General features: G+C 35.5%; 2 protein-coding genes and 1 pseudogene across 4 annotated transcripts; 2 read left to right on the forward strand and 1 right to left on the reverse strand.

Moving 5' to 3' along the window:
• Nucleotides 1-500, forward strand: part of LOC110691901 — a 16,491-nt pseudogene extending 15,991 nt beyond the window's left edge.
• Nucleotides 501-23,785: 23,285 nt separating this feature from the next.
• Nucleotides 23,786-28,891, forward strand: LOC110689169 (GDSL esterase/lipase At1g29660-like). The gene is made up of 5 exons (XM_021865897.1): nt 23,786-24,068; nt 26,888-27,012; nt 27,651-27,890; nt 28,061-28,301; nt 28,415-28,891. Exons 1-5 carry the CDS (start codon nt 23,972-23,974, stop codon nt 28,615-28,617), a joined length of 906 nt encoding a protein of 301 aa, XP_021721589.1. The 5' UTR covers nt 23,786-23,971; the 3' UTR covers nt 28,618-28,891.
• Nucleotides 28,892-41,201: 12,310 nt separating this feature from the next.
• LOC110690864 (floral homeotic protein AGAMOUS-like) lies at nt 41,202-52,415 on the reverse strand. Of its 3 annotated transcripts, none has more exons than XM_021867754.1 (9): nt 52,166-52,415; nt 51,916-51,981; nt 51,351-51,602; nt 43,975-44,062; nt 43,736-43,797; nt 43,540-43,651; nt 43,401-43,442; nt 41,823-41,864; nt 41,202-41,731 (listed from the first exon to the last, which is right to left on the reverse strand). In XM_021867754.1, exons 3-9 carry the CDS (start codon nt 51,584-51,586, stop codon nt 41,561-41,563), a joined length of 753 nt encoding a protein of 250 aa, XP_021723446.1. In that variant the 5' UTR covers nt 51,587-51,602; nt 51,916-51,981; nt 52,166-52,415; the 3' UTR covers nt 41,202-41,560. The 3 variants fall into 3 exon arrangements, with proteins under 3 accessions (XP_021723446.1, XP_021723464.1, XP_021723454.1); XM_021867772.1 differs by having other exon boundaries at nt 41,561-41,731; nt 43,975-44,056; XM_021867762.1 differs by lacking the exon at nt 52,166-52,415 and having other exon boundaries at nt 41,561-41,731; nt 51,840-51,927.
• Between the last annotated feature and the right edge of the window lie 19,674 nt (nt 52,416-72,089).

A 72,089-nucleotide genomic window follows, 5' to 3' on the forward strand; every position in this document is an offset into this window, starting at 1 on the left:
GATCAATCTGACTGTGATACCAACCTTGATGATTATGATACAGATGGTATCAACATTGATTTCGATACAGATGATGATGTGACTGATGTAAGTAGTGATGATAACCAAAGTGAAGTACCCCTGTGGCTCGGTTTTGTGAAACAGCCAAAGAAAATATAATATCTTCTTCGTCATTCATTTCCCAACAAGGCTGGTGGAACACCGGTACATACCCATATCATGGTCACTCAGCTTTAATTCAGCATTGCTTATCTGAAGTGACATATACTTGGTTAATTTTCTGTGATGATTTGTTTTGTAACTAGGCTTGGTTGGACCCAATTCATTTGCCAACTGGAAAATCATGTCTTCGCGACTTTTGTGAAGAGCCTTTACAATTTGTGCTCCAGGTATAATTTTCTTTCAGTTTCCTGCATGCTTTGGGTTCTATTCAATTTGCACTGCTATGTGTGCAGTTTCTCAAAGCATTTTGGCTAGGTTATCAGGATCTTTGCCAATAGCCATTTAAATGGCAAGCGGTTCAGAACCGCTTGCCATAAGGGGAGAAGGCAAGCGGTTTGGCGCCAAAACTGCTTTGCCATTTGCCCTTGACATAATATTATGTCAAGTGTAATGGCAAGCGGTTTTGGTGCCAAACCACTTGACATTTGAATTTTTTTTTTCTTCCAAAATTAATAGTAATTAATAATAGGGAAAATTACCCGGAATAATCCCACCTTTGCGCCGTCCACTATAAATAATCCCACCTTTGGATTATTTTTAAATAATCCCACCTTTACCCTCAGTCCGCTCAAATTGGTCCCAAGTGACTTGCAACCGGTTGAGTAAGTTTTTTTTTTAATTAAGTTTAATTTACATGTATCACTGCGTGATTGGTCAAAACATAACTTTTAATTTTAATTTTTTTAAAGTGATTATTGGAGTAATTAACATTAATTAATTCATTTAATAAATGATTAAAAATTTTAACAACCACCACCATCCCCAGCCACCTCTACGCTGCCACCATCAGCCCAGACCAAACCCTTCGCCACTCCCAAATCCGGGCCGGTGTCCGCTCCTCTACCTACCCCCGTCCATCGTCTTTAAACTGATGGTGAAGCCGAAACAATTCCCGTAACAATGGTGATGCCGAATTTGATGCTTTGGAAAGGAAGGGGGGCCGGAATGGGACGAAGGAAGGGGAGGGGTCGAAATCAGGGTGAGGGTAAGGGTAGGAGGTCGGGAAATGCAACGGGGGAAGGGATTGTGTTGAAATCGACGGGATAGGGGATTGGGTCGAAATCGGGTTGAAGGGAAGGGGAGGGCGCCGGAAAAGGGACATGGGAAGGGGAGGATGCCGGGAAACGTGGTGAGGAAGGGGAGGAGGCCGAATCGCTAGAAATGGGATGGCGGAAGACGACTGGTTGTCGGCGCAGCGGCCTCCCAGCGGTGGCGGCAGGGGCTGCGGGCTGGGACTTGTTTTATTTTTTTATTTTTTAAATATTTTTTTTACTTTTAATTTTTTTTATTTAATTTTTTTATTTGACCTATCACAAATCGCCACGTGTCACGTAACTTGGTATAACAAGTTAAATGATCGGCTGGGACCGATTTGAGCGGATTGAGTATAAAGGTCGGATTATTTAAAAATAATCCAAAGGTGGGATTATTTTTAGCGGACGGCCCAGAGGTGGAATTATTCCGGGCAATTTTTCCTTAATAATAATAGTACTAGTTACCTGTTTTAATATACATATTAATCTGTCAATATGAAAATTATTATTATTATTATTATTATTAATAATTAATAATAATTAAAATATTACAAATTTAAGAATAATAATACAATAACAACATGAAAAGTAACATCAATAATATATTTAATTAACAATAATATGTAATTACACCAAAATGCATAATAATAACATAACACTCACAAATAATATATAGTCATACAAATAATATATACTAAATATGTACTAATTATATATAATTAATGTACATATAAAAAAAAGATAACTAAATATTGTTCATAATAACAAAAAAAACTAAAGCTCCCTAATACTGGATGCCATCAAATGTCACGAAAAAATCCCACATGTCGCGAATTTCATCAATTTCTTGCCTTGTTAACAGGCCTTCCCTTTGAATCTTGCAAACCTTTAGGAAAAAAAAAAAAAAAAACCAAACATTAAACATCATTCATATTACATAAAATTCAAACTAAATGTATGTCAAATATTTCAAAGGCAACATATATAGGTTTGTTTCTTTCACAAAATGGCCTAAATAAGGCCGACATGACTTCTACTTTGCCCAATTTCTACATTGTCTATATAATGAACAATTTCTTTCTCATGGAATGCCCATATTACCTACTCTTAGGTGTAAGGTTTGAAATCACCTCAAAAGAGGGTTTTAGTAAGTTATAGGACGGTTTTTATCCAAATTCACCCAAATAAGGCCTATATGACTTCTATTCTGCCCATTTTCTACATTTCTTATATAATGAACTATTTATTTATCATAAAATGACAATATTTCCTAGTCTTATGTGTTTAATGTTTGAAATCATATCAAAATAGCATTTTACTAAGTTTTAAGACGGCTTTTATCCAAAATCGGATATTCTACTTCTACTTTGCCCATTTTTTACATTTCTTATCTAATGAAATATTTATATATCATAACAAGTGAATATTACCTAGTCTTAGGTGTCTAATGTTTTAAATTATATCAAAAGAGCATTTTACTAATTTTTAGGACGACTTTAATCCAAAATCGGCTATTTGACTTATACTTTGCCCGTTTTCTACATATCTTATCTAATGAACTATTTCTATATCATAACATGTCATTATTACCTAGTCTTAGGTTTTTAATGTTTGAAATCATATCAAAATAGCATTTTACTAAGTTTTAGGACAACTTTTATCCAAAATCGGCTATTCCACTTCTACTTTGCCCATTTTTTACATTTTTTTCATATAAACTTTTTGTTTCTCATACCATGCCCATATTACCTAGTTTTTGCCTGTGAGTTTAAATATCACATCAAAAGAGCACCCAACTAAGCTTTAGTACGCTTTTGATCCAAAATCGGCGTAAGTGACTTATTTACCATATTCACTAACAATTACGCACCAAGTTCAAAAAATTGCATGAGGTACCACTAAAATTACTGAAATTTAATCCCCGGGCTGCTGCAGCTGTTTGGGATGATTCCATGGCTGCTGCTGCTGCTTCCTGGGCATGCCTCAGGTCTCACTTTGCCTCGGGTTTTCACTTTGCCTCGGGTTCTCGCTTTACCTCGGGTTCTCACTTTCCCAATTATGTTTTCGTTGCAACAATGGAAGCAAGTATTGATCGAACGAAACAAAAAAAAAAAAAAAAAAAAAAAAAAAAAAAAAAAAAAAACCATACCTCCCCATTGTGTTGAGCTTCCGTGCACCTATTGACTATGTCAAACATAAACCTCATCACGTATAGGGCACAATGAATGTTGTTGTCTTGTTGCGCACACTAACATGACACAAATCTAATCTAGTCATGCATAGTCATAACGGAAGGCAAGTTTATTAAACAAATCACTATATCAAGGTACTATCTTCGAATATTTTCATGTAAGACCCGCAACTGAACGACAATTTAGCTTCTTCATAACACTTCAGAAAAGTAAGTTCAAAATTAGAAACATAACCACTCAATGACTTAGGTGAGGGTATAAAACAATAGGAGGCAGTCTGTACCTAATCAGTAGGTTATTCACTAGCAGTGGTGGCCAGATACGAGCAGAGTCAAAGTAGTATATTGTGTTATTGGAAACACAAATCACCATAAGGCTCCAATGAAGACTACATATATGTATTCAGCAAATAAGAATTGATCAGTTGTTATACGTCAACATCTATACTTAACAAACAACTTAAGAATGACATATTTAAACTTACTCCTCAAAGCAGGGGGCTAATATGAACTTGTTTCCAGCACGCATTGATTCTCTAATACCCCGCTCAAGCTAATCTACCACATCACGAGGGTTATGTAAGCATTTGGTTATGGAGGTCTGCTCGGGGCATAACCACCCAACTGATGCCTCACCATCAGGTTTACTACTTAGGAGCTCCTGTAGTGACCTTCAACAAAGTAACGTGGGCAAATAATTACTATTTGCATTGTTTACGTACGAAAATATCAAAAATACAATATGATTAGAAATAGTCGCATTAATTTACCTCATGAAAGTCTTACAACCCATATGATCGCTATACAATTTCTTCCCGGCATTAATTCTAGCTTGTTCACTTTTTTCCTACACATTCAGAAATATATGTTAGCATCAGTCTTTGTAGTAAAAAAAAATTCAGTATCCTTCTCTAGTGATAAATAAAAACATACAAGTGCGGTTCTAGTGGAAGATTTTTCCACAAACTTCTCCTAGTTCTTCACCATTATTTTTGGATATAAATCCCACGGCTTCTTATCAGGTTCCTCCTCTCCTTCAGCAGCAGTCACATTATCTTTATTCTTTTCCTTCTTTTCTTATGGATCCATCTCGTTCTCAAGTAACTTTTGAAGTTTTTGAATCTCTCTTGTACAAAAGCTTCAAAGCACTTTCTCTTGGCTGGCTCATCAGGAATATGGAACACGCTCTGTAATAAGCGCAAACATCCACATTAGGCAAGGAAAAAACAAAAAAAAATAACAAAATATTAAAAAAACCCGTGAATTAAGACAGTTGTAGCACCTAGGCTACTGCTAGGCAGCTACACCAGCCCAGGCAGCAGCCTAGGCAGCTGCAGCACCCAGGTTGCTGCTAGGCAGTTGCAGCAGTCTGGGCAGCAGCACCAGCACCAGCCCAGGTAGGTAGTTGCAAGCAGCCCAGGCAGCTACACCAGCCCAGGTAGCAGCCTAGGCAGCTACACCAGCCTAGGATGCTGCCAGGCAGTTGCAGCAGGCCTTGGGTTATGCTCGTGCGTGTTATAAGCGGGTTATGCGCTATGATTCTAAGCCCGTGAGCGGGTTATGTGCTATGTTCCTAACTCATCATACTTACCATTTTATTGTCCCAAAATGTTTGAAGCAACCCGTGAGGTATATCGGCCCACTCAAGTGTGATCGATATTTTACGAGTTAGTATGCCAATTTGACTAGAAAATTTGTAGCGCCATTGGCCAGTAGGTTGACCTAACTCATCAAATTCAAGCACCATGGGAAAACCGGGTTTCTTAAAAGCTTTTGTTGCACCCCTACTCTTTCTGTTCACTGGTGCATTTACCCCTCCTCCACCACCGGTGGTTTTCACTTGACTTTGCATCTAAGTTTGACCTTATGAATCACCTACAAATTCGGAAACCACATTATCCTGAATAGGCGGGGCACTTTCAACTATATGCTCATATTCATCAATCTTATGTTGCAACTCGTCATAAGCTTGGTCTTCCGGTTGGCCCAAATCTGTCTCCTTATTAATATCATACAACTCATCATCATCCATATCGTCATCACAATGAAGTTTCTATCAGGATCCATGATATGTACACACCTACAGTAACAAGCAAAGAAAATTGTTAGTCATCAGTAATGACAATCAAATATGAGGCACCAAAAAAGCCAAACATTTACCCAACTTCTTTGTTTTCATAAAAAAAATTCATATATAATCCTCTTAATAATTCATATTTAGTGTATATTACATGCTTGTACGTTGAAAATGCAAAAAAGTAAAATACTTCCTGAAATAAACAAAGTTGTAGGAGCAAAAGATATTTAGTAAATAAAACATGCATCAATAAAAGTACCTCATTCGACTATTCCCTCATTGTGGTCATATCGAATATAAGTAGCATCATCGTCTACATCAGTTGAGACATAAAGTGTAGGAGCAGTGAAAGGGGGAGAATCATCAAATGCATGATCATATCTTCCTCGTCTTCAACCTCTCCAACCCCTAAAATTCTCCTTTTGCCTGGAAGGATGATGGACCATTTTGGATCGGATGGGTCAGTTACATAGAACACTTGCTTAGCTTGAGATGTAAGGATGAATGGTTCTAACTATCCCGCAAGTGACCAAGGTCTACAAGAGTGAAGTCGTCATTTCTGACGTTGAACCTATTATTATCGACCCATTTACACTTGAATAGACCTACCTTGAACTCACGATAATCTAGTTCCCATATTTCCTGAATTCGTCAGTAGTATGATAACAGTGCGTCAACTGGTGATGTATCCTTCGCACTTGCAAACTCTCTTGATGAAGCCACAAGAGTAACACCACTATTTTGTGTCGATGAGGATATCTGATCCCGACTCTCAGTCCATAATGTGTACCCATTTATGTCATATCCTTTAAATGAATGAACATCTTCCTTTGGACCATAAGCTAGCCACATTACTGTATCAGACACAGTCTCATCCAATTGACGCATCACACGGTCATGGAACCACTTCAAAAACATCTAATTATGCAACTGTATTAGTGCCCTTTCCCCTTTTGATGGAAATTCAACACGCAAACTATCCATGTGCTCTATTAAATATGGGTGAACGAACCTCCGCAATATGATGCAAGACAAAGAGGTGAGCTTGCAAGATTTTATCTTGAGAAGCCTAGATCCTTTTTGACCCGATTGTGCCATGACCATCAAATCTCCCATCGTGTCGGAAAGTGGGAAACCCAATAGGTTCCGCAACGGCAACAAACTCTGCCACGAAATTCCCAATCTCCTCGGACACAATTCTTTGTATCATATTGCCTTCCGCTTGGCTGGATTTTTGACTTTATCTTGTAGTGTACCCATGTGTATTTCAAAAGGGTAGCACCACCTCATAAAGACTGGACCACAACATAATCTCACGAACCAAATGCAGAATCAAATGCACCATTATGTCAATAAGTGACAGTGGGAAATACATCTCAAATTTGCACAAAGTTACAACAACATTCGCCTGGAGAGCATCAAGTGTAAAGGGATCAAGCACTTTGCTGCAAATAGCATTGAAAAACCCACATAGGTTGGTAATAAATTCTCTCACGTGCTTCGGTAAAATACCACGAATTGCAATCGTAGGAATACTTGCATCATCATCTGACAATCATGGGATTTCATACTTGTCAACTTTAATTCTCCATTTAAGGAAACAAACCTTTTCATGTTTGACGAGAACCTAGATGGAAGCTTAATGTCATACAAACAAGCACAAAACCTTCGTTTTTCTTCCTTTGATAATGTGTAGCAAGGTGGAGGTAAATACACCTTTTGGTTCTTGCCTTTTCCGTCACCTTTCTTCTTTGAGATACTCGTGGCCTTTCCCTTGCGCTTCCCCTTACGGTTTTGTCCACCATCTTCGATTCCCTTTTCCTTTACCTTTGCCTTCCCTACCTTTGTTTGAACCCACAATTCCGGACGAACACCCCACGCTTGCAAATCTAATCGCGCACTCTTTCCATCCTTCGTTTTTCCAGGAATGTTCATAATTGTCCCAATAATTGCATCACAAAAATTATTCTTTATATGCATCACATCGAGACAATGTCTAACATCATGTTCTTTCCAGTACTAAATCTTCCAAAAGATTATTCCTTTTTAAAGAGAGCATGTGGGTTAATTGGTTTCGTTGTTTTACCAAAAACACATGGTATACCCTTCACTCTAGCATAAACCTCATTTCCACTCAATGACCTAGGCGCAACCCCCTCCAGAACTTTCCCATTGAAGGCCTCTTTCTGCTTACGATATGGTGATCTCGCCTAAGAAATCTTCGGGTCCTCACGTACACATCTTTGCCATAGTGATCAACGTACACGTTCGGTGTGTCATCGATACAAATGGGACATGCTTTATGCCCTTTGTTCTTGTAACCGAATAGGTCTCCATATGCGGGAAAATCATTGATGGTCCAAATAAGGGCAACACGTAATAGAAACATTTTGTTCTTATGGGCATTGAAAACGGTAACTCCTTCGTCCCACATCTTTCTCAAATCATCAATAAGGGGCTCAAGGTAAACATCAATGTCGTTTCCGGGTTGCCTTGGCCCCATTATCAAAAGTGAAAGCATTATGTATTTCCGTTTCATGCACAACCATGGAGGCAAGTTGTAAATCACTAAAAGTACCTGCCATGTGCTATGTTTGGTACTAAGAGTGCCAAATGGATTCATACCGTCCAAGCACAACCGAAGCCTTTAACTTCTAACTTCATTACTGATGGGCGTTAGAACGGTTGCACATTCCACACTCAATCAAACACATTTATTAACAAACACCTTACCAACCAAGCATAATGATAAGTAAGAGTTCGGTCCACAAGGAACGGGATATGGTTTCTAAAGATCTTACCACTTAAGCTAATTCGAAGTATATGTTCAATTGGGGTTCGTCAAGTAGACAAACAAACTATGATTCTAAATCGATGGATTAAAGACACTAGGGATTGGGATCCACTCAACCAAGGCAATTAGGCAAACGAGGAGTAAAATAGACAAGGTATAGCAAGGACAATATGTAAAATCGACCTCATACAATTAGAAAATAACTCACTCTACTAAACTTAGATTCATCATTAGTCTAGCAATAGATGATACATAATAAAATTGCAATAAGTAATGACATACTCGATTTACATTCCCATGTCAAACTAAGCATATCATGCTATCAAGCTCCTAAGTCGAGGGTAGCTAATCCTATCATGAAGAACTAACAAGCAATCTCATATAATCAATTTAATTGAAATACAAACATCAATTCTTCTCCCATATTTGCATAATTAACCCAAAAGGTTGAGCTTCACCCAACCCCTAGCAAGAAGACTACTCACAACTCATGTTTATCAACATGCAAATTAAACAAGTATTAGGGTTCTAACTTCTTCAATAATTGGGGAAAAGTGATTAACAATTGAAATAACTATCATCCAATAACAAATTATCAAGAACTAAGAAGATTTAAATATCATGCAAGAACAATTAAAATCAGAAATTGAATGGAGGAAAGTAGAAGAAATTTACTAATTGAAGCTTGGAAATGTTTAATACAAAGTGCCAATTCTTGAGTATGAATCTTGAAACCAACTATTACAATGATTAATTTGATGAAAACTAAGCTAAATTTATTAAAAGGAATGTTTCAAACTAAGAGAGATATCTGAAAACTAGGCTACTGTTGTATATTTACAAATGAGCTAGAGGGGAAGTATTTATACTCCCCGAAAAAACATAGGGGAATTTGTCACAAGAAAACGGATTCCCAGTGAGGAGCGCCCGCTCCACAATGAGGAGCGCCCGCTCCATTCTGCTGCACGCCCGCTCCCCTGTTCCACAACATAGGCAGTTTTCAAGTTCAAAGGGAGGAGCGCCCTCTCCTGGCTAGGTGCACGCCCACTCCTAGCTGACTCTAGATTTGGGCAGAATGTTGCTGAAGTTGAGGAGCGTCCGCTCTAGGAGAGATGCACGCCCGCTCCCACTGGAGCGAGATCTACCTTCTTTGTCTTCGAGCCTTGAAAATTACTCCATGCTTTGAGTTCTTGTCAAATTGAGATATAGTACCTACAAAACATGGACAAACACAAGAAAAGAAGGGACGAGACCGAGATACAACATCTTCATTCAAAAACGGGTTAGAAAGTGGGGAAAAGATTATAAAATCGGGTTTAAATTAATACTATAAGTGGTAAAAAAAACCACTTATCAATCACCAAATTCCCTAAACTTCATATTGATGTTCTTCTGTTGTGGAGAGTCAGCTGGATGCTTCAAAAAAAATCATTTTTGTTTCTTCCCTCTACATGCCATCTCAAGTTCTAAGCATCTTTTGGTATTGAAAATAGACGCTTTAACCTTGATTGGAATAATATGAAGATACCATAACACCTTTGTAGGAGGTCCTTTCATACCAGCATTGCAGCTTGATCGCTTGTAATGCGACTTACCGCAACGTGGACACTCCTCCAACTCTTCATATTCATTTCAATATAGAACACAATCATTAGGACATGCATGTATCTTCTTATACTCCAAACCGAATGGAAACATGAGTTTCTTTGCATAATAGTAGGAAGTAGGAATTTCATTCCCATCTTGCAACATATCACATAACGTAGTCAACATAGAAGTGAAACTAGTGTTGCTCCGATTATACTTAGACTTAATGTTAAAAAGTGTAAGCACGGCTGAGAGTTTTATGTATTTTTTGGACCAGGATACAAAGGCTTTTTGGCAGCCTCTGATAATTACTCAAATACATCAGATCGGTCACCAAATTCACCTTCAACATCATGCATCATCTCATCCAAGTTATCAACACCACCATCCTCGGTCTCATCCCCATCTTCACCATCATCACTCCCATTTTCTTCTTCAACATGAATCTCGGTACTTTCAACATGCGTCTCATTGCCAACAACATTCTCTCTATACGATCCCTTTTCACCATGACAAATCCAAACATGATATTGAGGCCTAAACCCATGACATTGTACATGAGCCATGATGGTATCAACACTATCGACCCTTGTGACATTATTATAATTGACACAAGGACAATAAAGGTAATTGACACCCGTTCTGAGCTGATACTGTGAAGCACTCTTGCAAAACTCTTGAACCCCATTAAAAAATTTCAATGTATCAGGTCTACCATACATCCAACCGCGATCCATTGACGTTTTAAATTGCTTTTAAACATACCAACACATTTCAAACAATGTATAAATGTAACATATATTATGTCAATCAAAGTACATAGCATATATATCATCCATATCGCGTAAAAATGAATGCTCCCAAAAGGTCCTTATCACTCCAACCTAACCCATCCTTGAACTTCTAATCTCACTGGTGAATGTATGTCAACTTTTTAATTTTAAGGAAAATCCGGCAACATTTCCCCCAGTTCTCCAAGTACACAATGTAGGTAATAACTTACATACATATGCACCCAGAGAACATGGTGAGAAAATGATAACCCGAGATATTCCTTGAAATCGGAAAAGAGACATACACTCAGTACCTAAGTGAGATTAAATGTCCAATAACAGTCCCAACCGGGGACAATTCAAGACTTTCTCCTATTGAGAAAGACTTGAACGGGTATCTAGGAAAATGATGATCCAAGCATTCAATAATTTGCATTTATTTGACATTCAACAATACACAAGTTCATTAATTCATATAGTGATAATAATTAAATTAACCTACCTACAGTCAAACTAAGGTTACTTATCAATCCATTCGTACATTATAATTTACTAACCACATTTAACGAATTAAAATGTTAACTAATAAGTATTCTATTCAAAAATTACAATTTAAAGCTAAATACATATATATATACATATATATATATATATATATATATATATATATATAAACAATTAAAGTAACAATTAATTATCGAATATACAAACAAATAATAGAACAATTAAAATAAAATTGTGTTAACTACATTTGAAACCCTAACTTTAAAATTTGGAATAAACAAACAATTAATACCAATTAATACATATGAAAGGAAAATTTAGCAAGAACTCATCCTAATTTGAGAGAGAGAAAGAGAAGGATTGAGGTGGTGGCTCCAATAAGTTAGGGAGGGAGAGAGAGATAGAGGTGTGGTGGTGGGGCGAAAATTAAGTGTGAATGAGCAGCAGCCACCCACGAACACCACCAGCAAAAGCCACGAACTTCATCACCAGCAGCCACGAACACCAACAGCCGCAACCCACTGCAGCCACTCACGAACAGCCGCAGCCCTACCCACGAGCACCCACGCGAACAGCAGCAGCTTCAGACCAAAATAAAAAAAAAAAAATGAAAAGGAGAGTGAATGGTGGTGGTGGTGGCCGTCGTCTGGTAGAGAGGAGAGTGAATGGGAGGAGCTTGGACATGCAAGGTAGAGAAGAGAGCAGGAGAGTGAAAGAAAATTAAGGGCGGGAGTGAAAAATCACCAAAATTCGACTAAGTGGAGGAAGAAGGTCATCCCGTTTTTTTTTTATTTTTTTATTTCAAATTAGCAAGCGGTTCAACCCCAAACCTCTTGTCATTTGTTATAATGGCAAGCGGTTCGCGCCAAAACCGCTTGTCAATTAATATTAGTGGGTTTTTTTCAAAAAAAATTGGCTAAATGGCAAGCGGATTTTTAAAACTGCTTGCTATTTGGAGCTTCCCATCACTTATTTTCTACTAGTGTATTAGACTGGAAGAGAGGAAGGGGAAGAGAGAAGATAGGATGGTAATTATGAATTAATTTTGTTATTATTTTTTTCTTACAAAAAAAAAAGATGTGACTTGGTCGCTTGGGGAGTTTATGGGGAGAGGGTGTAGAGGGGGTGTAGATAGATTTTCCTACACTTGGATGTAGGGATAGATAATTTTATGTCCCCTTTTTAAGGGGCTTGAAACAGGATTGATTTAGGCCTAATGTGGATGGACCATTATGATACAAAGCCAAGTTAGGTAACGTAATTTGAAAATGGAAAACGGTAAAAAGTAAAGGAAATACCACATGTCATCATGTGTACTTCAGTTGTTTTTTTTTTTCTTTTTTGAAAGAATGTGTACTTAAGATATAGAGTCTCGATTTGAAATAAAATTAGATAATGTATTAGTTTGAGATTTCGTACCATTTTTTTTTTTTACACTTAAAACACTTATTTAAGTTTTAAATACGGTTAATCAGCTCTACATATATATGCTATCATACTAAATTACTATTAATATATCATTGCCTTTAAATCACAGTAGTACATAGACTACATACTTTTTTGTTTTGAGTACTTACAACACAGTCTTGTGACATGCAGTTTGAGGCCAAGATTATATAATGTGAACGTTCAAATTAATCAAATTAATTTTTACTTATGGTACTTAACTCTTCTAAAATCCCAATATTTAATTATTTCGAAATCGTTCATTTACCTTCCTAATTGCTGCCCATAACTGCATGCCTAAAGGTTGTAGTGCAAGTAAAATAAATGGAAGAAGTAGATTATCAGTTTTATATTTATATTTTGTGATCATTTATCAATAAACATATGTAAGTTTATAGGTGGTTTACACTTCAACGATTGCTTGCTTCCAATGTATACGGCTAATGCTAATACACAAAACTGAGTAATTTAGGGCCTGTTCACTTTAGCTTACATCCAATTAAGTTCAGTTCAGTTCAGCTCCAATCAATTCAGTTCAGTTCAGTTCTGTTTTGTTCTGTTTAGCTCAGTTCAGTATATGTAAACAAACCCTTATTCTTATAAAATTGTTATCAGTAATTTGAGTCAATGATTTCAATAGTTAAACTCCAAATAAATTGTTTATCAACTTGAATATTAAATCATTACATTTTCTTCTCTTAAATAAATTAATTGCACTTACTCAAATGTAATACCTATTGGTTACTATGATGTATCCAAATGTCCTTTGATGCACCATACACATTTTCAATAGAATCAGGTGTTAACGCATTTTAACAACGTTGTATGGGGAAAAATACCATGAGAAAAGCTTAAAAAAAAAAAGAGGCAAGGGAAATAAGTAATTTATTAATAATTAAGTGAGAGATAACTTATGTAGTTAGAGCTCCTTTTCATTTTTTTTTTTTTTTTTGAGGAAATATCTTGGGAAAGCTATATAGACTATAATTAAGTTTGTTGAGTTAGTTTGAGGGTTAGGTTGTTAACACATTTTGTATGGATTCGGTACGATTACATTTATTAGGCGTTACTGCGTTATCCGATACTCCCTCCATTCCTTAATACAAAGCCTATTTGTAGCATTTAATACTCACATAATAAAGGAAAAGAGGCTTTGTATTAAGGGACGGAGGGAGTACTATGTTTCAGTTCCCTAAGTTGGGGTGAGATCGTTAATCGATTAACATCACATTGACATGGGTCATTTTGTAAGCCCACTCTCTCTCAAAAATACTTGATATATTAAGATGAATTGTTCTAATTTAAGTCCAGGTTTTTGAATGACAAACATTATAAAAAATTAAATGTATAATAAAATATTGTACATCCACCTCAAAGCTATTTTAAATGATTAAAATTACCCTATAATGAAAGAAATTACATGGCATATATAAGTTATTCTAATATAAATAAAAGTTCGTTATATAAGCTTTAGAGATAAAAGTTACTCTAAATTCAACAAAAGTTATCCTAAACTCATCAAAAGTTACCTCAGTGTACATTAATATACCTCTTCTGTTTTATTTAGTTGACATCATTTGACTTTTACACTATTCACATAACACACTTTGACTCTATTTTGTGGTTTATAGATACGATAAAATAAATTCACGTGGGGTCTTAATTGAATCGTTTTCAATGTATATTTTCATTAATATTTAATTTTTATAATGTTGATAATTAGAGATATTAATCGTTAAAAACATGCGTTGGCAAGCATGATAATACTATAATAGAAAGGTATCAACTAAAAAAACAGAGGAAGTTGTTAACAACTACTCAAGAAGTACTTAGAGGAAGAGCTTGATCATTGAATCAAATCTGATTCTCTTAGAATTTGAAATAATTTAATCACACAACCAATTTATTGTGAGCCACTTTGACCTTCATATAATAGGAATCCAACGCTAATACCAAATACCAAAATTTGACAAACCCGACACCTATCAAAAAGACGAGATACATACTTATACTCCGTAATAAGTACTAGTACTATAATAATGATTATAGTAATTGATGTTGTTGTTGTTCTAATTGATAGATGCAGGACCACCTTTTTGGGATCCTACTTTGTATCGCAGTTTAGCAGGTTCAGTATCTCACTTTCACCATATTGCCTATGCGGTACAACAGGTGTGTCTTTTTATGCATGATTTCCAGGAACCTCATTATGAGGCATTGAAACGCATTCTACGTTATTTTCAGGGTACCATTGATCATCGCTTGATTACTTACACTGACGCTGACTGGGGAGGTTGTCCCGATACCCGGCGTTCCACTTCGGCTATTGTTGTTTTCTTGGGGAAAACTTCGTGTCTTGGTCATCTAAGCATCAACATACATTATCTAAGTCGAGTGCAGAAGCAGAATATCGAGGCGTCGCAAATGTTGTCTCAGAGGCGTGTTGGCTTCGTAATCTTTTACTTGAGTTACTTTGTCCTCTTCGGCAGGCTACTATTGTTTATTGTGATAATGTCAATGCTATCTATACCTTTCTGGCAACCCGGTATAATACCAACGTACCAAACATGTGTAGTAGTAGTAGTAGTAGTAGCAGCGCTGCAGCAGCTAGAAGCAGCAGTAGTAGGAGTAGTAGTAGTAGCAGCAGCAGCAGTAGTAGCAGCAGCAGTAGTAGTAGTAGTAGCAGCAGCAGCAGGGCAGGAGCAGCAGCAGGAGCAGCAGCAGCAGCAGCAGCAGCAGGAGCAGGAGCAGGAGCAGCAGCAGCAGCAGCAGGAGCAGGAGCAGCAGCAGCAGCAGCAGTAGCAGGAGCAGCAGCACCAGCAGGAGCAGCAGCAGCACCAGCAGGAGGAGCAGCAGGAGCAGCAGGAGCAGGAGCAGCAGGAGCAGCAGTAGCAGCAGCAGCAGCAGCAGTAGCAGCAGCAGAAGTAGTAGTAGTAGTAGTAGAAGCAGCAGCAGGAGTAGTAGTAGTAGCAGCAGCAGCAATGAAAAACAAAAAAACGCACATGATTTAGAAAACTTGAAAAACGCAAATTCAACCCCTGACCTTAGCTTGAAACCCAGCCAATAGATAAAGTACCAAATTTTCAATCCCAAAAAGGATGATCAGCAAGTGAGCGGAGACAAAAAGATGAGAGAGAGTGAGGTAGAGAGAAAGTGAGAGAGAAAAACAAAGAGTGTTAGTCTCGCCTGATCGGCCGCTTGAAACCCAACAGAAGGACTCGTCCACCAGACAAACCCCTCAACCCGCTTCCAAGTCTTACCTTCAATCTGTCACCCAACATAACCCTATTACCATCCCAGTCCATATGCTCTCCCAATTCCCAGCCTCCCCTCTTCAGATGTTGATCTGTCAACCCAGCTGGTTCTCCCTCTGTAGGGTATGGACCTCAACCCAATCCTAGCTCCTTGGATTAATTCAATCATTTTCAAAACCATGGGGAAGTCTTTCTCCTTCCAGTTTCTGGTTCAAAATCCCTGTTCAAAGCATGGAACCTGAAACCGATGCCTAGTTTTATAACCTTGGCAAAGGCTATTATAATCTCCAACTTTGCTCTAAGGAGGAACAGTTAGCTATAATTGGGGGCGGACCTTAGTTTGTTGGTAAACACCTTGTTCATGTTCAACTTTAGACGCCAGGGTTTCGAGCTTCAAAAGCAAAAATTCAATTTCTAGCTATTTGGATTTCCTTACCATAACTACCAGTGGAATTCTACAACCTCTCTGTTTTGGAGAAACTTGGAAAAACGGTTAGCACTTTTGTCAAGATTGATATGTCGCAATTCAGGTCAAACATAATGCAGGAAATAAAAATTCTTGTTCTTATGGATCAAATGCAGGTAAGAAATCTTCAATATGGATTGGAATCCACTGTCAAAAGATAATCTATCTGGATGAGCTACCCATCTGCTCCTATTGCAGTTCTTCCGATCACAAGAAAGCGGCTTGCCCAAAATTGATCGCAAAATCAACTTCGATCCCCCAGACAAAGGCCGTCCGTCGGAAGCTATGGAGGCAGAAATCAAAGAGGACGGGGAATGAATTCTTGTTTTAAGAAAAAAAGCTAAGAAGCGCGAAATTTCCAATTCTGAAATAAACTCCTCTACCCATAATTCATATCAAGCACCAAAGGAGAGAGTGGCCCTGTTACCCAATCGGCCCACTCCAAAACCCTTGTTGTGGTCCAAACCTCTCAAAGCTCCCCGGCTGTTGGATCAAACAATAAAGATTCTCTTACCCTAACCGTTGATCCTCCTCCTCAAACCCTAGTCGTTCTATCTACTCAGGTTCTTACCATTGCTCCTTCTCCTCAAACCCTATCCATTGGATGTCCCCAAAGTAATCTGTCTGGAGATAATTTCTTAAAAACCTCATCTCCTCTCAACCCTACCTCACAAAGTCAGCTAGACCAATTTAATATTGCCACCACCTCCATCCCTTACAAATTCTAAAATCCTTTCTCCATTGAAAAAACAGACCCAAAAGCATTCCGAAAAAATGGTATTATCATACGGGTCCAACCAATTTTCCGAAAGGGATTGCCCGTTCCAGTTCGGGAGTGAATCGGAATCGAAAGAGGTGGCGATGCCACCGAGACTACTCTAGTAACTACTCAGGTTTAACCGCCAAAATCCAAGATACTCCCTGCCATTCCAACCTTTTCCGCTGTCGCTCCCTCTCCTTGTTCTCACAGAGGTAGCAAAAGCCACCCCAGACCAGATAGTTTGTCTCGATTCGCCAATTCCCTAATATTCGGAATGGAGGGTCAACGAAATGGAATTTCTTCTCAAAACCCCATCAAAATGGCTCAAGCTCACAAATTCCTAGATCAGACACTTCATCCTCAACCCCTCAGTTTGTAGACGCACCTTACCAAGAACTTATGATGGCTCACAGACCAGAAGGCAGCATTTATCCTGCTCACCTCCTAGATCTTCAAGTCCTCAAGGCAATATGTCCCGTGTTAGAAGCCTTTATGCGATGGTGGATGACTATAGCACAAAGGGAGAACCTCTCTTGGGTTATACTTCCTCAATTGGTCTTCTTAGAAGATCCCACGCCAACCCTCCCTCAAGTGCAAACTATCTTTACTTTGACCTCCTAACCACTCAAGCTGACCATGGCCAGCACAACCGACTCTTTGATCATGCTACAGATCCAAAGGGAGGCCCTACAAATCCACATAAAAGAAACTTACGTACAGGATGTGGACTCAGGGGACTTCCTCATGGAAGAAACTTTGAAAATGTACAACAATCACCTTTTCAACAACCTTCACAACAAATTTCTCCACCTGGGCCCTCAAACCAGCAATAAAATCCGAAAGGAATTCCTTCAAACCAGACCACTACCTGAAACCCATGATCATTGTTGCTTGGAATGCAAGAGGGATTGCCCGTGGAACTTTTGTCCCCCACGTTGAACACATCATTGTTGAATATCATCCCGATTTCCTTTTCATCTCTAAAACCATGGAATCCAAAGCCATACTCAACACAATCAAACCCCTACCCTTTGACAAACATTTCTTAGCCGAGCCTGAGGGATTGTCTGGTGGAATTTTGCTTTTATGGAACACTACTTCTGTTGACTTTCAGTCAGTGGGCAAAGACCTTCATGCGGTCCATAGTGTGGTTAAGGTAAACGTTTTTCCTTCTTCATTTCTGCAATTTATGCTAGCACTAAGTTTAAGTCTCGCTGTGATACTTGGGATAATTTGATTAAAATTAGTGAAAATATCAACTTAACTTGGATTGTGATTGGTGATTTCAATGAGGTTACCTCCCAAGCGGAAAAGCTAGGAGGTAAACCAGTCAAAATTAGAAGAGCGAATAAGTATGTGGAATGTATGTCTATCTAACGCCTAATTGATGCTGGTTTTAGTGGGAACAAGTTCACCTGGTCTAATAAAAGGAGGGTCAGACCTATTATGCAAAGGCTGGATAAAGCCTGGATCAGCTATGTCTGGATCCAAGCCTTCCCCCAAACCTCTGTCCTTCACCTCCCTAGAGAAATGACCACTACCCCATCATTCTCTCCACTGACCCCTTTATAAACACCACCCTTGTACCTAGATCTTTTAAAATGGAATCATTATGGTACCTGCACCCGGGCTTCAAGCAGTTTGTGGATAGTAGTTGGACCAACCTCAATGGTTCCCTTACTGATAAACTATCTGCTATAACCCCTTTAATCTCAACCTGGACCTCTGAAAATTTCCCAAACTTTAGGAAAGTCATTCGACATACCTTAAAATGATTGGTGGGTACCCAAAAGGCTATTAGGCAGAACCTACCAATCCATTTCTCCTCAATCTTGAGTTAACTCTGTGCTCTAACCTATCCAAGGCCTACTTGGAAGAACAAGCCTTCTGGGCAATTAGGTCTAGAATATCCTGGTTAAATGAGGGAATAGGAACACTAGTCTTTTCCACAACTCTATACTAATTAAAAGAAGGAGAAATAGGATCCAAAACATCAAAAACTAGGTAGGGGAAGACAATCCTGAGCATATGCTATCTAACCATTTTACATCCTTTTTCTCCTCTCTGTTCTCCAGCCAGGGTTGCCTCATTCCTGATGAGAAACCCCCTGTGCCCCATCTCAGCATACCTACCTCCTTCTCTATTATAGAGATTCACCAGGCTATCTTCTCCATGGGTAGATTCAAGGCTCATGGACCTAATGGGTTCCACCCATTCTTCTTTCAACAACATTGGGCCACAATGTGGCCAGACTTGCTTACCTTCTGCCACACCTGTTTCTCCTTCAAGTCCCTCCCCTTAGGAGCAAACAACACCTGCATCTTTCTAATCCCTAAAGTCCAACACCGTGAGTCCAACAAGCAGTTCAGACCCATAAGCCTCTAACACACCTATGTCCTCTTATAAGATCATCACAAAAATCTTAGTCAATAGGATAAGGCCCTACCTAAATTCCATCATTTATCTAAACCAAAGCAGCTTCCTTCCAGGCAGAGGGTGTGAGAACAACTACATTTCAGCTTCTGAAATTCTCCATTCTATGAAAAAGAAGTATGGCCTTAGCTCCTGGTTCACTATAAAAATTGATTTAGAAAAAGCCTATAAAAGACTTGAATGAAACTTTATTCAGTTCTGCCTCATTAGAACTGGATTTGATGATGAATCCATACACTTCATCATGCATTGCATCTCAAACCCTGTTTTCCAAGTCAAAGTTAATGGAGTTAACTCCAATAACTTTTCTGCCTCTTAAGGCATTAGACAAGGGGACCCACTGTCCCCTTATATCTTCATCATCTACATGAATTATCTATCTTTTCTCATTGAGTCTGCTTTTCAAGAAGGCTCTTGGAAACCCTTTAGGTTCAGAAAGCACAACACCCTTGTCTCACACATTATGTTTGCTGATGACCTGCTTCGATTTGGGGAGGCATCCTCTAACACCCTAGCTAGCATGCAAGCCACCCTCTCATCTTTTTGATATATCTCTGGCAGTACATGAACACTGCCAAAAGTAAACTCTACTTCTCAAAAAATGCATCCCCCTTCATCAGAGACCTCTTCACTTCATCCCTTAATTAACATCTCCAAGAGTGATGATCTGGGTACTTACCTGGGTTTCCCCCTCATTGACAAAAGACCAACATTCTCCCACCTTAGCCATACCACCAAAAAGCTAAACTCCAAATTAAATGCTTGGATATAAAAAAATCTTTCCAAGGCTGGTAGGGTTGTCCTTATCAAGTCATCCCTTGCTGCAATTCCAGCGTTCACTATGCAAGCCATCCTCCTCCCCAAAAATCTTGCCTCCCATATTGATCAAATATGCAATAGATTTTTTTAGGGATCTACCTCTAACAAAAGGAAAACCCCTCTCATTGCCTGGTCCAAGATCTGGTGCCCTAAGGATGTGGGAGGTCTAGTGTATAGACTAATCCACCTGCCAAATAAGGTCCAAATATCCAAGCTAGGATGGAAAATACAAAACTCAAGAAACCTCTCTGCCACCCTCATAAAGGAGAAATATTGTCAAAGACAGAACCCTAAAAAATTCACTAATGGATCCCACATTTGGCAAGACATTGGGAAAGGCTGGGATCTCCTCACCTCCTTCTACCAATGGGCTATTGGTGAGGGTAACATCTGTTTCCTATGGCATGACAATTGGTCAGGCCTAGGACCTCTTAGATCTTCTGTTCAAGGCCCCCTTTTAGAGGAGCAGGATAGCCTAACTGTCAGTTCCGTCATCTCTCAGGGGACATTTTATCTCACTTCTCTTTACCACTTTCGTCCCCCAAATGTCATCTCCCACATCTATAGCACTGTCCCCCCTGTTATGGTGAGGACCAGATCTTTTCTTCCTTGGGTAAAGGGGACTTCTTTGATTCCAAATCAGCTTACCTCCACCTGTGGCACCATCAAATGGTCCATCATTCCCCTCTCAGGACCATGTTCTCCAAACTATGGCAACTCTAAATCCCCCCATCTGCTAAATTCTTCCTTTGATTAGGCTTATGGAATAGGTTACCCACTGCAGACCATCTCCATTCTAGGCTCATTATAACCTCTAGATCTTGCATTTTTTGCCTTGGCATCCCTGAAACCATAACCCATGTTCTTAGGGACTGCAATAGAGAAAAGGAGCTTTGGAACTCTGTCACCCCCTCCCCAATCATAAACCAGGACCTCAATACATGGGATTGGTTGAGTACAAACTTTGAAATGACCCTACACCACTCTACCCTCAATCTCCATTGGAACTAATCTTTTGCCCTGTTAACCTGGAGACTTTGGATTAGGAGGAATAAGTGGGTCTTTAACAAGAAATCCACCCCCATCTCCAACCTTATCCATGCTGCTAAAGCATGGGCTACTGAGATAACTCTTTTGGGTCTTAACTCTTCCCTTCTACCCAGTAATTCTGATATCCTATCCCCCATGACCATGTGGATTCCAGCCTCCACATAATAGTTGATGCCTCCTTTAGGGACCAGGGTAAGACAGCCAGCTTTGCTAGTATCTGTAGGGACCAGCATGATAATTGGGTTAAAGGTATTGCCCCTAACTCTTGGGCAAATTCTGCCCTAATGGATAAAACAATGACAATCACCTCTGCTGTTGCATAGATTATCATGAAAGGTTGGGAGGATGTCACAATCATATCAGACTTCCAGAGGGCATTCAAAGGCATAAACAACCATGACTCTGATTTCGATGAAATGGGAAATCACTATCTGTTTTGTAGGGACCTTTTACAAGGGATACCAAAGGGAAAGCTTTCCAAAGGGCCTAGGGCTCGAGTCAGGGCAGCAGATATGGCGGCTAAGCAAGCTATGGTGACTCTAACACCTTCAAATAGGGATGAATGGGACTTTAAAAATCTGCTAATTTAACTATCTGTGTACTTATTCTTCCTCCTACACCAGGAGCTGACTTATGTAATGGCAGTAGCTTTTCTTTTGGAAACAAACTAATTACTAATTCTCATCGAGACTGTAATTTGGGTGTAAGTACACCACTTTTGAACCCACCTTAGATATGGTTGTGTTGGTTGTAAGAAGGCCAAGGCCTGAACTCTGTAAACCTCCTACTTTTCTAAGCTTCTAATTCCAGTTCTTAATTACCAAAAAAAAATAAAAATAAAAAAAAATAGAGTACCACATTCAAATTTGAAATGAGTAAGAAATCAACATAGGGCAAGACAAATTCAATATTGAGAAAGACACAAAAAATAAATGTATAGCATAAGCATGATTTGATCCTAAGGGTCTGTTCACTTTAGCTTAATTTCACTTTAGTCTAGCTTAGTTCAGTTTAGCTCCAATCAATTCAGCTCAGTCCAGCTCCTAATTTTCTTCTCTCATAAGATATTCATTTTAGCTCTATTCATTTCAGCTCCAATCAATTCAGTTCATTTTTGTTAAGTTATGTTCAGTAAATATGAACAGACCCTAAGTTTTATTTATCCAATTATTACCTTTGTCCTCGATAATAACGGAATACTTTTATAAAATTTTAATTTTAAGTGAAAACGAATACTCCGTATATTAGTTTGACTTTGACTTGATCCAAAGTTGATGAATGAATGTTTTATATTCGCCTCTGTAAGGGAGTTTTTAGACATTATTAATTCCTCAAGATCACACAAAAATTCGAATGCACGTCCAGATCTTAAGAAAAGCCCTCGGTTCAAATCCCATCACGCAAAAATTCTACAACAAAGTATCCATAATGCAATCGTCGTTAGTTGATATTTTATTTCATTTTGATATCATATACCCATGTTAGCAACAGCAAAGCAAATCAAATTTGACCCCAGATATTAAAACTCGATCCACATGTTTGAATTTTATTTTTTAATATTTTAATCTATTTGTAATGCTCCGACCAACGTGTAAACATGTTTTTTTTAATAGAAAATTCTTATATTTAGGCATGGTGGCATAAGACATATAGAATAAAGAATATTTACATCTTATGAACTGATTCAAACACGTATTATTGGAGAAAACAATAGGATGTTAATTATTATATCATGACCAAAGCAAGTTGTCCACTAATATAGTAATAACTTTATCATACATGCCTTATATTTACGTCAGCTTATTCAACTCATTATCATCCAAGACTTGACTTATTTAGTAAGATTCTTATCTCATATTTTAAAATTTGGAGTTCGATGCCTTTCAAGTGAGGATATAATGTTTGAGAGTGGAAACTCCCTTACCCCTTTTGAACGTTCTAACCCTCTACTCTTAAGTGTCTTTCCCACAAATACAAGTCTAAAGTAAATGTAGAAGATATAATTTGATCAAAGTCCTCATGCATATAGCATATTGTTGAAAAAGAATATATTCCCTCACCAAATGAAATATAATACTCCAATAATGGATGTTTTAAAATTTGTAATCTTTAAAGTATACTATATTGATGTGAAAAAAATAATGCTTTATTTTCTTTGACTAACAAACTTTCAATTAAAAGGCAAATTGTCAACTTTACCATCATAGGCTGCGTAGATCAATAATACAACCTATGGGCCAAACAAAGGACCGTAAAAATGTAATGATTGTTAGACTTTAATATCTATTTTAAATTTTTTGTAACTTTATACTCCATATTAAAGAATCCCGCTATAAATAACATCACTACATTTAATCTTATAATGCAATAAATCATTCATAGTTCAAAGGTAATTCAATTCATTACCTTAATTACAAAAAGAATGTTGCGAATTCGAGTAATTTTTTTTTGTTCTTGTTGCAATTAGCTCTAATTTCGTTAATGGTGATCCGGAGGTGCCATGTTACTTTATCTTTGGAGATTCGCTATCAGATGCAGGCAACAATAATGCCCTAGATACTATGGCTAAAGCTAATTATTCGCCGTATGGTGTCGATTTTCCTGGCGGAGTTCCTACCGGAAGGTTTACTAATGGACGTACCATTGCAGATTTCATCAGTAAGTATTAACAATGAAATGAAACACGAAGCACAGTATTTACTATATATGGCAGCATATAAACACGAAGCATGTAACAATGCTAAAAATGTGAAATGATCTGCTAACACAATATCTACTATCGATATCTATCTATTTATTTATCCTTCTATAGTTGATAAACTAGATGTAAGCCCGTGCGATGCACGGTCTTAGTAATCATTTTATTTAATTTAAAATTGTGTATATTTATGAAGACCATTCATTAAATATATAGATAAAATTCCTGATATCATAAGACAATTTTTTTATTTTTAACACTAAAGTTATCTTTTGTTGTTTTATTTATTTTATGTGATGCTTGAATTTAAAATGTCAAACCTTATTCACTAATTTTGCTTATGTGAAAATTTAAATTTTTTAATTCAAAAAAGAAATGACAAATCTCGTTTTTTTTATTGATTAAATAAGTATTTTGCCTATGCGTTTATTTAATATAATCGTTCTGTTTAAAGTGTTAGTCTCATTTATATTCGTTTAACTATATAATATTATGGGAAATTAGTCATATGAGATTTAGTTTTATTCGTGTCGATGAGTACATTATTAAAATCAAACTTTTACAATATTTTCTTGAGAGAATTTAAACATATTTGCGATTAAAAATTTGCATCCATATATGTAAAAAAATAATTATTACTTAGTTGTTTTATTTTTTTTATTTTATTTTATTAGAGAAGATAATTATTAGTTTCTAAAAGTAATTTAAATTTTAATTATTCTCTATTCGTTTTTTTACCTATGTGTCAAAATCTTAAATCTTATTCGTCACTTTTGCTTAGATGGTGAGTAAATTTTTTAATTCTAAAATAAATTATTAATCTAATTTTTCATTGGACAAAATAATACCTTCGCGTCGAATGCTCCCGAAAAATACTTACTTTATTTATATATACTAGATGTAAGCCCGTGCGGTGCACGGTTTTTAAACATTCCATTTTGTATATTTTTTTTTTGTAATTTCTTAATTTTTGTTTTTATTTTCTATTCTATTATTTTAACATTAATTTAAGGTAAAATATTTTGTTAAGTTTTATAAATTGAAATAAATATTATCTCATTCATCTGATAGTTAGATAAAATCATTAAATTAAAATTAAAATATAATATAAAAGATAATTTTTGTTTTTTTCATAATTTAAATCTTAAATTACTTTTTTTTGTTTTCAATTCTCAAATTTCATTTGTTAATTTTTTCTTAAATGGCGACTGAATATTAAAATTCTAAATTAATATATAAATCTAATTTTTCATTGCTCGAAATATTACTTTTGCTTATGTGGCGTGCGATGCACAAATTTTTATATACATTTTGTATATAAATATTTTTTTGGTGATCTCTTAATTTTTTTCTTGCATTATAAGTTTTAAAATTTTGTATGAAAGTATCATATTATCATATATTTACATAAAACCATTAACATCAAATGATAATTTATATTTTTTAAATATCAAAATATAATTTTTTTAGTTTTTTAAATAATATAAATCCTAATATCTAAAGATTATTTTTAGTTTTGTAACAAATAAAAATATAAAATTTAGTGTTCTTAAATAATTAAAATCCTAATAAATTACTATTCGTCGCTTTTACCTACGTGGCAAAAATTTAAAATTTCATTCGTCACTTTTGTTTAGGTGGCGAGTGATTTTTTTAATTCTAAAGTAAAATAGAAATCTAATTTTTAATTGGTTGAAAATATACCTTTTCTTATGTGGCGCTCTCAATGCTCTCCAAAAAGGCCTACTTTATTTACATATATTAGATTAGATTATTGTTCATATTTTCTTTGTTTGGCTGTCTATAAATTTTACACGTGAAATTAATTAGGATATTTGGATGTTCTAAATGTAAAATTGATACAAAAAAAAAAAAGTAAACTTTCTATGGTATGCCACCTTTTATGTTTGTGTTGGCCTGGTGATTTATAGTAACGATTCCATTGGTATTTTTATCAGAAATTTTTTAAAAATATAAAATAGATAGCTATATTTGATTATAATTACTTGCATATATAAGTGTAGACTAATTTTGTAAAAGTAAGACTAATATCCAAGACTAAGTAATGTTAACAAAATTTGATACAAATCTTGGGTATAATATCACTCCTAGAAGTTAGGAGTCGAGACATGCATTAACCAACTAATCTAGCTGAACATTAAACACTAATCTAGCTGATCATTAATCTTGGGGTGACTGGGTTTTGATCTTTCAAATAATATAATCATTAAACATAAAATGTATCCCAAGTTTTGTAACTTTTGTATTAAGTTATTTTTAACGTATATAAGAACACAACTTTCTTAGGACAGATTTTGATTTTCATCTTTTCATGATAAAAATATTCTAGTTCTTATTAACACATGATGAGATGAATCTAACAAAAATCACATCACATCAATTCATTATTTTTTATTAATCGTAAGAGTATTATTGATCAAAGCCTTCAAAGACTTTGACTGAGACTTCAAAAAATCAATATGAAATGGAGTAATTCATGGTTCATAGTCGTCATACTGTCACACCTTACAATTCTTACATGCATGGAAGAGGATGGGGAAACAACTATGATTATAATATCTATATTAATGTATATATTGTCAAACTTTAAATTTCAATTCAAAAATCAATTAAATTCTCTATGCTAATTATCTATCATACTATCATATGGAGCTTAGTTTGAAAAAAAATAAAAAATAAATAAAAAAGAAAGAAAGAAAAAAAAGATTAAACCAAATAGTTATTAATATAATTTTTTTTTTATTTGGTGATATTAAAGCTCAATTCTTGGGATTTAAAGAGTTTATACAACCATATAGTGCTCACATTGGTCAAGATGCATTGAGAGGCGTCAATTACGCATCTGGTGCTGCAGGAATTCTTCCAGAAACTGGATCAAATTTGGTACTATTATAAACTTTATATCTTGCATCGTTTTATGTTTGTAAAAGGGAACCAAAAGAATCATATCATGGCAAAAGCATATTGTAAATAACAATTTACCCTTATCCCTTTTCATTATAATTAAATTAATATGATTTTTTTCTGCTATTATGAACAGTAAATTTTGGTGATTATTTCTTGTATGTCAACATTTCTATAAAATAAAAAGGAAAAATAATGCATTATATATGGAGATCGAAGATGAATGACACATTCTAGTCAAAAAATAATAATGACACTTCCTTAACCAAATCTGAATAGTTCTTAAAAGATTTTTCCATTCACTAATTAATCACTTGATCAAGCACACAAACTTTTGACTTTTTTTAAAAATAATTTATACATTATAAAAAAAAAAACACTATCAAGTGATTAAGTAACTACTTGTTAGATTCGCTTAATTATAATTTGGATCGGTTTTCTACTTTGAAAAAAAAAACCGCAAATAAAAGGGTTTGAAGGAACAAATTGAAGGAAGTAATTTACATTATTTCCATAAATAAAAAAGTTGAAAATACGAGTAACTAACATTTTCTACAAAGGGTTTGATAATATAATTTTATTTGATTACCATATATAATTGTTTCCTCCATTTTCAGGGTGAACGAATTTGGTTGGATCAGCAATTACAAAATTACAACGTCACAATCTCAATGCTTCAATCGATGGTTAAAGGACCGATTGCTAACTACTTAAACAAGTGTTTGTACACTGTCAATATTGGTAGCAATGACTACATTAATAACTACTTCCTCCCACAACAATTTCCTAGTAGCAAACTCTTCACCAAGGACGAATATGCAACACTACTCATATCTCGATATCGAGCTCGATTACTGGTATGTGTTTGTTTCTTTCTCCCCTCCCTCCCTTCTCCATATATATATCTCGTTATGTACTCATATGTGTGTTGTTAATTACAACACTTCCAAATCTATGTAAACTAACACTCGATAAATATTTTATTTTGTTTTAATTACTTATCTAATTAATGCATTTTCTGATGTAGGCACTATATGATTCAGGTGCAAGGAAGATAGTGGTTTTTGGATTAGGTCAAATAGGTTGCACTCCAGCTGAAAAGGCTAGATTCAATTCAACAAAATGTGTTGATGAAATCAACAAAGCAGTAGATCTTTTCAATACAAAACTTGTTTCTCTAGTAGATGATTTCAATTTAAAGCTCCTTGAGGCCAAATTTACCTACATTAATCTCTCGGCCTTGCAATCTTCAACTTCATTCCCATTTGGTACGTGGGTCAACAATTGTTACGTTACTAGTTTAAATTAATTTAAATTTCCGTTTTAAAGAGCATGTGTACATTGTTCTAATAATTATAATCCAAACTTTTGAATTTTGCAGGGTTTATAATGGATTCATATTGTTGCAAATTAAGAAGTGATTTCATGTGTGAGCCGCTTTCTCCCCCTTGTCGTAATAGGCTCTTTCACGGATACATGGATGGATTTCATCCATCAGAATTTGTGAATCAGGCAGCAGCAACAATTGCATACAACGACCCGTTCTTGTTTGTCCATCCGATGAGCATTAGGCAATTACTTTGAAGTTAGCTTGATTCTATACACGATATTTATGTCGAACCTAGGCCGAAATAATTTTAGATGGATACTTACACAAAGTATATATCTATATATAATTTGGGTAGGTTAAGATGAATGTTCCAAATGAACTTGATCGACCCTAAATGGGTTCACCAAACAAGTTTTTAGATGCATTGTGTTGAAGAAAGAACGTGTAACTCAAATTTTAGATGCATTGTGTAGTTCTTACATTTATATATACACGAGTTTTGTGCCCTGGCGATGTCCGGGTAGTTTATGCACTTTTAAGATAAAATTATACTATGTATTATAATTCAATTTGATTGAAAATAGACTTCTAAATTAACTCTTTTTGCTACAAAGTCAATCTACAATTATCCAACGTGGATACTTGGCGAAAAATTAAAACGCTAAATGATATTGTCTTGTGGCCTAATTATAAATTTATTATTTGGTATTTTAACGAAAATATAACTCTAAACTAATAATCTTATTCTAAAATTCTATCCTATAGAATTCTTACCTAATTCTTTTTTTTTTTATCTTATGAAATCTATCCAAAGTGTCGCGACACTTAACGGTTTTTTTTTATCATATGAAGTCTATTTAAATTTATCCAAGGTGGCGCAACACTTGGCGAAAAATTAGAATGTCAAGTGTCGCTATTTCGTGACCTGGCTAAAAGTTTAGCTTTATATATTAGTTATATGATTCTTTACTTGTCAGTTTCAAATTTTTTGTATGGCAAATGAATAAAAGTATTGCCTTAGAATAAAATCTTTAGGTGTGGTAATTAAATGAGTAATAACTAGTTTTTATTCATTAAAATAAGTTAAAAAAAAAAAAAAAAAAAAAAAAAAAAAAAAAAACTAGTATATATTTTTAGTGCACTGTGCACAAAATATATATGTAGTGTAATGAAAATTGTTTTTTAATTAATACACTGACTTTAATTTGCACATATGCTGTCGGTGTTACGTATTCCCTTCATTTTTACAAAGACGTTTTTCAAGTCTCACATAGATTGTTACATTACAAATTTTAGGCTATGCACATAATATGATTAGATCCGATTTGATTTTTTTTATTTGATTTGTTTTAATTATATTTCCAAACTAACTAATACACTTATCCATAAGTTTAAAAATTATGAAATGAGATGTTATTAGATCGTACTTTCTATTAGGCTTGTTCACGGATATCTCGAACACTCGAATATCAGAAATTGATACCCAAAATTTTCGTATCGGATGCTTTTGAAATGAGTTATGATTACTTTGTAAATTTCACTAATTTTACCGCTTTTTTATCGCTGAGTTGTACAACATATTTTAACAAAATAGTAGTCCTTCTGCAATAAATATTATCATTAAATATATTAAGAATATTATTATAAGTAGACAATTTTATATGAACAATTTAGAAAATTTATATATATTTTACTATTTTAGCCTTTATATTTTGGATATCAGATATCCGAAATTTTGAAAATCATTATCCATCTGCATCCAATATCCATCTTTTCGTATTAGATATTTGACCCGAAGTGAAAACTCGGATCAGATATCCAAAAATTCGGATAGTTGCGGATCAGATTATCGGATTTTTGGATTATCAGATAGTTTTGTACAGGCTTACTTTCTATACACAAAAAAAATTCTTAATTATTTAAAGTACAAAAAATAATGACATTTAACACTAAATAACGCAAATTAAAAAATAAAATCATCTCATCTGATCTGAACATTTTTGAAATAAGTTAGTACGATATACCAACTTAAATAAATTCGTTGTGGTTAGAGCTTTCCTCCCGATTCTAGAAGATCTTGAGATCGATTCTCATCCCCCTCGTGGCTCTCTAAACACCAAAAAAAAACTTAAATAATTTAAGCTGCACCTTAAATATTTAACCCGTATTTTTATTATCATTTGTTTTGTTGAAGTTTAACCAATTATATTTTTACTTTACTCTTGAACTATGCTACTTTTTTTTCAAACCATTTTTTTTTAATTAAACTAGTAATAAAACGCTTTAACTCACAATACATCAACAACCCTTATGCTAAATTAATAATTGATAATTTTTTAACCGCATACTTATCCTCTAAAACTTTGTACAATGGAAAGTGGTCAATCTAATTAAGGACAAATAAAAATGATTTCAAAACGGCAAAAGCTAATGTGTGTCACGGGGTGTAAATAAGAGAACTAAAAGTGAAAGTACTAGAGTAAAGTAAATATTAGTTATACCACGTAATTTTGGCATGCATTTTAAATTTAATACTATTTTAAATAATATATTGATTAGTTATCTAACTTCCGAGGACCAAATTAAAAGGTCTTGTTAAAAAAAATACACAAAGGGGCACCCAATATTTTGCAGCAACAAACTGTATTACTGTATGTATCCTCCAAAAATTAATATATATCCTCCAACATATTGTATGTATCCTCTAGCAAATAACACATATCTACTATCAAATAATACATATCATCCACCAAATACTATATATCCTTTAATAAATTGTATGTATCCTCTTTCAAATAAGACATATCTTCTACCAAATACTACATATATATCATATATATATATATATATATATATATATATATATATATATATATATATATATATATATATATATATATATATATATATATATATATATATATATATATATATATATATATATATATACTATCAAATAAAACGTATTCGCTAACCTACTATACATATCCTCTATTAAAGATAAAGTGTACATATCTTCTATCAAATACAAGTATTACATATGTTTTGATAAATTGTACATATCCTCCAACAAGTTGTACGTATCCTATATCAAATAATAAATATCTTTGAACAAATTTTACATATCCTCTATCAAATAATACAAATCCTCTACCAAATTCTACATACATATATCACACGGTTTCATTTGTGGCTGGCCACACCGTGTGGCCAGCCACAATTTTTTTTCTCTTTTAATTTTTTAAATTTTTTTTTCTCTCTCCTCTTTTCTTCTTCTCCAAGCTTATAAAAAAAAGGCATCTTGACTTTCTCTCTCCTCAAACAATTTTCACACTCCCATCATCTTCTCTCTCTTAAAACCATCAATTTTTCTCTAAAATCCATTGTAACTGCTCCAAAATTCAAGCAATTTTGTTTTACTTTTTCTCAAATTCAACAAATTTTAGTCAAACTTACATATAAACAAGTTGAAGTGACCAATTTGATTATTTTTTTTGCATGCTACTACGAACCCTATTACGACGAAAGAACAAAGTGAAGAAAATTTGAATGGAATGAGGTAAAGAACAATAAACTCGTACGTAAATTTGTTCTCAAATGCAAAGGTAAGTTATACTCCAAATTTTTTGAATAATTTGATGATTTTTTGGGCGATTTTTGATTAATTTTTTTAAAACAATTTTAATGGTTGTTAGTGGTACGGGAGTTGGTGGTGGTGTGGTGGAGTTTAAGGTTTTGAGGACGGCGGTTGAGAAAGGTTGGTGTTGATGGTGGTTACGGTGGGTTTGGGTGTGGGTTAATGGTTACTAGGTCAGAGGCTACTAGGGGTTACTAGGTCGGGGTTACTAGGTCGGTTAGGGGTTACTAGGTAGGGGGTTACTAGGTCGGTTAGGGGTTACTTGGGGTTACTAGGTCAGTTAGGGGTTACTAGGTCAGTCAGGGGTTACTAGGTTAGGGGTTACCAGGTCAGTCAGGGGTCACTAGGGGTTACCAGGTCAGTTAGGGGTTACTTGATCAGGGGTTACTTAAGTGGGGTTACTTGAGGGGTTATTAAAAGGGTTACTAATATGGCACCTTGCCACACCGTGCGACCAACCGCACCAGAAACGCGCTGTACATATATATACTTGCTGCACAAATTTTTACATAGGGCTTGCAACACTCAATACCTTCTAAAGAAAATATTACTCTTAACGTGAAATTAGACGAATATAGATACATGCCATCTACATTATGTTCCGTATGGGATTGGCCTTCCTAGTTGAGAACGCTCTATCTCATATCCCTTCCCCTTATACCACCTCCTTAGTTATAGAAATAGAAGGATAAGGGGGTATTTTAATCCCTATCCTTGACCCTCTTTTAATCCCTATCTCTAAACAAACACTACTTTTCTTCTATCTTCATCCTTTATCCTTATTCCTCCCGTTTTATCCCCCTAAACAAACACCCCCTAGTGTATTATAAGTAGGAATATGGGATCGTAATTCATATTAGCGAAAAAGTATTAGTAAATACAATTTATAATTTGCTTTTTTCACTAGGTGAAAAAAGAAGATTAGCATCAAGTAATGCCCACCGATCACTACAAGAAAATAAGCTTTTCGTAGCAATTATTTTAACCTTTAGTATCGATTGTAATTGCAACAAAAAGCTTTCCCAACGAATGGTCATTCGATACAATATCCCCCGTTGCTTTAGCCTTTAGTAGTGGTTTTCAATATCGCTGGGGTTGGCCTCAATAATCGATACGAAAAACTACATCCAATCGTGGTGATTATTGTAGCGATTACAATAGCTATAAATGTATAACTCATTTTTTTCCAAAAAAAAAAATACATGCGTACGATCTTTACAGGATTCGAACATGCAACCTCAAACTCTTATGTTAAATGTTTCACCAATAAGCTATTACATATTTTATGTATTTTTTGTCAAACAATATTTATATATCTAGTGTTGAAAAGGCTTTACGTATCGATTTTTAGGATTTAGTGGCGATTGTAAATGATACGATTTCTCAAAATTATATAAATATGTAAAAATAGTGTGGATATGTATTATTATGTTTTCCGTATCGATTTTATATGGAAAAACCATCGCGATTGTAAAATGATACGACTTCCTTAATTATTTCACAAACATACTTGCATAATGTAGCAAATGTACAATCTCTACGAAATAAACGCGACTAAAAGACATTTTTCTTGTAGTGGATTTTTAAAAACTGGTGGGAAAAAAATGAGCGGGATTTTGAGGGAAGGATATTGGCACCAGTTTAAACCGAATCGGTGGGACAAATAGTAATCCCACCGGTTTGAACCAGTGCCAAACATTAAAAAAATCCCTTTTATAAAACCCCTTAACCCTCTAATCTCTCATCTCTCTCCTTCGTCCTCCTTCCTCCTTCTCTCTCCTCCTTCGTCCTCCTCCCCTTCGTCCTCCTCTTTGTTCTCCTTTTCTCTCCTTCGTCCTCCTTCTCTCTCCTCCAACGCCCTCCTCTCCTTTCCTCTCAAACCCCCCCCCCACCACCACCACTAACCATCGCCACAACAACAACACCACTGACACTGACATCAATAGTTGTAGGGAATAAATTCAAGCCTTAATCCCACTAGCTTGAACCCCACTGTGATCATACACTAAAGTACGGTGGCGTCCAAAAGGGAAGAAGATAGAGCAAAAGAGTCGCCAACAAGTTTTAGGAACTTGTAAACCGTTCACGAGGTGAAGGTTACACCCCTTAACGATCCAAGAGATCGTCAACTCCATAAGGTCTAGAACCAAATAAGGGTTCGGGGATGATGGTACAAATCCAACTTAAAAGAGATTGAACCTGCCCTAATAATAGGCCTCTACTTTATTCTGATCGTATTCATGTGCGCTTTCTGGCAAACATGCAATCAATAGGATTAACCCTAAACCTGTTTAATCTATGTTGGTTGAATATTAATGCACAAATAAACTATTATTGGCGATCACTTGAATTATAATCACAATTAACCCTAACAAGATTATTAATTATCTTATTAAGCGTGATTACAAGTACCAATTCCCTTTAAACATGCATAAAGGCGTGATCAAGCAATAAATATAAATAAGCGTCAAGCAACATAATAAATAATCATGAACAAAATAATAATAATAATAATAATAATAATAATAATAATAATAATCATTATAAAAATAATCATAATAATAATATTCATAATCATCATAAATTATAACAATTATAATCATAATCATGTTCATGTTAATATTAAAGCATAATAAAAATAGCAAGATCCTAGGCATGATACTAACAAGATTAATAACAAACCCTAGCATGTCACTAAGCAATAAAAATCAAATCTTTAGCCCTAACATGATACTAACAATCATAAATATTAGGAAGAACATAGGAAGCATCACAACAATCATATTTAATATTAAAAATACCCTAGACATGATACTAGGAATATCATAATAACAATATAATCATGATTTCTACATCATAATATGCAAGGAAATTATAAGAAAATATAAGGTGACCAAATTCAGATCATCAAGTTATACTCATTTAATAATCACTAACACAGCAACCAGCCAAGAAACTCAATTAAAAAACAGTATGAAACTCTTTCCTTGAATAATAACACATAGATACCAAGTGAACAACTCGATAAGTACGAATCAACCAATTTGTAAGCGAGACACCAGCAAGCAAGTAACCCTCTGACTATATAAACAGTCACCTTTGCACAATAAAAACAGTAGCTCTTACATATTGTAAAGTTATCCCTCAATGAATCATTTCTAAATAACATATCAAGTCAGAGTGTCTCATATATGTATGTTACTGTACTACATAGGTACTCCATCTCACATGATGACATGAGCATTGAAAACCAAAACACAATCTCAGTCATCTTCATAATCAAGTCTAAGATAGCAATATGAATGTCAACCAAAATAGTCAAGCCATCAAATATTGTCCAAATTAATATTAATCACTATCTTTGCCTATCATGAACATCACTTATTCACATCCATGGATTTCAAAAATATAAGAACAAGTATCCAGACAAGCAATTGGGTAAAAATTACCGAGTACAGAGTCTTTTCAACCATAGCAACAAAATATATCCACACAATAAACAGCAGCAACATCTGTCATGCGATGAACTGGATATAAATTACACATAATGCCCCTCTGTAGGATTACAATTTATTTCCCTAATACAGATCAATGACTTTCTGGGTATAGAATTCAAAGAGAAATTACAAAAAACCACACCCATACGAACCCCCCTTCAAGCCAGCACAACTTCAACTTTTCCAACAATTCAAGACAATCTTCAAAACAAGAAAGTGATATCAAAACATAGTCGAAAAATTCCAAACTAAAACCCAAGAAAACCCCATCAAATTCATCACAAAAACCCATAAAAAACGTTTCTTTTTTTTAAAAAAAAAAAACAACAACAAGGAAACCTTAAATTTGAAAACAGAATCAAAAAAAAAAAAAAAAAAAAAAAAAACCGAATTCACGAAAAAAAGAACAAAAAAAAAGAAATTAAATTATCTAATTGAGGGCAAAAAATTACCTTGCAATAAGAGATCGATTCTTGTTCTACTCCAATTGTAAATCGAAGGCATGCAAAGAATAATTCCCAAATTTAACAAAATTTAACGAATTGTGAACAATTAGGGTACCAAAAATTGTGAAGCAAATTGTGAATCAATTACCTGAAATTTCTGAAAGTGAAAAGCAAAATCCCCCAAATTCGTTGAGGATTAGCAAGAAAACCAGAATTTAACCCAAAAAAACTGATTTATGTTGTAGCTTTGATTATGAGTAGAGTGCAGTAGAGAGCAAACAAGTTATTCGCGTGGGCGGTTTAATTGAATTGGGAGTATCCGCTTTTTTTTTCATTAAATTTTAAAATTGCCGGCAGTAGGGTGTGAGGGAGTCACGTGGATGACACGAAAGTCGATAAAAACTTCGACACGTAAAAGCGTCGAGAAAAAACGGAACTAAAAATTATAAGCTGACGCAACATGCAAAGCGTCGAAGCAAAAGCGTCGAAAATATGCGGGATTTGTAGTAGTGTAAAAATGTCAATGTGTCACGTGTATCTCATTCTTGCACCAACATAATACCACGTCATCATTCAATATGCCATGTGTACTTCTAGCACATTTTTGTTTCATGTCATGGTTAGCCAAAAACGCATCCAATAAGGATTGAACACAAGACCTCATTAATGAAGACCAACTTATTACCATCCAAGCTATAAGCTAATTTTGTTATATCTATGCACATAAATATATAAATACATATTAGAAATAAAAGCAAAATTATTCAAAACTGTTTATTATTGTTATTGTAAAATTATAATTTTTTACAATAAAAAATTCTTTCAAGCTCTTTGATTATAATAATGATAAAAATACTCAAAGTAATACCCAGAGCAACGCCCGGACCAAACACTAGTTTATACTATTAAAAAGTGTGATGATGATATTAAACAACCTTTTATTGGTACAATTGATTTAGTTAATCTCATCTATAGTCTATATCTATACCCATATATTAAAAAGCGTTTCTAAAACTGAATATGTTCCACAGGTCACCTTTTTCAAGTTCGACATGTCAGCAATATGTGCCTCATGTCATTATAAACATGACATGTCACTTTCACATGTATTAGGTTTGCATCTAAAAAATGCTTATATCAAGACTTGAACTCAATACCAACAAGTCTTAAGTTAAGAATCTTACCATCTTAGCCATTTTTTAATTGTGTTTTTTTTATCCAATAATATCATAGTTAACTTAGATAAGTTAATTTGTGTATTATTATACTATATTGTTTCCATTATGTAATGATTGAGTTTAACAACTAAAAAATGCATATAGCAAGACTTAAACTCGAAACCAATAAGTCTTAGGGCCTGTTCACTTCAGCTTAATTTTAGTTTAGTTCAGTTCAGCTCCAATCAGTTCAGTTCAGCTCCAATCAGTTTAGGTTCAGTTCAGCTCCTAATTTCCTTCTCTCATAAATTATTCATTTCAGCTCAGTTAATTCAGCTCCAATTAGTTCAGTTTAGTTCAGCTCCAATCAGTTTAGTTCAGTTCAGCTCCTAATTTCCTTTTCTCATAAAATATTCATTACATCTCAGTTTAGTTCGGTTCAGCTCCAATCAGTTTAGTTCAGCTCTGTTCAGTAAATGAGAACATACCCTTACTATCCAAACAATCGAATTTGATTAATAAATTAAACAAGTACAAACTAGCAATCCGGGGCATCGCTCGGGCCACACACTAGTTATCAATTAAAATAAAGTAGGATATATTGTGAAAAATACCTTATTGTAGACACCCATTTGTGTCTCCCCAAAACCAAACCCGGTGATGAGTGCCTTTCACGTCAAATCATAATCGAATGAAACGAAGTGTGGAAAGGTCTAGTGTTGCGGAAAGTTTTATTTCTTTTCTCTTCTCCCTGTTTTGGAAAACTTTATTTTAAAAAGACAGCCAATCCAGTTTGGTTGGTCCATGATATGGGTCCAATAGTGGTGTAGTTGGATGGGTCTTGCAAAGAACTTTCCAACGATATATTATAAGCCCAATTCCGATTAATATTGAGGAAATTATGACCAATTTACTAAACTGGGTCCGGTTTGAGCTTTATGTACGGCCCAATGATCTAGGGGAGGGCCTAATATGATTTATCATTCCTAATGCAATTAGGAATGGTTTTATTCTTCTAGAATATTCTAGAAGGTCTTATCATTCCTAATTCAATTAGGACTCTTCAGAGTTTTAATCAAGATCAAATAACATTTTCGATGGAATTATATTATTTTATCTTCCAGTACAGGAAATTTATCAGATTTTCGAAAACGCGTTGAAAACCACTTTGGCGTCCAACCCCAGGCCTTGGCGCCTGGAACCAGGCTTGGCGCCAGACGCTAGCCATTAGCGCCTGGCGCTAGCCACTGGTCCTGGCGCCAAGGTTGTTTTGCGATCTTCAGACTCTGTTTTGTTAAATTATCTCTTTTGGCTGATTTTCTCTATAAATATCGTATTAAAAACTTCGTTTTCATCATCTACAATCATCATTCACCAATTTTCCTGATTTTTCATCAACTCTCTTCATTCACCAACTATCTTCATCATTCATCAACAAGCATCAATCGTTCATCAAATTCTTTTAATTCATTCTTCATTCATTCATCATTCTTTCTTTCATCAATTTTCAATAATTCTTTAGTATTCTTTCTAACCTTTGCTTTTTAATACAAAATTCCGCATTCACAAGATCTAGAAACAGCTAGCCATATTCGAAGTTGCCTTCGCCCTAGACGTGAAAGGTTTTAATTTCTGAGGGTTTGGTCCCAAATCTCTCTTTCGATTATTTAATTTAATTGTTTTGATTATTATTTTCCTTGAAGTTACTAACGTGTGTATTTTGTTATTAGAAAGAGGTACGAGGCATCCAAGTAAGTACTTTAATGGTTTAATTGATATTATGATGTAGAAATCATGCTTAGATTATTATGATATTCCTAGTATCATGTCTAGGGTAAATTTAATATTAAATATGATTCCTGCGATGCTTTCTATATTCTTCCTAATATTAATTCATGTTAGTATCATGTTAGGGTTAAAACTTTGATTTGTATTGCTTAGTGACATGCTAGAGTTTGTTATTAATCTTGTTAGTATCATGCCTAGAATCTTGCTATGCTTTAACATGATTATGATGATTATTATTATGATTGATTATTATTATTATTAATGATGTTGATTATTTATTATGTTGCTTGATGTGCATATTATTTTATTCTTTATTGCTTGATCACCCTTTATTGCATGTTAAATGGAATTGGTATTTGCAATCACGCTTAATAAGATAATTAATAATCTTGTTAGGTTAATTATGATTATAATTCAAGTGATCGCCAATAATAGTTTATTTGTGCATTAAATTCAACCAACATAGATTAAACAGGTTTAGGGTTAATCCTATTGATGGTATGTTAGTCAGAAAGCGCACATGAATACGAGCAGAATAAAGTAGAGACCTATTATTAGGGCAGGTTCAATCTCTTTTAGATTGGATTTGTACCTTCATCCCCGAACCCTTATTTGGTTCATGACCTTATGGAGTTGACGATCTCTTGGATCGTTAATTAAGGGGTGTAACCTTCACCTCGTGAACGGTTTACAAGTTCCTTAAAAACTTGTTGGCGACTCTTTTGCTCTATTTTCTTCCCTTTTGGACGCCAACGTACTTTAGTGTATGATCACAGTGGGGTTCAAGCTAGTGGGATTTTTAAAGGCTTGAAATTATTCCCTACACTTATAAAATTATTCCCTACACTTATAAAACACTTTTTTTGCGAGAAACTACCTAATAAAAAAAGTTATAAGAAACTACCTAATAAAAAAAGTTAAAAGAAACTCCCTAATAAAAAAAGTTATCAATTACTCATTTCTAAGCCTTGTTGTCGGATGAAAATCTTGAATCTGCCAATGGTCAAGCTCGAACCTCACACCTTGAGGATGCGAGGCAATCCATGTACCATTGCACTAAGAGGTCTTCCTCAATGAAATGCATTAATTATAAATATAACTCCGAGTTAAATCTGTTGAATTCTTTGTTGTACTCTCTTGGCATTGCCATTAATAAAATGTGTCTCATGGAAGACCAAGAAATTAAAAAGCCCACAATGTATATTCGTTTGTTTGCTGAGGCAGAGTATTGTGCTATACTGCTATGTGCCTATGTCCGTTACAACTTGTGAGATAAATTGGTTGAAGTTTTGTTGTCATCTTTTGATATTTTGCATCCCAATTCACCTATGAAATTATTTTGTGATGGTCAATCAACTTATTTTATGATTAAAATAAAAATGTATTGTAATGACAGATTGCCATTTTATTCGTGATGAGTTAGTGTCTAGTAATTTAATTAGCTACTGCATATGTTCCTACATTCCATTAATCAGCAAATTTTTAACAAAGGCACTTGGGAAGCATCAATTTTATTTGTAACTTAACATGATGGGTATTCGTCGTTTACATGTTATGATATATTTATATAAGGTTAGGAGTTTTGGCAAGTTAAGTCTTGGTTAAAAGAGACTATATCTATATATACATATGTGTTAATTGTAAAAGCTAATAACAACTCTCAATCTGAATCATAGAAAACATCCTAAATATAACTTGGGACTACAAAAACTGAGTTGATCTGAGTTGAAAAAGTTTGGAGAAAAATTAGTCAAATATTGGCATTCAAACCAATGAATTTATCCCAAAGTTCAATCATAAGTGGGGCATCGTCTGACCCCAAAACTAGTTAAAGGGGATTCATTTCTCCTTAATCAATCAATTAATGGTTATTTGGAATCCGATGGCTAGAAGGAGATTGTAACTTTCATACCCTCCATCACCCTTTTTATGGTCGGACAACCTCCCATAGTCCTATTCAATCAATCTCTGTCATGTTTATTTGTATATCTAAATGTCTACCAGTTTCAACATCCCTTTGTCCCAAGTTAGGGTACTGTCTCTGTCCTCCAAAAAAACAAAAAATAAAATAAATAAATAAAGGGTACTGTCTACATGTCTTAATTTTTAAACTTTTGAGAGTCGAACACTTAGATATGTACTTTCATACAAAACCAGTACCCGAGTCTCAATAACATAGAATTGATAGAAGGCGAAGCAATTGGTACAGTGTGAAGACCTTTAATGAGTAATGACAGCAATGTACTTGGTTGTTTACGAATCATTATGGAGGAAGAAACTATAACATGATGGCAAACTTCTTGCAAAAGGAAGTGAGGGGATCTCGTGTAGCGAACGAAGGCTTCCTTCTGTTCGTCCATGGTGGCCCTAAATTGAAATAGTCAAAATGAATACAGACAATAGTCACCATACAGTAGCTAAAATGTAACAACAGCACAATATATCGAAAATTAAGGTCAAATACTCCATCACACAGGATGAGATAATTAAGTTATAAGTTTAGGTTGCATCAAACGTTATGCAAATCACACTGCACACCAAACATACACTACAATACTACATACTTCCTTATAGACTCGAAACGCTAGAATTCAGGACTAGATCCCATTCATTAGCGAATTCACTTGGTCACTTTCAGCTCCGGCCAGTTCAATCTGCATTAAGTTGCATAGTTACACTAACTGGAGCGGGGTCTGGTCTTGGCGGGCATACTGACTATTGGGTTGGAGGGCATTTACTTGGAAGTAATTCCGGGAATCAAACGACTGCGAAGGGACAAGATCATAGTCACTGCCCCCCGGCATCAAACTCATGCTTTGCTGAGCTCTTTCATTTTCAGATATCTGCAATATAATTCAATTTCATGTGTTCATAAATTCGTACCTGCTTTCGTTGTGTTGAAAATAAAGGAAAAGAGAGGAAGGAAGCATATACCCTTGCTCGGAGAAACTGGTTATTGTTATGCAGTTCAATCTCCTGCAGGAGCAACAATTTTGTCAATAAGTCTTGTATAATTTGTACAATTGCTAAAATATTGTTCGAAATGAAAACATTTATTGATCTATAGAGTACTAGTAAAAGAAAATTGTGGAAGTCTGATGATGGCTTCTTCCTTTCTTCACAGTAAATCAGTAAATCGTGTCTTTTAACATACAAAGTAACAGTATATTGACCAAAATATAAGCTAAAAACAATGTTTTTCTCAATTAATTTTCATTATTTTTCGTACTTAAATATAGATCTGAAAATAATCTTTATGTGATTAAATTAGAGCAAATTACATGCTTTCAAGTGTCTGATAAATGTTACTACCTATTTTAGAGATAAATAAGGGGTAGTATTTCATGTCAAATTCCACCACCTCATAATCTCTTATTAACATTTTCCTAGATAGTGTTGTAATACCCGTCAAAAAAAAAAAAAAAAAAAAAAAAAAAAAGATAGTGTTGTAGTATCTTATACAATCAGTAGGTTCAATGTCTATTTTGTTTTATTAATTCACTAATCACAGTTAAGAATCCTAATTCAAGAGGCTAAAGTGCTTTAAGCTTAAAAAAGATTAACAAAGTAATGGGTGTTGAGTCAAACTCAAACTTAATTCTTCCTAATTAATTTCTTACATAAGTGTAAATAGGTTGACATAGACCGCATCAAATTGAAACAGAAACTAGATATTGTCATTGAGGCTAGTTCCATGATTCAAATAGATCAGATCTTTCAATATGGTGGCGGCATTGTTTAAGGCTTGTGTAGTTGAAACCTAAGAAACTACTAACTCCATTTTTTTAGTTGACAGCTTGACACCATTTTTATACACTATTCACTAACTACACTTTGATTAGCTTTTGTGATTTATAGTCATGATAAAACATAAGTACAATCTTGTAAGAATCGTCTCAATGTATATTTTATTAAAATTCACTTCTTATAATTTTACAATGTCGATATTTAGAGATATTAAGCGTTAAAATAGTGCATTGGAAAGCATAAAAAGAGAGAGGTGTCAAATAAAAAAAAAACGAAGATAGTATTAATAAAGGCAAAAGGGTTAAATCAGATGAGTACACGAGACAGGAGTAACTTTGGTGACTATTAGAACATCTAAACAGACTCTTTTAAGACGACCTGTTTGTAATTATACATTGCACCTAAACTGAAAAAACAATTAACTCACTGTAAAGATTAAACTTATCCACTTATATAGCTTGAAAAATAAATTCTACAATATCACTCCATTGAAGACAAGAAGACACCTACGCATTGATCAAAACTTTCCATGGAAAATGTGTAACGGTTTCTCTTCAGTCACATAATATTCATCAATGCTTATTTATGTATCGCGATTGCTATTGTCTAAACATTTATGGATTACTTATTTTGATAGATGAGGCTGTTGTGGTTACAAAGTTCTTAGTACTATTGTGCAAATCATATTGGTGTAATTAGCAACTCAGATGAATAGACATTATGTTTTATTCTGGATCATTTTAGTATAGGGACAGATTCACTTACCCTTTTCTGCATAAACTCTATCTCAGCGAAGAGTAGTTCATTCTGGAAAACACAAAAATTAAGGAAAAGTGAATTACAAGAGGATGTCAAAAGAACTGTATTAACAAGCCAACTTCATATAGCTTTCTTCTCTATTTACCTTTTTGGACCGAATTCTATTAATTCCTTTCTCAAGTTTAGTCTCGAGGTTCTTCAGCTCCTTCATACTTAGGCTGCTCAGCCCTTCACCCATCATATGCCTGGAAAGAAGCCTATAGTTCTATTTCAGTAATGTTTGCTCTAAATATAATACTTCGTATTATTTTGTTAATCAAGGTTTACACAGTAAAATTTACCTGTTGTTCTCTGTTGCAGTTTTGATTTGGCCTCGCAGCTTGGCAGCCTCTTGCTGATAGTACTGCAATTTACATTCAAAATTATATTACACAATACTCTTTAACCTAAATCACATTTCTAGGTTTAGGGAATTAGGTAACTATGATTTCACCACTTTGTAAGAAACTTATATAAATGTTCTTCCTACCAAAACAAAGAAATGCGAGCAATCAAGTGAGGTTAGTTAGTTGCATTATACCTGAGCATTGGCTTCAGCAACTGATCCAGCACCAGTCTGATCAGAGCACGCCTTCTTGTACCTGTCAATTGTGCCCTTGACACTGCAGCTAAAGAATATCAATTAGTTCCATGACCTTCCGTTCCCTAATTTTTTTATACTTGTTTTTAATTGAACAATTTGATAAACAATGATAACCAATATACCCAGCTACAATATTATATTTCAAAAATAATGATGACCCTATCTCATGCACACATACATTTAGAAATGATATTGTTGGGTTTGGGTGTGGCATAAATTTTATAGGCCCGTGTTCGGGAAGTTTTTTATACTGGTAGCACAATTAGTATTTAATTCTATAGATAATTCTACATCATGTAAGCCCTAAAATGATCTAGAGAATTCTCAACATTGGAAGCAACAAAAAGAGATAGGTTGTGAAATTTCAAGAAAAATTGAAGGAAATTCTAGAAATTTCTAGCCATTTCTTTTAATCAACATATTCGAATATAAATATGGGAGATGGACCTTTAATTTAAGCATACAAACACATGCCTATACACAAGCCTACCTATCTACCTTCTTTTGTATATTATCAACCTTCTCTACTACGAATCCTTCTTTTGTATATTATCCACCTTCTCTATTACGAATCCACTATTGAGTTAGTGGTTGGGGTGCTCGTCATCCAGGGGTTATTTTGTGAAATATGTCAAATATTATATTTTAGGTCCCTTTTTAATGTTTCTCTGGCCTTTATTTACCCTTTCGTATTACCACTAGAAAGATTATTCAATAACTACACTAAAATTGTAGCCCATTGTAACTACTTTTTATCTAAATCATTAAATTTCATAGAAATAATAATCTCTAACCGTTTATATATTTGACCAAACGAAAAATGAATAACAATTATAAATTGAATATCAATTCTTCCGTCTCAATTTTCAGACGATTATGCCTTATATCCTTGAAAACAATTCAAATATGATAAAGTAAAGATCAAAATTTAGCATTTACAAATTTAATCATACAGTCATGCAATCAATTAATCTCCATCACAAATGATTAAATTAAAAAATAAAAAAAAAATCTAAATAACTTATATAACGATTTCAAATAAACTTCCAGTATATATTATATAACTTTATTTTCATGATTTTTTTGTTTACAACTATATATATAAACATTGTAAAAACTTATAATTTGGAAACATCCGATCATTGTTATTTGGGGCAGTTAAGCGGAAAATGAAATACAACCAAATTTTAGCGACTTATCCAGGTCGTTATGAGAAAGGGGAAGGGGAAGGGAAAAGTGAAAGAGGAAAGATTAATAAAGTATTTTTCAAGGTGAAAATTTTTTTTATAATATAATAAATAGATGGATGATATAGATTTAATAATAGAAAATTGATGGTTATGATCAAACGGTTATATTGGCTACAAAATTAGAGTAATCATTACAAAATTGTTCTCAAATCAAAACAAATATGCGCAATTAATCATTAAACTAAAACTTGTTTGACATAATATCTTTTTTATTGTGAAATTGTCATATGGAGTATTAATTATTCATCATTAACACCATTTTTTTTGCCATTATATTTTGGCTTCATATTATCCTAGTTGCATTACGTAACTAGCAACCAGCGGATAAGCCAATTCATCTACAAATAGTAAAATTGAAATACTATTATAAAAAAAAGTGAGAATATATACATAAGTAAAACTTACATATGCAAGGGAGGTTTTTTCTATGGAGTGTAATACACTTTTATTAAGATAGTCGTCAATAAATCACTATATATTATGTATTTAATTTGGAAAGACAAATAACACAAGCAATGTATTTAATTTATTGATAGATCATAGATGGTGTACAGTGAAATTAAACACACATATCGAACAGGCTAGATTCTAGAAGTAGTCGTTATTTTGACATAAGTAAATTAACGTTCCTGACCATGATCAAATAATCAAATAATATACACTCTCCTTTCAACAAATCTAGTCATAACTCTAACCTCTTAAACCGAATATTCCCAACCTCTTAAACCGAATATTCCCAAGAACTTACTATCAGGAAGGAAAAGAAGGGAAGGGGTAGGGAGGGGAAGGAAGAGAAGGGGAGGGGAGAAGAAATTGAACCTTCCTTGTTTGGATAAAGGAGAAAATGGAGGAAGGGGAGGTGCATTCACCATTTTTTTATTGGTTCTTAATATGTGAGTTGCTTGCATGTTGCAATCAACATTATACTAAATTTTACAAAAATTATATTGCAGTTATTTTTATTATAATTTAAACCTGATAAAAAAATAGGAAATTTTGACAATTACCACCTACTATTCTTTCCATTTTAGCAATTATCACCTGCTATTATTTTTTTTTGGAAATTACCACCTACTCTTTTATAAAATATCAAAAAAAATTTACCTACTTGCCTCTCAACTACCTTTTGATGTCATGTCCATCTTTTACCTTTCCTCTTCTTCTCCCTCCCTTTTCTCATTTCTCACTCAATTTTCATCTCTCCTTACTCATTTTTTTGAGCGAAAAAATAAATTGGGGCCCAACTAGGTGGTTATTTTTTGAGCGAAAAATTAAGTTGAGCGAAAAAAATTAGTCAAAGGAGATGAAACTCGAGTGAGAAATGAGAAAAGGGAGGGAAAAGAAGAGGGAAGGTAAAAAAAAGTGGGGCCTACATGACGTTATAAGGTAGTTGGGAGGCAAATAGGTGGGAATTTTTGATGTTTTATAAAAGAGTAGAAGGTAATTTTCAAAAAAAATAATAGCAGGTGGTAATTACTAAAATGGAAAGAATAGTATGTGGTAATTGTCAAAATTTTCAAAAAAATATTGATAAACGTCATTAAAATCAAGCAAAAATAGATAATTTAATATCTCATGCTATTCCAAAAAAATTTATGTACATTATCTAAAATATCAAATTGATTTTCAAACTGATTTTCCAGAACTGATTTTCAAACAAAAATTGAAGGAATATAAAAAAAAAATGGAAAATTGAATAAACATTAACAATGAAGAAGAGCAGCAAATCCCTAGAAATTGGAGGATAAAATTCGTGAGAAGCAGAGTAGAATAACATGTTGCATCATTTGGCCTTTACCTTGAAAATTCAAGAAATTGAAAGAGATGAATTAGGAATGTCAAAAACCCTTGAAATTTGGAGAAAAATCATGAGAACAGTATGGAGGAGGAGAGAGAAAATGATAAAGGAGGAGATTCAATAAAGTATTCCAGCTGAATGTTAATCTATTGTTATTGTTTTCCTTCCAAATCTTTTCAAATTTGGAATGATTTTACACTTTAACAACTAAACAAAACTTTTCCTTTCATTTCCCTCCCCTCCATTTCCCTCACCCCTTAATTTGATATCCAAACAATGGATTTCATCCCCCTTCCTTTCCCTTCTCTTCCTTTCCCTCCATTCCTTCTTATCCAAATAAAATGTTAGTTATTCTACTTTTAATTACATTTTCCTTCTACACTCTCCTTTCAACATATCTGGCCATAACTCTAACCTCTTAAATCGAATATTTCCAAAAACTTAGTATTCTACTTTGTTTTTTTCCTATGTATATTGAGTTTTTCCAGCACATGCCCTTAAGCATTTCAGTTATTGGGTACGCATTGACACAATTTGAAAATACAAATATAAATTGTTTGCCCAAATCTCTAGTTCTTTATTCTAGTACAATATATTTTTTTCCATGTATTGTTGCTAAATAGCAAAAGGAGAAAAGTGGAGAAGGGCAAAAGCACAAAAACAGCAAAACAGATAAGATGAAATTAAGAAAATCAAAAGCTTACATTTATTTTTCCCTCTATAAGTAAGTTGCAAATCTCTTATCTCAAAAATAAAGATATCGTGACAATAAAATTAAATAAAAGCAATCAATATTGCAAATTAAGGAGTAACAACCATGTTAGTCGTATAATTCAAACTAAAAGTCAATCAATTATAAACCGTAAAGTGAACGCATGAAAAAATCTCACAAACAAAACCAACGATTATGGAGCAGATATTAATGTAATTCTACCACTGACTAAACGACATTGAGTACAAGTATGAACAAACAATATGAATAATTTCATGAAATGATTATTACATCTAAAAATAGATACTTACTTCAGTAATTATTTTAGTCAAATCAATCTAGTACCTTAGTCCAACACGAAAAGCCATACAAAACAGTAATTTGAATGAAAAGTAAGAAAAACCTCAGTAAACTTAACTTCAGAGTTCAGAATATTTACTGTTTGATGCGATGTAATTTAGTATGATATGACCTAAATTTAACATATTTAATGTTTTTATAACATCAAATTAAATTAAAAAATTGACTGAACTCTCTCGAATTTGGTGATACCTTAATTTCCTCGAGTAAGTGATTGGCTAAGTTCTGCCACGTTGTCATGTGGTCCAGTGATATGATTGGTTAGAATAAGACTAGTGAGTTGAGAACTGAGCCACGTGTCAGAAACCCATTATCCGTTGGATATTAACCCACCCGATTACCCTAATATCCAAGGGTTTTGGAATTTTTTTATTATTAAAAAATGGAATACTAAAATTAGTCTTTTCCAAATTTCTATCAATCAATAAATAAAAAATAAAAAATTGAAGTCTGACTAAAAAGTAGCAGCTGTAGGTGTAGGGCTCTTTCTTCTTCCATGCATGGATTATACAAAGTCAAGTTTGTCCGTACACTTTCTTTTCTTACTCGTATCTTTCTTCTTTTAATTAAATAAAAACAAAAATAAAAACCTTATATTTCTTTTTTTATTTCATCCTTAAAAAAATAAAACTCAAGAATTAGAATTTTGAAAGTAGTTGTAAAAGATTGTGAGAAAAAGCTAGAAGTATAAAGTGGTTGCCAAAAAATTTCCACATAATGCCATTTTTGGAAAAAAAATAATTTAACTTCACTTGTCTTTTAACTAGAATTACAACTTTTTTTATAAAAGGATCTAAGTTACCAAATTGAAAAAAAAACTTACATTCTGAAAAAAAAAAATAATAATAAACAAAAATTAGACATACTTATTCTTTAGAGTAGGTAAAAAGATCTACTTGAATAATTAGGAAATTATAAGATGTAAATACTTTTGATGATAATGAAATATGGCTAATAACCTAAGTTTAATGCAACAAATCTTGTGTGAACCTGGTCCACAATAATATTATTGTGGACCTAAGGTTTATACACACGTAACTGACATTATATTCAACATAGTGACCCCTAATTATATTATAATAACCTTATTTTTAACATAGTAACCTTTTTTAAAACATGTGTGACCTTTAATATTATTATGAATTTAAAGTACGAAATTAAGTTGAATAATAACCTAATTTTAACATTATGATCTTTATTATTCATATTGACCATTATATTAAAAATTTCATTAAAAAAAGTTAAGTTGTTATAACTTTTATAATGTCACAATAACTTTTATTTCAACATTATAACCTTTATTTTAATATAGTGACCTTTTTTTATTAATAAAACAATCATATTGTCTCTAATGTTAGTGATACACAATAAATTAGTGTGAACCGGGTCCATTTAAGAATTTGTAAGTTTAATGATGACAAAATATCATCTTAATTAGAAGATGATACAAGTTTAAGTACAAAAAAGTGACCATAAATTGAATTATTTATCAGATTTATATTTCCTACACAAACTTTTTTTAGGTAGCTTTGGTAAGAGTACGTAAATTTCTTTGAAAGGCATAGTATTGTACAAAAATATCTAAGCAAGATCTAGTCTCAACACACCCTAATTTTCCCTAATAAAGTGAAAGTTTGTGAAAAAAGGATGATGCAATTTGATTGGTTCAACACACTCTGAAAAAAAACAGCAATGTTTTTGTTGTTTTTGCTGTTTCAGACTCAACAGTGATGAGATCATCAAAGAGTGAGGTGGTTCTTTTTTGTTGAAAGAAAACTGTAAAAAATAAAAAATAATTCTCATAGAGAAAGTGAGATCCTTTCACAATCTAAGAGGGTATTGTACAAAATAAAAATTAATCCAATTATTATTTTAATTTCTTTCACTATTTAAGTTAAAAGAGTAACTCTTTGTATTGGAAATCATATCATTACATTACCCTTTTTCTCTTTATATTTGTCACATTACCCAAAAATATTAATAAAAAACAAAAATTATAAACAAAAAAAACAAAAGATTCCTCTTTTTCTCAATTTGAGCATAAAAAAATTATATTTTCTATTTCATTCTTGTTAAAGCTATAAGTCTCTTGTAAATGGTCAGTTTTAGGACTTAGTGATAATAACCCTAATTATGAAAAAAGAATTATACATATAAAAATTAAAGGGACCAAATCTGGCAAACTTCTTCTGATTTGTATTATGTTTTTAACTACTAGCCTTTGTTTTGTTACAAATTTAGACCCACTTTGCCAAAAAAAAATGAGTTGTGTGCAATAAATTGAAACCCTCAAATATGTCAAGTTGGTGCATTTTTAAGCCCTAATTTTGGCTAATTTATTGACTTTTACAAATACACATCACGTGTAACCAACATATTTTCATCAATATCTAATTATAGGCAAGGAAATTTAGTGTTCTGATAGATTATACAAAGAACCCTAATTTAGTTACACACGCTGCGTGTTAGATGAACAAAATCGAAAACATTGTGGTGTTGTGTTGTGTTACATACTGCTCTATATAATCTTATCTACTAGTAGTAGTTTGATTTTTTGAATTGGGGTTTCTTGAACACAAACTTTTGTGGGTGTCCTTTTGTTTTAGCTTTATGGGTAAACTGACATGATATTAAGGAGGTGTCAAGAGATGGGGGTAGAGGGTTTTTCGACGAATCGAAATGTGACAACTATGGGTGTAGTAGGCCTACCCCTCTTCTTCTAGCATCATAGATCATGGGCATATTTGTACTTTCACATAGAGAGAAAGGAAGATTTTAGAGAGAGAATATACAAAGTTAGCAACAATGGAGAAGAGGGTAGGATGGAAAGCTGATCTCATAGTCCTGAAAACTTTCCCAATTTTTCTTACTGTTTTTAAATTTTTATGTATACAATATAATGTTTCCCATTTATTTTAGGTCTGATTTTTTTATGCCAAAAAAAATTGCCAAATTTCTGTTATTTCCTTGTATTACAACCAGATCTATGTTTCTGTCAATCAAAGAAGTAAAAGAAGGCCTTATTTAAAAAAATAAAAAGGGCATCCCTTAAAGCTCTTAACAGAGAAAAAAACAAAACTGAAAGAAAGACAATTTTAATTTCTCTAAGATATAACCCTTATTTATCATCTTCAAAATTTGTCCAAAAAATTAGTGAATTTGTAAAAAGGGAGGAATTATGTTGAACATATACCTATGATTAGCATACTCATAGAGCCGGCCTCGGCTCGAAAAGACAATAAGGGCAACTTCAGCATCACATAAGACTGATAATTCATAGGCTTTCTTCAGCAATCCATTCCTTCTCTTGCAGAAGGTCACTTGGCGGTTTGTCGTGTTTTCGATCCGCTTGATCTCGATCTTCCCCCTTCCCATCTTTCTTTGGCTTGAGGGTGAACCTTCTTCCATAACTTGTGTTGGGAATTCCATGATTTTGCTAGTTTTTCTGAAAGAAAATTTAATCATATGTTAATCTATTAGCTTAATCAAAAACTTATAACACCAATAAAATAAAATCAATAACATGTACATCATTAAACCAAACATAATATCCACAATATTAATCTTATCATTGAGTTCTAGATAGTTATTTAGTCTTCCAGCTTAGTTCAACGGAATATACTGTATTCGAAACTGATTTACTAGCTCGAAATTTCATGGGATTGAAAGAGGATAAGAATACCATAAGAGGCGAAGCGAAAACTAATTAGAATTGAAATTTGGAATTGACTAAGCTATTATTTTAAGCTTAATCTCACCTGAGGAAGAAAAATGAAGAATTAGGAAATATAATTTGTCTGCCCCTCTTTTTCTTCCCTAAAATTCTGCAACAACAGAAAAAAAAGAAAGAAAACAAATTGGAAGTGAGTTTGCCCTTCTAGTTGGGTATTTATAAAAGTAGAAACCCATTTAATTGCTCAACATTTCTATTTAATTGTCACAAAGTTTTAAAAAAAATTAAATAAAAGAAAAATTATTTTTGTTACAAAATTAACCCTTTTATTATACCCTTTTGTATGAAAATGGACGGTTTTGGTTGAAAAGAGAAGGCTAAAAATGGAAATTCACATAAAAAATTTAGACTCCATTACAGCTGAGTTTTTAACTTTCTTGTGACTGGAAAAAATAAAAAGGAGTGATATTGGAGAGAGAGAGAGAAAGGAAGAATGGGAATTAAAGAGAGAGAAAGGGAAAAGGACTTGTGAAAGAGGTATTATTAATGGGGTGAATGAGACGTTGGTTCAGATCAAGGGTTGCGCACTCTTCCTACTATACTTTGCTTATATATGCTTCCTTTGTTTACCAAAGTTCGACTATACTTTTTTATATATATAAAAATTGAATGGATGTAAGAAAATGGTGAATAAAGTTTAACAGTCGGTGTGTAAATACAGTAACCCATAGTCTAGGTAAGATTAGATAGCATTGCAAACTAGGTTTGACAAAATAAAATAAATTAAAAGTGGGCCGAACTATATAAAAGACGCCATTTATTACAGAATGGAAAAAAAATTAGAAATATAAAAGGTACGATGTATAAAATAATTTGAATGAGTAATGAAATTATTAAAATATTTCAGGTGTATAAAATAATTTGAATGAGTTGTGAAATTATTTCTAACTACTGTGTACCCCTCGCGTTGCACGGGTTATTACTTTAAAACAAAATGTAACCCAAAATCCTATTGTTGAAGATATTTTATTTTAATTGTCTTAGAATTGTTGAGATTATTCCTTTTTATTTATTTTTTTTTCAAGTTACATAATTATTTTTTTGTGCTTACTTGTACAAATATGTATTTATGTGTATAGAGAGAACATAAATTGGCCTTGGCTAAGATGGTAAAGTGTGTAATCTTGTCATCATGAGATCCAATGTTCAAACTTTGTGGGATGTTTTTCCTTATTAATAATGACATGGATTGGACTAAATGTTGCAATGCTAGGAGTGACATGGCACATGTTAATTAGTTAACTGATAATGTGATGCAGATTTATGTTACACATAAACGTTTTTTAGAAACGCTTTTTAATGTATAAAGTATAAATTTGCCACTTCAATTTTTTGTGTACAATAATAATGGGTGTTACATCATTACATACATAGATACCAAGTAAGGAGTATAATTTTGTTTTGTGTTTTAGTGCCTAAAAGATAAAAAGAAAGAAAGAAATGTGTATTAGACTATTAGTGTACTCTAACCATGGGACGGGCATAGAATAAATGTAACCATGGATATAATAATTACATTTGTCCAAAATCTATAATCATGTACTATAATGTGGGATGTCTATGCTTAATTATCTTAAGTCGGATTAGGGTTATATTTTGATAAATTGAGGAGTAATTTATTTCAGTACGATAATCAGGCTATTTGACTAACTTGTTCTTTATTTTTTTTAAAAAAAAAGGAAAAAAAAAACCTAAACTATTTGATCCTAAACTATATTATGAGTATCCTAAACTATATTTGAGTATCCTAAACTATATTTGACTACCCATGTGAACTTATGGGCTATGGCATTAATCCTAGTAGTTTAATAAGGGTTATTTTGTGATCTTGGCTGATGCTCTAAACTATATTATATTATAAGTATCGTTCCTAAACTATGGTGGCCTGGGTTTGTTAATACACTTCCTTCCTAATTGAATACCGAATCGAGCTGATCATCCAATTTGGAATTATACTCCCACAGTCTCCCATTAGCAACATACTGTCATAACTTCTTGTAAACAATTTTTTGAACAATATATTTAAGATTTTAAGTACTCCTTATCAAATTAACAATTTATGGGCTTGTTCGGCACTAATTTCTAAATAGCTTCTAGCTAGTTTTTAGTGGTTTAACTTATTCAAATTATTACTTAGTAAAAAACCTTAGTGTTTGGCAAGTGGGGAGGATAGAAATTAGTAGTTGGAGTTACTTTTGTGAAAAGTTAATATTATTATATTAGCTTTTGTGAAAAGCTTGGTATTTATTGGAATTTTTCTTTTAGTACCTCCGTTTCATAAAATCTGCAACAAACTTGGTTGCACACAACATTTCTTAAGCAAAGATTAATAAAAAGAGGACATGTGATTAATTATATGAGAGAGAAAATAAACACCACTAGCACTCACCTTGTAACCACCCTCTCACCACCATTAATGTCTGAAACACCACCACAACCACCCAAAACCCACCGAACCAAATCGCACCACTGCCAATCGAATCCCCACGTCACCAGCGACCACCAACGAACCCACCCAACCAACTCGCACGACCACCAGCGACCAACTGACCACCTTACCACCTCCAATAACCCGAAACCCCAATTAATTTAACTCGCACGACCACCATCGACCAGCCGAACACCAATGAACCTACCCAACCAACTCGCACCACCACCAGCGACCTGCCGACCACCAATGAACCGAAACAACCACCTTACCAGGCCACCTCCAACAAATTGAATCCCTAACAAACCACCACTAATTCTTATTATTATTATTATTATTATTATTATTATTATTATTATTATTATTATTATTATTATTAGTATTACTATTATTATTATATCTCAAAAACAAAAGTCATACAACCTATAATAAATTAGTGGGAAGTCGAAATACAATCTGGGCCCCCACTCCTCTAGCTATAGCAAAGCCTACCTAGTAAATATATGAGCTGCACCACGTGCTCCAATGTCTTGCGTTGTCGAGAACCTCTGAACTCACTTAAGCAACGCCACAACTTCCTTCTCTAATTCCCCAAGCGAAGAAAAGGAGAAGGGAATGAAATTATATCCAATCGCCTGACAACGAGCCTCATACTTAACCCGCTTCCGATGAGCTGTATCAACCACAACCTGTCAAGGAATAAAGTCAGATAGCCCTGACCGTGTCAAAGGAGAAGATCCTGTCAAATCTACACAGACATAGCGACCACGATCCCAGGAATAAAGTAACACATCTGTAGGTCTGAGGGCCTCGTCGTTCCCTCTAGACAACCCAATGTCAACCCCTTTCCTTGCTAAAATCCCAGAACGATAGCAAACATCAACTAGGGTATCCCGAACAACATTATGTCGATGTTTAATACCCACAATACCAGTACACGACACAATCACTGAAAATATCCCCTGGAAAAACCCTTGAACAAGAAGAGCACGGTGTCAAGACAGAGAACAATGGAACACCCTATCGGTAGCATAACACACATCGGTAAGTCTTTGCGTTCAAGTCTGACCCAACCTTGAAATAGGAACGGCCCAAAGCCAAGCAGACGTGTGATCTTCCTGCTGAGATTTCCACAATGTTGGTAGTCAAGGAGATAATGAAAAGGTGGATTCTGCAGAAGCGGTAACCTTCGTGAAATATATATCTGCCAATTTGTTCATGTGTTTCGAGGCAGCGACCTCACTAGGATTACTTGAAAAATTAGACTCCATTGTTCCATTAAACAGACTTAAGGCATCTTCAAAAGCTCGACCAAGACCAACAATGTTAGCCCTCCAAATAGACTTAAAAGCTTTGTCTGTAACCTAACAGACTGTAACCGAGAAGAAAGAAATACATAATGTCAAACATCACCTACAGAATAAACACCAAGCCCTCCAAACGCAAATGGTAAGGTGGCAAGCCGCCACTTCCAATCGCTAAACCCAAGTCCTAAAGCAATAACAATATGCTCCAAATAAGATCGAAGAGCCCCGTCGAAAGTGCGTTGAGCCGCCTCAAAGTTAAAGTACTTGGGGGACAAGTACGCAATGCAAAGTAGAGTAAAGAAACTCCGGTACATGCCCTAAGTAACAATAGCTCACACTGTGGATCATCCAACATAGCAACCTTATCCATAAGCGCAATGGTCTTGGTCACCCTATGCATTATAAGCTCACTACTAAAACCAGAATTAGAACTAGCCGGACCACCAAGCAACTTAACACCACGCAAAGGTCGAGCAATGTTAGGTGGAAAGACACCCACAAGCCTGCTTCGCGGGTCTTCTGTTTCACTCCTAAAAACACCTTACCACATCAATCACATCGGCATTTATTAATTAATACCTATTTATGATAAGGAGATTGATGACCAAGAGATGCTAAAGGGGCGAGTCAAATAGGAGAAACATGCCCCAGCCCCGTCGAATAAAGATACTGCATTTAGCAGGTAATATAGTAAGGATCGAGTGAAAATCATACCTTCCATGGGTGGTGAGGTAGGTATGTTGGACCCACCCTAAATAAGTTGTGCCCCATCTCCACCCGCCCCACCCCTGACCCTACATACCCCAGAACCCCCCAATTTTGGTTATCATTTCTTGTCTTACACGCGCCCCATATTCACCTAATTTTTATTTTTCATATGGCGGTAATGTCATTGTGTCTTATTTATAATTGTTATTAACCTTTGATCAAATGACCTAATGTAGCTTACATTTATGTGAATGGGTGATATGCTCGATCAGACCTTTCTCTGTCATCAACAATAGTGGTGGGTACATTATTTTTGTTAGTTTTTCACATGAGCTAGTTTCACTAGCCGATTGTGTGAGTTGGTTCGCTAAATGCTTAGACTTTCTTTTTTTTTTGAGAAAAACAGATGTCATGCCTTAAATTAATAAATTGTTCATCAATACATATGAGGAGACCACACGGGGATTATGGTTCTCCTAAACTTGTTCAAAAAAAGGCACTATACGAGCTAAAAGATAAGCTACATTATTTACTTCCCATTTGACATGACACTAAGAGATAGAATTAAAAGAATTACAAGATTTTAGTGCATCCTCATGATGCATATTAAGATCAGTGATATAAATGGAGCCTTCGCAAAGTCTTCCAATAAAAGCCTGGCAATCCGATTCAACCACAATATCTTGTGCCCATAACGCTTTGCTAGTCTGATAGCCATCAACACAGCCTTGCATTCATCAATTATGGGAGGCTAGTAAGCACGAGAACGTCTACAAGCTGCGATTAAAACCTCCCCCCTGACTGCTCCTGTCCACCACACCAAGACCCACCCAACCTTCTTCGCGGAGAGACGCATCACAATTTAGCTTAATTACCCCATCTGGCGATGCTTTCCATGCCTTGGGACTGCTTCTTTTCTTAGCTCTTTTCACACTATAGATTTTCTCCGAGCAAGAGATACATTCAATCACAAGCCTTTTCACTTTGTCCACATGTACAGGGTGAAAAATTTCAGCCCCTTGGATTATTTTTTTCATTTTGTCTTCTCCATAGGTTCCACATAAGAGTAGCTCCCCTGAATTTTTAACTAGAGCTAAGCTTGCTCCACGCCTCAAAGAGATCAAGGAAGGAAAACCCTTGCAGGCCAAACCGCAGGCTCTTGTAGTCATACTCCACCCAGAGGTCCCTGGCAATAGATCACTCAAAGAAAGCGTTCCTAAATCTTTTAGGGCTATCAAGGCACTAAGGATAGGTTTTAACATCCGACATATGTCGATACTTCAAGTAAGCTCAGACTAGGAGTGTACCTGTGCAAATTCTCCAAATAAAATACAAACCTTTGGCGTGACATCGAGCTTCCAAATATCCACCCAAGTCTTATAAAAATCATCCATGGAACAAGCCCAAAAAACAAGTCTAATGGAGGGTTGGAGCTCAAAGAAATAGAGAGAATGTCACTAGCATCCTATTCGTTGAAAATATCATAATTATAGCTTCCTACCATTCTTTTTTTTCCATGAACAATCGAATCAGCTACCACTTTGACTGCTTCTGATCTTTATGAATAAAAAAACCTGCTAGTGTCGGTATCAACCTAAGGATCACACAATATGTTAACGGTCGTTCCATTGCCAATTCACTACAAAAGACCATCCTTGAGTAGAGTTTTAGTGAACCATATGCTCTACCAGGAGTAGCTTCCAGCATACCCCAAACTTGACTCCAAAACATTGCAATTAGTGTAGTATTTAGCACCCATAACCTTGCTAAGAAGAGAGTTTGGAAACTTGGTAAGTCGCCAAGCTTATCTTCCAAGAAGTGCTTCATTGAAAACTCACAAACCTCTGAAACCCAAGCTCCCCAAACATTTTGGAGTACAAAGATCCACTTACTTTTTCCAATGTACTTTGCGATCCTTAACGGTGCTATCCCAAAGAAATCTTGTCATCATAGACAGGGGCGGAGCCAATTAAGGGACATGTGGGGACACTTGTCCCCCCATTTTCAAAAAAAAAAAAAAAGAAAAAATAATTAAAAAAAAAAACTGAAAGAAACACGCTGAGACAGAAAGAAGAAGAAAAGAAATTGCAAAATTAAACCCCAACTTTCTCAATTCTCAATTTCTCTCTCTTCGAAGTTCGAAAGTTGGAGACTTGGAGTTCTCAGTCAGTCAGGCTTGTCAGCGGCACTTCATCCGTTTGTCGGTTCGTTCGCGTCTTCTCCCATCCAGTGGCGGTGTCGGGTGTCTTGCTGTCTTCGGTCTTCCGCCCTTAATTGTCTCCGCCCCTGCTCCCGTCGCCGGTTTTGTTCACCCAAATCACCAGTTCGCGATTTGGAGTTCGACAGACGACAGTTCGTGTCGCGGGTGTGCGGTGTCGGTGTCGGGTGTCTTGCTGTCTTCGGTCTTCCGGTCTTTGCTAAACCCAATTCACCCAAATCAATGGAGGTATGTAAATCTGAATTTCAACTTATTACTTGTTTAATTGATGAAATTGTTGTATATATCAACTTATTACTTGTTAATCTTGTTTAATTTCGATTGAGAATTATTGTGGATTTGACGATTTGTCGTTTGTGGGTATTGAAGACGAATTTCAACTTATTACTTGTTTAATTGATGAAAGTGTTGTATATATCAACTTATTACTTGTTTAATTTCGATTGAGAATTATTGTGGATTTGTCATTTGTTGATTTGTGGGTATTGAAGTTTTGAACTTATTGAAAATTGAAATGTTTAGTCTTTGAATTATTGGTATTGAAAATTTGTTTTATAGTTTATTATTTTTTTCCCCTGTTTTTGTGAATTTAAATGATTGAAATGTATAGTTGAATTAGAAATTTAGAAATTAGAATCTTAGGTTTTGTTATTATGTAATGATGTGGTTGTGGAAATTGATATATAATTTTCAATTGAATTAGGTAATGTCAAAAGATTCACCAAATTCAAACAAATCCAAGGCAACTAAACAACCCGATCTTGACAATTCTTGTTTAAAGGTAGAATGCCTTCCGCTGTAGGCTATAAACCTACCCTTAGTACCGAAATGGGTACGTTACAGGAAAGAATTACTTCTACAAAAGAAGGTTCCATAACTTCGATTCAAGCAGTTTATGTACCTGCGGACGATTTGACCGAAACTCAATGAAAATGAGTCTAATAACTCACCTTCATTAAGCTCCCCTCAAAGTCAAGAAAATGGTATCGAAATGGCTGGTTCAAGTAATAGTAATGTACCATTAGAGGAAGATTCAGTGTACGATTTTGTCCCCCCAAGTTGAAAATCCTGGCTCCGCCACTGATCATAGAGTGAATGTCATGAAAACACTATACAACAATCTGTAAACTCCTACGTGGGAATTGCTTAAATCACAGATTTTAAAAGCACTTCCTTTCCGGCATGAGACAATAATTTTTCTTTCCATCCGTTTAACTTCTTCCAAATTCTTTCTATATAAAAGGTGTTTAGTAAATAGTTGTCTGAACCGATATTAATTGATTGTATGAAATGACCAATAAGTACAAACATGTATGATTTACAGTAGTTTAAGCAATCTTGGTAATGGCTGCACAATATATTTTATCAATTTTAATGTAAGTTATGTAGATGATTTATGATTCCTTTCCCCTTAACTATAACAAACCTTTCTCACAATAATAATGATGATGATGATGATGATAAGAAAAGCATGAGAGATTGAGAGGGAATTAATGTATGTATCTTTATTCCATATGATGGGGTATATATACATACAATATAATTAGGGTTTGCCAATAAACCCCAGATTTATAATATTTTGGATGATACAAAAAGGATAATGGGCATCCAACCAATATTTCATAACACTCCCCCTTGGATGTCCATTATTGAAAATCGCGCCTCGTTATAACCTTATTAGGAAAAACCCCTATATGGGATAAAAACCTAATTAAGGAAAAAGAGTACAACATTCTTCGTAATACACTTGCGATGCTGCCTCATTAAAAATCTTACCAGGAAAACCCAATGTGAGACAAAATCAAGGTCAAGGAAAAAAGAGTGCAGCGCGTATTTTCTCCCCATAATGAATATATAACTTGAGATCTTCTAGTGCCGCAACAATGAATCCAACATGGTTGGATATCTTCTCTTATGTAGTAAAATATCATTTGTTGATCTTCGATCCTCCTAAACTGAATTCCATCTTCAAGCCTTCATTTCACCATACATGTGTTTATCTCTAATATCATTATATCAATCTCTGTTTAATAGTTAATTTAAATGTTAAACTTATCCGGTTATGACTTCTTCTTGAGGTTGTGAATAATAGAAATTGATGATCATTATTTGATTAAATATCCATTAATAATAATTTGATGACAAAACTTGATATATATTATTAATTTCCTTCTTCAATTTCATATGAATTATAATATAACGCATGTAATTATATACACTAATTATGGTTATTCTGGACCATAAGAAAACATTCTCACGCGTAAGTATTCCATTGATATTATTTAGACGTTTCATAATTAACACGGTAGCTCCCTTGCAAATACAAATAGTAAATGATATACGTGTTTTATACAATGGTTTTCCCCGGTTTTACTTAGTAATTTTATATGGTTTTGAGCTCTACGGAGCCATTTCTTGCTAACAATCTCTTCTTTAGTGTATTCGATTGTTTTAGTAAGCTTTTCAGGAATATGAAGCGTTTCTAGGCAATTGGACGTGTTTTTAGTAGATTCGGAAGAGTTGATAGCCAAGAACTGCAATTTATGTGGAGTGCCCGACCGGGCATGGCTTGCCCGGGCAGACCGGGCAATGAAGAGTTCACAGGAAGAAGCCCAATTCTGAACGGTGCAACGCGCGCCCGATCGGGCAGGCTTCGCCCGGTCAGACCGGGCGATGAAGAAGTCAAGTTATGAAGATGCAATTCTGGAAACGTGTTACGCGCGCCCGACCGGGCGAGGTTCGCCCGGTCTGACCGGGCAAAGAAGGAAAACTGTCGTATTTTACGCAGCCTTCCTCCGCCCGATCGGGCGAGATCTGCCCGGTCTGACCGGGCGATGTTCAAGATTGCGCGATTTCAGCTATTTCCGAATTTCTATCTTTTGGGGTATAAATACCCTTTTGTAATTAACTTTTAAAGGGAGTTTTTCATTAGTTTTTCTCCTTAAGCCCTAGAAAACTCTCAAGAACCCTAGTTTTATTTCCTTTAAGCAATTTCAATCTTTTAATCCCAGATTAATCAATTGTTCATCAACAATTTGAGTTCTTTCAATTGGAGTAATTGGTATTTATCTTACTTCACTCTTTTCTGATATTCACTGTTCTCTAAATATGTTTTCTTTACTGTTTCTTGTTTTTGAACTTGATTTTGATTTTATTATGATGTGTGAGTAGTTTCCTTAATCCGGGATCTTGCTAAGCTCGATTATGATTGATGTATAAAGTAGATCTTTAAATTCCCCAATAATAATCCCAATTGACATGCTTAATTGATTGTGTTTATGCCAATACTAGATTAGGAATAATTAGTATTGTTATCATCCCTTTGTTCTTATTGCAACGGAAGTTGGGTATTAACGGGATTAGGTTATTCCAATTAAGGGTTTGAAGATCATCACGGAAGTAGATGATTGAATAATTAGGAATCTAGGCATGGTGTTTAATGTCCCTTATTCGCTTGATTCCACGGAAGTAGGCTTGATAGTTAATTTGGGAAGCCATTGATAACTTGGAAGAGACCTTTGGTATTATTATTAGGGATTGCTTTTCTTCTTGTCAATTGATTTATATATTGGGGGTAGATTTATTAGTTTATCAATCATAATCGTGGTAATGCTTGATCTTGGATGCTTTAGTTTATTGATTAATATTTCCTCTAGTTAATTGTGTTATTTAATATATTAGTTGATTATTATCATCCATTATTGATTGGTGACGTGCTTAGTGATTAATTGAGTCTGATTAATTGAATGAACCATAGTCTCTTGGGATTCGATCCTTACTTGCCCTACTACACAGTTAGAAGGAATAGTTAGGTTATTTTTGTTAGGTACGCGATAAGCCTATCAAATTTTGGCGCCGTTGCCGGGGACTAACGGTTTCATATTGATTTTCCGTGATTCGTTTTTACTAAGCGTTGTTTGTTGCTTCGGCTATTGCCTCCTGTGTTTTTGATGTTCTTTGCCTAGTTCTTTGTTGTATGCAAACACGTCGCTCAGGGTCAGACGACTTAGTGCCTCTCGATTCAGAAATTGAAGCGACTGCAAGAAGACGAAGAAGTAGAAGAAGAGCAGGTAACAGAAATATGGAAGACCAAGCAACAAAGTCTCTTTTGGAGTACGGTATCCCTGACACAACAACCGGACTCCTTTCTAGCATTGTTAGACCACCTATCACCGCTCAGAATTTTGAATTGAAACCGCAGTTTATTCAATTCATATCCAATGATTCATTTGCTGGCACACCTCTTGATTGCCCAGTGAATCATATAGATGGTTTCTTGGAAAAGTGTGACACTATGAAGCTGAATGGTGTTACAGATGATGCTCTTAGACTTCGCCTTTTTCCATTCTCATTACGGGATAGGGCGAAGGAATGGTTAAGAGATGAGGGTTCTGGTTCCTTTGATACATGGGATAAACTAGTAAAAGCTTTTCTGGTCAAGTTCTTGGGACAAGAAAAGACTGCAAGATTAAGGAACGAGCTATCCACTTTCAGGCAATCAGATGAAGAATCCTTATATGACGCATGGAGGAGATTCAAGAGATTACAGAGACAGTGCCCTCATCATGGCATACCTGAATGGATGTTAATCCAAACCTTTTATAACGGTCTAACCCATGAATTCCGGATCTATATCGACGCCGCATCTGGAGGCTCCCTTTTAACTAAAAATCCAACCGAAGCAAAGGAGCTGGTTGAGAAGATGTCAGCCAATGACAACTATCACCCAGGCGGCCGAAATAGTGTCAAGAAAGGAGGTAAATTAGATGTTGATGCTCTAACTCTTTTAACTAGTTCTGTGCAGGCACTTTCAAGCAAGTTCGATAGATTACAAACTGGATCTTCTAATAATGTGCTAGAAACTTGTCAAATGTGTAATACTCAAGGTCACATCGCACCTAATTGCCCACGAAATTCGAATGAGGTATCAATTGAGGAAGCCAATGCCTTCTACAATTCCAACCCTAAAAGACCATACGATCCCCATTCTAATACTTATAATGAAGGTTGGAAGAATCACCCAAATTTCTCATACAAAAACACCCAGGCTCAGCAAAATCCACCTCCGCCCCCACCTCGAAACAACAATTATAATCCACCTGGTTTTCAACCAAGACCACCCCTAGTACAACAACCCATGCAACCTATGCAACCACTCCCTCAAAAATCCAATCTCGAACTAATGATGGAGAACTTCATCAACACCACAAATAATTCCATCCAACAGTTACAAGCCCAGAATAAGCTCATGGAAAATCAAATAAGCCAACTTGCTCATCAAGTCGGCCAATCTTCAAAAACACCAGGTACGTTTCCTGGCCAAACAGAGCAACCACAAAAGGGGCACATGAATGCTGTAATTTTAAGGAGTGGAAAACAGTTGGAAGACCTTCCCGTAAGGGAACCATCAACGATAGATATTGAGGGAATGAGTGAAAAACAGGGGATTTTGCAAAATTCTTCTTCGCCCGGTCAGACCGGGCAATGTCCGCCCGATCGGGCGCGAGAAGCAGTCGACGAAAAACAGGGGACTGTGCGAATTTCTTCTTCGCCCGGTCAGACCGGGCAAGGTCCGCCCGATCGGGCGCAAGAAGAAATTCCAGACAAACAGAAGAACATAAGCAGCTCTTCTTCGCCCGGTCAGACCGGGCAATCACTGCCCGACCGGGCGGGAGATCCAGACAGCCTAATTCCAAGGAATGATGTTCAAGAAAAGCCACGGGAACCGATCCCACCTCTCGCCCCATACATGCCAAGAGTCCCTTTCCCACAGAGGTTAGCCCAGGCTAAGTTAGAGAAAAAGTACGGTAAATTTCTAGACATCCTTAAGAAACTTCACATTAATATACCGTTCTTGGATGCAATTTCTGAAATGCCTTCTTATGCAAAGTTTTTGAAAGACATGCTATCTAACAAGAAGAAGCTTGCAGAGAATGCTACTTTTTCTCTAACTGCAGAATGTAGTGCCATTCTGCAAAACACTCTTCCTAAGAAACTAGGTGATCCAGGCAGCTATTCAATCCCAGTGAAGCTCGGAGATATAGAGATCAATAGAGCGCTATGCGATCTTGGTGCAAGTGTAAGCCTTATGCCGCTCTCCATCTGCGAAAAGCTTCAAATGGGTGAGCTAAAGCCTACAAGGATATCTCTGCAACTTGCAGACAGGTCAGTTAAATTTCCCCTCGGTATACTTGAAGATGTTCCATTGCGAGTTGGTAAATTCTTTATTCCATGTGATTTTGTTGTTATGGAAATGGAAGAAGATGCCCATGTCCCTATTATTCTTGGTAGACCATTCTTAGCTACTGCAGGTGCAATTATTGACATGAAGAATGGGAAAATAACATTTGAAGTAGGGGATGAGAAAATGGAGTATTCATTACTGAATGCTATGGGAAATCCGTCTATGGGTGAGACTATTTGTCAAGTGGATGTCCTCGATGATCTACAACAAGAACAACTTCCCCTGATCAAAAAGGAAGATGCTCTTGAAACGGTGTTGATAGGGAGTATCCATGATGAAGATTGGGAAGTAAGGGAGTACACGAGGCTACTAGAAGACGCAAAAGCTAATCCAATCATCGCTCCAGTCAAGGAAGTCCTTAGTACATCGAGTGTTGGGGAGAGTTCGACGCCTCCCGAGGTAGAGTTGAAACCCCTTCCATCTAATCTTAAATATGCATATCTTGGTCCTAAAAATACATACCCTGTTATTGTTAATGCTGAGCTTAATAACATTGAATTAGAGAAACTTCTCGCTGTTTTAAGAAAATATAGAAATGTTATTGGGTATACCATTGATGATATCAAGGGTATTAATCCCTCTTTTTGTATGCATAAGATCATTCTTGAGGACGATCATGCCTCCTCTAGAGAACCTCAAAGAAGGCTAAATCCAACTATGATGGAGGTAGTCAAGAAAGAGGTTCTCAAATTGCTTGCTGCAGGAATAATCTACCCTATCTCAGATAGTAAGTGGGTTAGTCCTGTACAAGTAGTACCAAAGAAAGGAGGTATGACAGTTGTCAAGAATGACAAAGGCGAGCCTGTTGCCACAAGAACTGTTACAGGGTGGCGGATGTGCATTGATTACAGAAAATTAAATAAAGCCACCCGTAAAGATCATTTCCCCTTGCCTTTCATTGATCAAATGCTCGAACGATTGGCTAACCATTCCTTTTCTGTTACTTGGATGGATATTCCGGTTTTTTTTCAAATCCCCATCCGCCCTTGTGATCAGGAAAAGACTACATTCACATGTCCATATGGCACCTTCGCATATCGCAGAATGCCATTCGGACTGTGTAATGCCCCAGCCACGTTCCAACGGTGTATGATGGCTATTTTCTCAGGTCTCATAGAAAATTCTATGGAAGTTTTTATGGATGATTTTTCTGTTTATGGTTCATCTTTCGATATTTGCCTTGATAATCTAACAAAGGTGCTCCATAGATGCCAGGATGTCAATCTGATATTGAACTGGGAGAAGTGCCATTTTATGGTACAACAGGGAATCGTTTTAGGCCATGTAGTTTCAAACAAAGGGATTGAAGTGGACAAAGCCAAAGTAGAGGTAATAGAGAAACTTCCCCCTCCAAATTCTGTGAAAGGAGTACGAAGTTTTCTTGGCCATGCAGGTTTTTATCGCAGGTTTATCAAGGACTTTTCAAAAATTGCTCGACCCTTAACCGAACTGTTAGCTAAGGACGCCCAATTTGATTTTAATGATGCTTGTCTTGAAGCTTTTAACAGGTTGAAGGAAGCCTTAACCTCTGCTCCTGTTATGCAACCCCCGGATTGGGCCCTACCCTTTGAAATCATGTGCGATGCTAGTGATTATGCGATAGGGGCCGTCCTGGGGCAACGAAAGGATAAGAAATTGCATGCTATATATTACTCTAGTAAAACTCTTAGCCCTGCTCAAATGAATTATGCAACTACTGAAAAAGAGATGCTAGCTGTCATATATGCAATAGATAAGTTTCATTCTTATTTAGTTGGGTCAAAAGTGATTATCCATACAGATCATGCGGCATTGAAATATCTGATGAGCAAGAGCAATGCCAAGCCGCGGTTGTTTAGATGGATCCTCCAATTGCAGGATTATGATATAGAGATCAGAGATACGAAGGGGACAGAGAATGTCGTCGCAGACCATCTCTCTCGCCTCCTCCTTGATGAGGAGGATGAGGATAACCTCCCATTTGACGACTCTTTTCCCGCTGAGCGTGTGTTAGCTCTTTTACAGGTTGAATCTCCTTGGTATGCTGATTTAGCTAACTATCTTTCTACAGGTACACTGCCTCACGGGTACTCCTATCAACAAAGGAAGAAATTCCTTTATGAGGCACACCGACACTTTTGGGAAGACCCTTTCTTGTACAAACTATGTGCCGATGCAGTGATCAGACGGTGCATTCCCGAATGTGAGGTAAGCAATATAATTTCTCATTGCCATGACTTACCTTGTGGTGGACATGCAGGCCCCTCGAAAACAAGTGCGAAGATCCTACAATGCGGATTTTACTGGCCCACTATGTTTAAGGATGTGTACTCCTATGTCAAGGCCTGTGACCGTTGTCAACGAACGGGAAATATTTCCAAGAGGAACGAAATGCCACTCACCAACATACTCGAGGTCGAGTTGTTTGATGTGTGGGGGATAGATTTCATGGGCCCTTTCTCTTCCTCTAAGGGGAATCGATACATTTTGGTAGCCGTTGACTACGTGTCAAAATGGGTTGAGGCCATTGCTACACCAAGCAATGATGCCCGTGTGGTAAGTAAATTCTTCAAGAAAAACATTTTCAATAGATTTGGTATCCCACGTGTGTTGATTAGTGACAGGGGAACACACTTCATGGAGAGCCGATTCGAAGCAATGTTGAAGAAATATGGAGTGCAGCATAAACTTGGAATTGGCTATCACCCCCAAACCAGTGGCCAAGTAGAGGTATCAAATCGAGAGATAAAGTCCATCCTAGAGAAAACAGTTGCAAGAACGAGAAAGGATTGGGCTGACAAAATTGATGATGCACTTTGGGCCTACCGAACAGCTTACAAAACTCCAATAGGTACAACCCCGTACAGACTTGTATACGGAAAAGCTTGTCACTTACCCGTCGAGCTAGAACATCGAGCATTCTGGGCCATCAAAAGCCTAAACTTTGACGCTAAGGCCGCGGGAGAGAAGAGGCTATTGCAGTTGAATGAGCTAGATGAGCTCCGCCTCGAAGCCTATGAGAGTTCAAAGCTTTATAAGGAGAAAACAAAGAGGTGGCACGACAAGGGCCTCATAAGAAGAGAATTCAAAGAAGGAGAGCAAGTCCTTCTATTCAATTCAAGGTTGAAACTATTCCCAGGGAAACTCAGGTCAAGATGGTCGGGCCCTTTCACGGTCTACAAAGCATATCCTTATGGCACCATTGAATTATGGAACAACACCGGGGGCACCTTCAAAGTCAATGGACAAAGGGTGAAGCACTATCGAGCGGGAGATCCTATTGAAGAGAAGTCAGATATCACGTTCTCTTCCCCACCACAAACTCAATGAGGATGAATACGGTCAAGCTAATGACCTTCTAAACAAGCGCTTGCGGGAGGCAACCCGATTCTTTTTTTTTTTTTTTTTTTTTTCTTTTCCTTAGTATTTTATACTTTATCTTTCAGTTTATGTCTGTGTTATGCTGTTTTACAGAGAGTATCAAGCTAAGCACGAAGTGGGATGTCAAGAGAGCAGTCAAAGATCGAGTTACCGCGTTTTTGCTCTTCGCCCGGGCAGACCGGGCAAATTCCGCCCGATCGGGCGCGAGAAACAAAGAGCCAAAAAGAGAATATGAAGTTAAGCTTTTCTCCGCCCGATCAGACCGGGCAATGTCCGCCCGATCGGGCGCGAGAAACAAAGAGCCAGAAAGAGAATATGAAGCTAAGCTTTACTCCGCCCGATCAGACCGGGCAATGTCTGCCCGATCGGGCGCGAGTAGCAGAATCTGAAAAAAAAAAAAAAAAAAAAAAAAAAAAAAAAAAAAAAAAAAGGTCCAGTCTCCTTCGCCCGGTCAGACCGGGCAAAGAGCGCCCGATCGGGCGCGACAGAATCCTGCGGGATTAAATTAGAGATTTCAGCGTTTTCTTTTCTTCTCCATCCCTCAAACTCTCATACCCTCTACTCTTTCTCTCTCTAAAAATCCCCAATTCCACAACCCTAACTTCATCTCCCATCCAATTTCATCAAGATTCAACAATCAAATCCCTCAAATTCACCACGAAAACCCAATATTTTTGCAAAAATTTCTGCAATTCCGTCCCTCCTCCTTGTTTAACCTCAAGAAATCCCCAAGCTATCTCATCACTCACATAATTTCGGGCTCTTGATGATGTCTCAAAGGAAAAGAACGAGAAGCACACCACAACAACAACCACAATTGGACTTGGAAAGTGTACCCGGGTACCCACACGTGGTCTTCGTCCCGGAATTTCCAAACCAAAAGCAGCGGTTCATCGAGCTCTCGCGCCGAAAGGTAATCCCTACCCGATTTTTTGACCGTTCATTGCTTTCTAAGCTAGGAATAGATTCGGAATGTAAGAATTTGTTTGCAAAATTAGGAATGTCTCAATTATTCAATATGAACTATAGAACTTATGAAGATTTAACTCTTGAATTTTTGAGCTCATTTGATATTGAAAAGGGTAGGAATGGTTTGGTGAAGCATGTTGTGTATAGGTTGCTGAATAGGTCTCATAGAATGTCCTTAGAAGGCTTTGCTAGGAAGTTTGGACTTCCTTGTACCGGCTTAACCGTGCAACCTAGTAGCTTCAATTCTGGGGAACTTTGGTTTGCCATGACTGGTGAAAACATTGAATCTTTCCAGCACGCCCCTTCACACAAAATCCACCAACCAGTCCTTAGGCTGTGGACTAGATTCACTGGGTGGACTATTTTTTGGTAGAATCGAACCTAATAATGTTAGGTCGGACGAGATTTCGATCCTAGGTAGTTATTTAAGGCGTGGGGATGAGGATGGAGACTTTACAATGAATATTGCACACTTGTTTGCCCTTCACCTTAAAAAGCAAGGCACCACATATACGACAATTAAATCGAATGGTGAACGCTCTAACATTCCTATCGTCTTAGGAGGCCTTGTCACTCACCTAGCACTTCGGGAAGGCTTTGATGAAGCCAGCCGATGCCCAGTGCCTGGCCCCATTACCTTAGATCAGCATTATCTCACTACTGCGGGTTGGTTATCCATAGATTTTAATAGATTTAGTTGGATCATAGGAGAACCAACAGGTTTTCTGTGCCTTTACCTTCCCCTGCCCTAACTAAGATTATGCCTCACCAGCCCTCCTACCTTCTCCAGTTCCCTAGTGATTCGTCTACCCCTGTACCAGCTGCCCCACTAGGACCTATTTTAGGAGAGAGTCTACCTCCTCCCCTGCTCCGCCTCCTCCTAGTGATAACGAGGCCATTATGGCCGGTATTAGGGAGCTTAGGGTAGGTCAGCTGGACCTTTCTACCCGAGTCCAGACCATAGAGACTAGCCTTCGGGAGCTTAACGCAGGCCAGCAGGATTTTCGCTTGGCTATGTATCCTGTTTATGACTACTTCTGCAGGCAAGGGAATATCCCGAGGGATGGTCCCCATCCTTCTTGGTATCACTTTCCCGGTGCGGGAGATATGGCAGGTGGCAGTGGCACAGCTGTTGGTGATGATGATGATGTCGAGGATGATGATGTTGGTGATGATGATGATGGCCCCTCCGGTTCCTTTTGAGGAGCCGTCGAGATTCCTATGCTCTCCTTACGCTGCAATGAGGCCATTGCCGCATTTAGCTTGGGGGAGTTGCTTCGTACATGTGGTACTCTCTCTCTCCTTATCTCTCTTATCTTTCTTGTTTTATTTTAGTGTAGTTATTTTAGTTTTTTTTTTTTTTTTTTTTTTTTTTTTTTTAAAAAAAAAAAAAAAAAAAAAACATACAAAAAATACGATCCAATGAATAATAAATCATGCTTCCCTGTGCCCCATTCATGAAAATTGTTTTAATTCTTGGTATATGATGACGAGTATTGTGGATAGGTTAGCCATGATTTGATGTTTGATTACTTGGATGTCTTAACATGAGTCAATTTTGCCCAACTACTTGTGAATATAGTGCTTGACTAGTTGATTTGGTTAGGAATGTGTGTTAGTTCCTGGTATGTCAATGAAGTTGAGTATTGGTTTATAACTTTGAGTAATGTTTGCATGACTCATTAATATGCACATTGAGGAGGACGAAGGCATTTGTTCCTCTAGGTGGCTTTCAGACGATATTAGATACATTTGTTCCCTTCTTGCTACCCATGTTGTTGCTTGTGCCCTTTTATTGTTTATTTTGCCACATTACAAGCCTATTTAAGCCCCATTGGTTACTAGTCCCAAGCTTGGCTTGGGGGAGCTAATAGTGAGTGAGGTGAGGGAGTTGTAGTGTGCATGTAATCTGCACAATTTTGGGTGGATTTGAGAAGTTTTTATTTGTTCTTATTGTTGTGGATTGAAAAAAATTGAAAATTTATTGTGCAAAGAAAAAATTCCAATGTGAGATGAAAAAAAGGGAAAAGAAGAGCAAAAAGAAAAAAATTGTTTCAATGTTCAAGTGTTCTAATTGAAGGCTGCTCAAGAAAAAAAAGGAGAGTTCAAAGTTTGTTTGTTCACTCAAGTTCTATAATTTTATATTTTGTATATATGAGTGAAATTTTAAGTGTTGGAAATTTTTAATATAATTGGATGTTTGGTGAATTTTTGGTAGAGTTGAGTTGTGTTGGAGATGATTTGGTCATTAATTCATTTTGACCTTGGTTTTATTTATTAGGATTTTGGCTCCCTTAAGCATAGCTTTACTCTTACATTTTCCCAAATATTTCCTACCTTTTATCCTAGCCTTACATTACAAGCTTTGAAGACCTTCTGACCTTTGTGCATAGAGTTGTGTGAATGTGAAATTAGTTGTTTTCCAATGCAAAAGAATGATTTGATATATTTCGAGTCGACTGCTAGGTTGAGTGCTTGTTTTCTTTAAACACACGAGTGCGTGAGTTTGGGAGGGCATTGTTCACATTTAAAGGAGTTGGATGGAGAGCGATCGAGTATATCTTTTACTCGCCACATAAATGAGAGTTGAGTGTGTGAACACTAGTCTTGAATTCTATATGCTCTTGGGGTTTGCTCTATTTGACTATTGTCAGACAGGATGAGTAGTCAGATGGATTTGATTGGTTGACTTTGATGCATAACTGTCGAGTTTACCTTTAATCGTATTTATTGATTTGAATTGCTTTTGGGGTGAAGTATTGATTTATTTATTCATTGCTTTGCTTAGGGACAAGCAAAGTTTAGCTTGGGGAATTTGATATACGTGTTTTATACAATGGTTTTCCCCGGTTTTACTTAGTAATTTTATATGGTTTTGAGCTCTACGGAGCCATTTCTTGCTAACAATCTCTTCTTTAGTGTATTCGATTGTTTTAGTAAGCTTTTCAGGAATATGAAGCGTTTC

Source organism: Chenopodium quinoa, unplaced genomic scaffold (assembly GCF_001683475.1).
Source record: "Chenopodium quinoa cultivar QQ74 unplaced genomic scaffold, ASM168347v1, whole genome shotgun sequence".
Lineage (NCBI taxonomy): Eukaryota > Viridiplantae > Streptophyta > Magnoliopsida > Caryophyllales > Amaranthaceae > Chenopodium > Chenopodium quinoa.

What these genes read in the sequence shown, in the direction of transcription:
- LOC110689169 (XM_021865897.1), top strand. Translation starts at nt 23,972, where the DNA reads ATGGCTAAAGCTAATTATTCGCCGTATGGTGTCGATTTTCCTGGCGGA. An exon ending in CAGAAACTGGATCAAATTTG is followed by an intron (nt 27,013 to 27,650) that starts GTACTATTATAA and finishes CTCCATTTTCAG; the next exon opens with GGTGAACGAATTTGGTTGGA. An exon ending in GATATCGAGCTCGATTACTG is followed by an intron (nt 27,891 to 28,060) that starts GTATGTGTTTGT and finishes TTTCTGATGTAG; the next exon opens with GCACTATATGATTCAGGTGC.
- LOC110690864 (XM_021867754.1), bottom strand. Translation starts at nt 51,586, where the DNA reads ATGGAATTCCCAACACAAGTTATGGAAGAAGGTTCACCCTCAAGCCAA. An exon ending in TTGCTGAAGCCAATGCTCAG is followed by an intron (nt 43,798 to 43,974) that starts GTATAATGCAAC and finishes TGTAAATTGCAG; the next exon opens with TACTATCAGCAAGAGGCTGC. An exon ending in ATAGAATTCGGTCCAAAAAG is followed by an intron (nt 43,443 to 43,539) that starts GTAAATAGAGAA and finishes TGTGTTTTCCAG; the next exon opens with AATGAACTACTCTTCGCTGA.